Genomic DNA, 71,779 nt, shown 5'->3' with positions numbered 1-71,779 from the left:
ATGAAATAAACAACAACCAACGTTCAACACAAATCAATCTCGGCGCATCGCCAACTCCTTCGTCTCGAGGGTTTCTCCTGGTAAGCACCATGCTGCCTAGATCGCATCTTGCGATCTAGGCAGCACAAGCTTATTACGTTGTTCATGCGTTGCTCGTGCTGAAGCCTTTTTGATGGCGAGCAACGTAGTTATCTTAGATGTGTTAGGGTTAGCATTGTTCTTCGTATCATATGCTGTCGTAGTGCAACCCTTATACATCTAGCCGCCCTTACACCTATCTTAGGTGTAGGGGCGGCACCCCGCTTGATCATTGTTTAGTAGATCCGATCCGTTACGGTTGCTCCTTGTTCTTCAAGGATTAGTTTAATATCCGCAATAGTTAGGCCTTACAAAGGGTTGGAGGATCCAGCGGCGTGTAGGGTGTAGTTTGCTAGCCCTAGACAGGATGTTCCGGGGATCAACCTCGTGTTGGTTTTTAGGCCCTGTCTAGGATCGGCTTACGATCACCGTACGCAAGCGCGAGGCCCAATCGTGAGTATGATGATCCGATTATGCGGTGAAAATCCTAAATCGTCGTAGATCGCTTTAGCTTTATCTTGATCAAGCAGGACCACCATATATTCGTGCACCTCGTACGAATCATGGGTGGATCGGCTCTTTGAGCCGATTCACAGGACAACCTGAGAGCCGATCGAGGCTCGTATTTAACGTTTACGTGTATGCCATGCAGGAAACTAAGCGAGGCATCATCTAACACCTTCCTGACCAGGTATAGGTCAGGTGGCACGCCCTTGCGACAGCATCGGACGTGTGACCAGAAGGCTTTGCGGGCCGTCGCTCTGAGGGACTGGGGCCAGCCGCAGCCCTGAGTTGTTCCCGGCTCTACGGTGTTGCCAATCGCTGCCCGCCGGTGGGTTTCTGACCGCAACAGACTATTGACGGTAGAGATGCCACCAAAAAAATTCTAAACTTGTAGAAGACACAAACATTGACATTCTTAAAAAAACCAAGTTTTTTAGAGAAATGTATTAAGCATTTTCAAATGTTTTTTTTTTGGTAACGTGAGCATATGCTCCTAGCATTGCATACTTTTTTCTCTGCCGCAACTGTCGACTCTCACTAGCGAGTGCGTCATTTTGGAGTATGGACTACATGGAGCCTGCTTTTCGAATCTTTTTAGAATCAACGTTTTGAAGTTTCAAAAAATCCGGAAACAAAATCTTAGATGTAGATAATGATGATTTCTATCTGTGCGCAAAAGAATACCGATGCGAAATATTTTGTATTCTAGACTGTGTAAAAATTACAAATATTAGATCTAAGGTAGTGAACAATAAAGAAAAATAAAAAAAATCATGAGATTTATCAGTATTTGTAATTTTGTGTAGGCCAGAATCAAACTATATCGCGTTGAAATTTTGCAGGATTGCAGAATCAAATTTTCTCAACTAAAATGGGTTTCTTTCACTTTTTTTTTGCACTGTTCACCTATAAGGTCAAGATTTCGATAGGTTTGTACGTTGCCTTAAGGAATCAATGTTGTTTCCATAAGATCCCCTTGACATTAATATGTAACCACTGCATACAAGAACTATGGATAAACATGGCATCTCTACCACCCCCCCAAAAAAAGTAACGCCCAGTAGATGTCCTCATGCAAACATCAAATAAAACAAGAGTATCTGGTCTGCTTTTCATACTGATTTGTCAAGTCTACTGCATTTCTTTCTTTCTTTTTTCCACATTACCCACCACAGTAGAATTGATTTCTATTAAAAGGCATAACGGAAGTAACGCTGCATCTCTTTCTTGTGACACATGTTCTACTTACTAACTCCTGGCCAGTTCACGGCTTTGTTAATTCAAAACTAGACTCATCGAGCCTTCCATTTTTTTTAAGCAGAATCTTAATTCAGTAACCGAAATAGTCACAAGAATTGAACCAAAAACATGTAAATACTGAAGTGATCAAGATAAAGCATTTGCTATCTTTCCTCTATTTGCACCTGGGAGTCATACATCGAATGTTGCAAATGGTTCCAGTTGTTTGTGAGCCATCTATTAAAGCGTTGTATGTGTTGTTGCCGCCTGTTGAGTTGGTTTTTTTTCTGAGCTGACTGCCTGCTGGGTGGCTTGTTAGCAGAGAAGTGGTAAGCCATGAGGCAGGAAACAGAAAGGGCTAGAAGTAGGAATAAAGCTAGGGGAGTGAAAAGCTAAGAGACAACATCAATAAATACAAGTTCTAATTAGAGACCCAGACCAGTCAGTAACAACATATGATTTGTGGTTCAACATACAGTACATAACAGTAGAGGGCACATACCAGTACTTTGTTCCATGGGAACCTGTACAACGGTAACCATTACATCCCTGAACTGTACAGATAAAATCCAATCTAGAAACTTATTACGGACCAAGTTACCTTCACACCTAACTTAACGGCACCCCAATCAAATACATCACTCTGGGAACCACTGAGGGATGGAGTAAATTTCTTAACAAGGGTATCCACACCTTCAGGTTCAGCTGAAATAAACAGCACCTCATCCACACAGACAGCTAGGACACGACGCAACAGTTCGATAACTCGACTACCATCAGAAGAGATTGCCGCACCACATGCTCTGCTATCATGAAGCAACATCCTATCATGAATTCTGGTGGTGTGAGCTGTGATTTTGCCCTTGAAATCTCCCTTGAGAACTGGAAATTCCACAGTAGCCTCCGTTGCTTCTTTAACTAGTGCATATCTCACCTCCACGATGCTGAGGCTGCTCTCAAGAGTGCAACACCGAACCTTACTTGTGGGCACCCGAGGAGCCACTCGGCCATCAATGTCAAGCAATCCTATGCTAAGTTGTTCGTCCTCCCCGTTGTCAAGCTTCATCTTAAGATGGACCTCAATAAAAATATAGTCTGTTAAAACAAGTCCTCGACTAGGGCCAGTCAAGATCAATGATTGATCCTGTGAAAAGATTACATAACAGATTAGTGATATGCAAGATTACTGCTGCAATGACAGTAAAAAGAAGTGGCTGAGATCTACTAGCAAGGTGAGACATACTGTGTGTATCCTGTTATAGACCATAGCAAACCATATAATCTATTTCTACCCAGCACCATCAACCTTGCCCATTTTGTAATGCACTGGCACCGCAACACACGTGATATGCATAAGCATCATTTTTTACTTCTACATTTTATCTCAACAATAGTTAGTACTTAGTATGCATCAGAAGTTAAAATGTGTTCCACAGACTAAAAAAGATATGGGTATGTCTACTAACAAGCAAACTGAATACACAGTTGAGCAAACTGCCAATTGGAGGGTTTTGAGAAAATGTTATACCTCTGAATTAATGAGCTCAGAATCCATTCTGCTAGGGCGGGAGAAGAGAAAAATGCACTTCTCATCGAGGTTGTCTCTAAGAATAATATTGCCATATACATTAAGCGGGAAGCCTTTGTCTGAGGAAACTATCTTGACCGATAAAACATTTATGGAATTCAAATATGCACGGTCTTTTATCTGCTTGTCAGTGTATCTCATGGGAAGTACAGGCGCTGCGGAAGCAAAAGCAGAATAACAGCATTCAATTATTTCGGGAGAATGAACAGAAAGGATACAAGGTTAAAGAAAAATCGAAATGTCCATGTATACAAACTTCAAGAACAGGCAATGCCGCAGGAAAAGGAAAAGCATCAGCATTCAAATTATTTTTTGGAGAATGAACGTATAAGGGAAACAAGGTAACTACAAAACTGAAATATTCTTCCATACAAAGTTTTGTTGAGGATTAATGGCTTATGTTCACATAAGGCCTATCTAAACCTGCAGGCTGAAATACTCAAATTAATCCAATTAAAACAGCTAAGCTACTAGCGAAAACACATATATGAATTGCCGTAGCTGATGTATTTGGTACTTAGTGGATGATGACTTCGGTTATATGCAATAAACTATCATCATATATATCAAATTCAAAAGAAAAAACTAGATATCAATTACACGCGGACCTGAAGATAAACAATTAAATCGAGTTGCTGATTAAAATCGAATAAAGGGGATGCAGATGGTAGAATTGGACATACAGATCTCGTCAAGGTCGAACGTGGAGAGATCCGCGAAGGGGAACCTGGTGTACTCCACACACTTGGTCTTGGGATTGTACTGGCGGATCGAATTGTAGACCTCTCCATGTTTCTTTCGTCTCCAGACGGCCTCCTCTTTCAGCCGGTTCCTCTCCTCCGCCCGCCGCTTCTCCTCGTCCGCCTCCCGTGCCTTCTCCTCGGCATCCCGCCTCTGCCGCTCAGCCGCAGCCTCTTCCTCCTTCACCGCCGCCGCGAACAACTCCTCGTCGTTATCATAGAACAAGGGCAGCACGCTGCGCATCTTGCCGCCGTCATCCTCATCCTTCTCTGGATCTGACGAGCTAAACCTCTCCAACGCCAGGTCACCCTCCAAAGCGGGCGTCTCGAGCCGTTCCTTGGTATAACGCGCCTTCTGAGGAGCCATAGGTGATCGGGTGTGTTTGGTTCACGCCTGCAGCTGCCTTGCCAATGGTTGGCTTGCCAATTATTTGGCGGGGGAGTCTCCGTCCTGGGTTGGCCAAAATATTGGCTGTAGTTTGTGAAGGAAGCAGGAAGAGATGAAGAGTCTCATGCTCTCGGCCGAAGTGATTAGGACTAGTGTGAAGTACAACAACCTTGTCGCGGTCACCACCTCGTTTGGCCTGCCGACTTGAGGAAGAGTCTCGTGCTCTCGTCTCGGCCGAAGAGTATGGTATCGCTGCCAGCCTGTCTCCAGCAAAGGATCAGCACGTCGTTGGCTGCTCCAGCCACCGTCATCGAGTGACACCACCCATTTGCGCCCGAAGCGCGCTCGTTAATTTGCCGCCCGCCCGATCGGAAGATGTGAGCAATTAATCCTTCCCACTTGACGTTTTGTTTCTCGGATTAATTACTCACGCGCGTACACATGCCACAGCGCCGTGCGTGCGTGCGCGACGGAGTCCTTCTCTTCTCGTGAACCAAACTTGGCTAGTATTTCCCCTTGCTAGCTATTTGACTAGAGAAATTAAATCACGGTTCCTATATTCTAATTCTTGCAAACAGCAGTGCATTAATCCTCTAGCTTGGTTGATCGTATCAGTACAACTAGTGAAAAAGTTACTATCAACATTTTACACACAAGCGTGGTTCTGTATATGAAAAGAACTGCAGTCTCGACTGAACCACACTCTGACGAAAAGAGATGACAAGTCTCACCAGATGCAGGAACGGCCTTTACTCGGCGAGCACATCGGAGACGGAACCCAGGCGCTGCGTCGGGCTGCTTTCCGGAGCCGGCTCATGGAGGCGGTCGCTGGGAAGAAAGGCGCCGGCAGGATCTCGCGTCCACCGGCGCCAGGAACCACCGGGGCATCCCTAAGCTTAGAGCTTTCACTCTTCTTGATCATAGTATATCATCCTCCTCTTTTGATCCTTGAAAACTTCCTCCACACCAAACTCGAAACAACTCATTAGAGGGTTAGTGCACAATAAAAATTCACATGTTCAGAGGTGACACAATCATTCTTAACACTTCTGGACATTGCATAAAGCTACTGGACATTAATGGATCAAAGAAATTCATCCAACATAGCAAAAGAGGCAATGCGAAATAAAAGGCAGAATCTGTCAAAACAGAACAGTCCGTAAAGATGGATTTTATTAGGCCACCAGACTTGCTCAAATGAAAATGCCCAAATTATCTGTGAGGGGGGAGATGGGCATGCATTGGCAGCCAAAATTTTGGGTACAAACCAAACAATAACTACAACTCTATGGGCAACCAATTTTTTGGCGGGGCAACTTGGGGAACCAATCCAAACACACCCATCATGTGCAAGTCTAGATAAAAAAGTTGAGTAATAGCAGTACATATATACAATCTTTGTTTCTAAATATAAGACATTTTGGCATCATTTAATATGTTCTATATTCCTTGATCCGATAGTAGGGGTATATAAGGGTGATGTAAAGAGAAAAATAAGATGGAATGGCGCGAGAAAGGGTCGCGGGACCTAGGGTGTAGAGATTCTTTGAAATAGCGCAGGATAGGGTTGAAAATATTTCCCCTCTTGAATTGGGTTCTAATATGAGTATATGAGGGCGGTGTAATAGGGTTCTCTTTAAACGGCGCGGGAAAAAGGTTAGAAATATTACCCCTCTTCCATTGGGTCATAATATGGGTATATAAGGGTGTTGTGAAGACAAGAATCATATTGGATCACCACTTTCGACTGAAAGCTAGGAGTAGACATTGTGGGGCCCATAAAATGGAGCTAGGAACGGTCGAAAATCTTCCTCCTCTTGAGGTGGGGGGGGGGGTCCTAAAATCACATGGAATCACCACTTTGAATGAAAAGATAGGGGTAGACGTAGCAAGACACACTGAATGAATATTTCCATGAAACAACATAAGCAAGGGTACAAAATCTTCCCCCTCTTGCATGGTGTCCTGATATGGGTATGTAAGGATGGTGTGAAGATATAAACCAAATATAATCAACTTTTCTGTTGTAAGCTTGGGGTAGACGTCATGGGGCCCACAAAATAGGGGTTTTATGTAATTGATACGAGGAAGGGTCAAAAATCTTCCTCCTCTTGCGTGGGATCCTAATATGGGGGTACATAAGGGTGGTGTAAATAAAAAATCACACAAGAATCACAACTTTAGACAAAAAATCAAGCGGTAGACGTTGTGAGACGCCAAATAAGGTTTCTCCTCAAAGAACATGCGAAATGGTAGGAAATCTTCCACTTTTGCATTGGGGTACTAATATGGGTATATAAGGGTGGTGCAAAGATAAAAAAAAAAATCACATGAAATCACCACTTTTGATGGGTATAGAAGAAAAAAAATGAAAAATGTGAAACCATTCTCTCATTGAGGAGTATGTAATGTAGGTATTATATTGTCTTCCTGTTCACATTCACCTAAAAGAGTATATCACAGGTCCGTCATATTTTTTAAGGTGTCTCGTGGATCACCATAAGTAATAGTACCTGGTTAGTAGACCAAGAGAAGCAACAAAGGTGACGCCACAAGTTGGGTAGAACTTCACGCGGAAAAAGTAGGAATTGGGTTCTCGATGATGCGCCCGATCGAGGTGGCTGAAATAATAGGCGAGGAACTGATATTATTTAACTTATTTCCCCTTCAAGACTTAGAAAGAAATATTAACTCCCTTGCTACGAAAAAAACTCAAATCACAACAATTTATAGCTATTTGATCTAGCTGATTAGTTTTTTCATGAGCAATAAAGAGGAGCTCGATGCAGCATGCAACAACTGCGGCTTTGCATACACACATGTCGTTGTGACTCGTGATTGGAATAACCTAGCTAATTAAGTAGTAGGAGTAAGAGAATAATTATAGCGATGTATATATCTAGTAATGCGATGACATCAACGTGACATCACCCTATTATTTAGTATTTTCATTCGGCCACATTGAATATATTGATCACCTTTGTTCACTTCTATTTTACTACAACAAATAAATACTGGATGTAGTGACTGCTGCCGACTTTCTAATTAGTATCTAATAATGGGAAAATAGTTGCAAAGGTAAAGGATGGTAAAATATTATTTGAATTAACTCGGATGATAAAATTGCCAACTAGAAAAAAGGTTGAAAGCCCGCTTTTGTGCACATACAAAGCTAACTAGCTAAATAGTAGCTAGTAGTAGTACTTCATGCAAGAGTCGATTGTAGCAACTTACAGAACTACTCAGACTCACACTCGTATATAACTCATATAATACGGAACATATGAACGAGGCCTTGTCGGCGTTTTCTTACAACAGTTTTCACTTCCACATCAGTACTGACACAACCTACCCAATCGAGTTCGACCTCTCAAGCTGCTCGCCGTCCTCTCCCGTGGTGCACATAATCATGGAGGACGAGGTAGGGATGCAATATCCATGAAACTGATCCCATGCATGACAAGGAGATCGGGGTTCTACAAAGCCTTTTTTTGAAGCAAGTTGGGGTAGGGTAGATATGAAATCCAACAGAAATGAAAGGAAGCCGGAACAAGAACGACCCGCGGGTTTTACATGTTATTTAATTTGTAGGAGGACAAATATGCATTATTTTGCATTTTCGAGTGATATTAGATATCACGTGAAGATTCGTACATCTTAATTATAGCTTTAGAAGTACTCCAGGAGATGTGTATTTGTTTTGAGGAAAGATCAACAAAGCAGGTTGCATACATGCAAGTTTTTGCATGTTTCATATATAGGTACATTTTGTAGTACTCCGTAATTTATTATGTTCAAATGGTAAGATTCCATCGATAGATGAATAGAACGGATGGCAGGTTTGAAGGAGTGGTCATTGTCACCGGAGATAAAGGGGTATATAGAAAGCCCACGGATCGGTTTAGCTCCCCGTTGTTAATGCACAAAATCTCTCCCCTTAATTAGTTACTAGCACAAATCCCGTGCGTTGCTACGGCACGGCATTATAGATTAACTGGCGCGTGCTTGTCTCTTTTTGAATAGCAATTATGCTTGCACTTGCTTAGGGATTAGGAGAAAATATTCTAGTTCTTACTGCTGATTTATATATTATCTGCTGGGAAGATTTCTCTTGATAGAATCTTGGTGAAATCCAGCAGTGGAGAGCGAAGCGAAGGATCAAATGCACTGGATTGGACAAATCGGGCCACCAGGTGCCGGCAAGCAGCGCTCACGGGCCGGTCTATTCCTGTTCAGCGAGAACCTTCACCGTATGTGCTCTGCTCCTACCTGCTGCTTTGTGCGTCGACGGCCACGGCCATATTCACTACTCACAAATTTGAGTTCGCTGCTACTACTCAAAGCTAAGAAATCTAAGCTTAGGCGCACCACATCCTGCAACCATCATAGCTTCTCTCAGTAGTTAGAAAAAACAATCAGAGAAGCGGTTGAGATGCATCTGCTTGCCCACCCTGTGCAGTATCCATCTCATCCTCGTTGTCTTCCTGCTCTATCTGCAATCGACCACGTCCCACCTCTGCCGCTGCTACTCAACCTCGTCGTCCGTCCCCGTACGAGCAGTGTTCGCGTTCGGCCCTCTTTCATGCGCGCCGCCGGTGGCGGCGATAACGCCGAAGGAATCAAGAGGTGGTGAAAGGCCACGGCCTGGCGAGCTCCTTGACAGCCGAGTCTAGTCCTCGCACAACCAAATCAAGCGTCGCGGCAATCGACCTCCATGGCAGCGAAGCCCAAAAGCATAGAGATCAGGGTCTACAACAGAGGTGTCACGATGCGAGCTTCGCATCACTGCAAGTCATGTCCAGCTATGTTTTGAAGATCCATCACCCAGACCATAGATCGACAGAGAGTCGTCGCGCGACAGCAGCTTTGACTCTTGAGTCGCTCAATGAACACGAAGCTTCGGTATTTGTTTGCGCGTTGATGGCTCCATGACCGTAGCAGAAAGAAACTTCCGTCTTTCCGCTCCGTGCGGTCTCCCAATCATCTCCAAATTCCTTTAATGTCGGTAGCGGAGCAGAGCAGTGGTTGGACCGTTGGAGCTCCGTCAATGCGGGGAACTGGTCTGGCAGGAGAAAGAAAGCATGTCGGGACATTGACTCGCGAGGTTTCGGGGACGGCGGACGGGGGCTCGGCTGCGGGCGCCCAGATCTCGGCGGGAGCAGAGGGATCGGGAGCGGGCGATTCCGTTCCTCCCACCGATTCCAATCGAAATCGAGGGCACCGGCGCCGCCCCGATTTGAGGAGCCGATTTGAGGGATAGATTGAAGGGACTCTGTATAAGTAGAGGAAGAGGTCGGTTGTGGTTTCCAGAAGTTTAACGAAACGGGAGGATGAAGGACACAGGATGACACGAACCGGTACAATGGCATTGTGCGTAATATGTTGTTTGGTGGAGGGTAAAATGGTCATAAAAAAAGTTGGACGAAAATTTTGGCAGAAACCTTAGCTCCTTTATTATTAGGTATCCCTTAATTAGTTAATGCTGGCGAGTCGTGTGAGATTAGTCCTAATTAAGAGTAAGAATCTGAAAGGAAAAAAGCTCCAGCCAATAATCAGATGGCGTGATTAGAGCCCGCGGATCACAGAGCGAAACATGATCTCAGCCGTCCACGTTCGACTGATCGGATCCGATGACACAAATAGAAATAGAAACCAACCCTAGCCGTCATCCCATTCCCGTGATCCCCCTCACTCCTCGCGCGACCACTCTCCATCTCGCCGCCGGCAAAGCCCCTCCGCTGCCCCCTCCTCCCTCAACGGGTCGCTGGCCAGGAAAGGTCGACCGAATGCCGGCCTTTCCCATAGGCGGCCGACGACCAGTGCTCTTCACACGAGATGCTGCTCCCGCGTGAACCCCAGCGCCCGGCTTGCCGGCCGGCGTCGAGGACGACCACGCCCACTCTCGCGCGGCATCTCCACGCCCGGTCTCGTCCAGCCCCATCTCGTCCTCGCACAAGGGGAGGACGTGAACTCAAGGTGATTCTGCTGCATCCTCTGGAACGAGTTTCGAATTCTGCTTTTTTTTTTATATGTATTTATGGTCTTCAATTCGGTTTTGGAATTATAGTAGCCCGACCATGAAAGCGCTCCGCAAAAGGTCGTTCTTGCTTCCTTGTCATAATTCAGTTTGTTGCTCTCTTCAGATTGTCATCATGTATCTCTTTGCAAAATCGTTCAGCAAGAACACAGGGAGAACATGGTCTATCTATTTGGGTAACGTTTAATGGAGCCTACATCAGTTTAGCAGCTTAGTGAACAGCACAAACTGCACAAGAGAATTTAAATACGTGCTGAAGAACGAACTTATCATTATTTTCTGGTTAGGCATGTGCAAGCAAAGCTACTCCGAAAATCTGATCATTTATTGCTTATGGCAGTGCGATTTGGAATGGTCACTGGCCGTAGATTTCACTCAGATACTACTACTCTAAAAATCTTCCTCACTTCACGCATAACCTGAACAGATTTGGTTGACACTTGACATCCATAGAAATTTTGCCGATAATCATAACCTGTGTTAGTTTACATTTTCTCCCAGTTATTTACATCTTACTCTCAATTATCCTTCAGTTTGCGTGTCCTATCTGTTGCCTTCTCCATAATTATTTCTATTGACTATTTATTCTCGTCATGGAAGAGTCTTCTTATGCTTGTTTTGCAAATGAATTAAATCCTCCATAATATCATGTCATATCACTCATGGTCTGCTGTCTGCTGTCTGCTAGCTAGGTGCACGCCCAGGAATGCCTCTGTTCATTAAGTATATTTTCCTTTTGGTTTGTATCCTACAGACTTAAGTACTTGCTTGGAATGTTTGCTTGTTAGAGTGCTTCTCGTTCATCAGGGAGCCCACTCGATTCCTTGAAAATACTCTTGCTCCCTAACTGACTTACATTAAGCTATATTCCGTTCTGAATGCTCATTTCTATTCTCCTTTTCGCTCTTAGGTTATTCGTAGTTGAGTGGGAGAACCAGCTTGTTCGTTCTGAACAAGGATGTTGAGCTGCTATTAAACATCTTGAAGAAGTAAGCAAAGTTGTTCCCAGTTACATTAGGATGCTGAGCTGCTGTTAATGAGGCCTTACACCCCCCTGCTGCCCTAGGTGCCACGACGCTCTCCTATGCTCACAACTTCCATGTCTACGTAGCGCTGGTGAAACAGCGAGACCCGGAGGGTTGGCTCCCGGACCGTAAGATTATCTGCTCTTGTACTCTTCTTGATACAAATTCATGCTATTGCAGTGTTGATGGAAAACTTGCATTTGCAGGTAGCTCGGCTTCCGAGTCCGTGCAGCCGTCCGGGGCAAGGCTGGAACTTGCCCAAGAGAGACAACGATGCTGGTTCAAGGCTGAGTCTTGAGCGCGACCTACTTGGGAGAAGCAATGCATCATCACGCATCAACTTGCTTGTGGTGTGGTAAGAACAGAATGGTGGGTTACACTTGCGGTGCAAATGGTTTTCATGATTAAAAATTGGTGACTCAAACTGTTAGATGTATTTGAGAAAATAACAACAATATCCATTGGCAATATAACTGCACAATTTTTAGATGTAAATATCGAAAGTTGTTTCGTGCCAAAGATAGTTTTATGAACTTTCCTCGGGTATCAATGTATCTCCTTGTTGCTGGGTTCCAGTGGTTGAAAAATGGTTCTACATGTGTTTTAAAGATTAAACCATTTAATTCATGGTTCAGAGGTTTATAGGTTTTCTTATGCAACTATCCAAAATATGTATATTTGCAAATGATGTGTGTGCGGACGATGTTGGTGGCCGCAGCGCTGGTTCTGTTTCCTTCTCCCATTTTACATGTATTATGTCGTTGAACTTATTTAGTTGCACTCGATTTAGCTAACTGTTGGTGCATCATTTGTTACAAATATTGGCATAATTTCTGTCATAGCGTTGGTGCATACTAGAATCTCTGGTTAAATCTGTCCCATCTTGTGCTTTCACATACATTTCCCTTTTACCTGATTTCTATTGTATGCAAACATTTAAAATGCTTTTCTACCACATGAGAAGTCATGAATATTGGGTAATTTTTCAGGTGTGCTGCATTAGCACCTCTGTAGTACGGGAGAGTTGTCTGCTGCGGTTGCCGTCTCCGACATAAGAAGTGCCGAATCATTTAACAAAGCATATTACTAGGTGAAGGTCTATCATATTTCCCCTTGCTCTTGTGCGTGAACAAGTTAACAAAGTTGCTCTGAAGCATCTGTAATCAATTCTTTGGTGATTTCTGGTTGGATTTGCCTTTCTGTTTCTAACTCGCTATACTAAATATCTATATTACAATGACATTCTTATGAACAGTCAGTTTATTAGGTTTCCGTTATAGCTGGATAACTCATCCCTCTACCTTTGGTTGCATTTAAGATTCATCTTATAACTCGGAACTCTGAGTTTGCGTTAGTATATGAGCTCATCTTGACCATTATAATCATTTTGCTCGAACAAATCATATGATATCAGTAAGCAACCTTATGACAAATGCAGACTAAATGTTCACTGGTCAACTTTACTTGTGTTCTGCAACTTTTCTTTATTAATGACCAACTGTTTGAGTATGTGGTTTGCTCTTGTCAGAGTAAACTATGTCATGGTTCCACCCTTCATTTTATTTTGTTTTTTGTCTTCTGTTTTGCTACAAAATAATCCAGCTTTTTAAAACATTCTGTTTTCTTTACTCGAACTTTAGAAATGTGGTAACCAGCATATGATATCAAGGATTTGGTTGTAAGTTGTAAGTAAAGATGATGTACACATGATACATGCTTTATCTTCCGTGTTACTTAGTTAAATTGGGATATTTGATGACAATCTTTTTTATGCTTTGTGTTTGCCTTTGATTAACGGTTTACCTCTTTGTGGATACTGGGTGGTGACTTCAAAAAACTCAGTGGATTTGTACGTGCACTGAAAACTTTGCCGCCGCTCGCAACAGGGGTTGCCTTCCGCACAAGACAGTTGCTCATCTTAGAGACCTTGCCCCATGGGAAACATAGGAACATATTAGTTTAGACATCATGTCATTTGCTTTGAGGTTGGCTGGTGTTCACCTGCAGGGATTCTATGGCCTATGGCAATCTTTTTTAGTGCTCCTGTTTTATCATCTTACTTGCACAGAAGTATTTACTTGTGTATCATTCCAGAGTCTGTATAGCTTCTTCGCAGTTGTATTTTATAGCTCCACGGTTTTTGATGTATGTTTCACACTCTGTCTCTTTTATTCTATTTAGTCATCCTCTTTTTTTTTAAAAAAAAATGTATAGCATCCTTTTGGAAATCAATCTAGGTAATGCTATTCGGCTCTTAGTTTAGTCGTGTGCGTACACTTTTGGCGAATTTGTGATTTGGTTCATAATCGTAGTTACTAAGCATCCGAAAAAAGAATCAAGCATCCCATAAAGACAGAGGTAGACCTCTTTTATGGACTTGCAAGAGTGCAAGTGATTTAAATGCCTAAGCTTATTCTTCCATGTGTTGTCTATTCATGATGAAAGATGACAATTTAAAATTCTACACATACCACAGGTTTCCTTTGTACTATGATGAGTGCAAGTCTTGTGCACGATCAGCGGTGATGGTTCCAGTCATGCTCAAAATGCCGCAGGTTAGCCACTGTGTATGGATCAGAGTACATATGCAATGGAGGATGTGGTTTCGACCAAGGCTTATATCCAATGTAAGTTTGCTTGTTTTACCTTCCCTTCCACTTAAACTTCTCTATGGCTTATATCCAATGTAAGTTTGTATTTAACACTGGGTCTGACCGTCTGAGACGTTACTACACTGGGCGGAATCTCGGGAACTTTCCGAATTTGGCTGCTCGGCCTAATCCTCTTGGAATCTTTTTCTTTTGGCTGAGTTGCGGCCATGAAAAGGGCCGAGCTTTTAGTAAAAACTCCAAACTTCAATCTTGTGCATACTTCAGGAGTCATGCTGTCGTTAAGAGATAATGTATTTTTTGCTTGTATTGGTCGATATGAATTAGGTTGCACTTAATTTCCTTTTTGTAATAAAATTAACACATATTGGGCCAATTATTTCCATTGCTCATCTTCCAGGAGTAATAACATAGTGTTGTTAAACATTGTTTTCTGATTGGTTGGTATTTATTCTTGCTTTGCCTCTCAGATTTGCACTTGAATAGTTGTATGCTTTTGTACTTCCCTTGTTTAGTAACTTAAGCTCTCTCTGTTTTTGCTGAATACATCAGTAACTTTCAGACAGAAGTTCCATGTGTGTGTGCTTGATCCTTAAATTAAGAATGTGCTAGCATAGCAGTGAAAGGGTTTTAGTGATGCTAATCATCCGGCCTTGATGTCAAAGTACTAGTACCTAGTATAATCTCTGACGCTCTGAGAATTACGTTGATCTATCATATAAGGTTGTTGCTAGCTAAATGACTAAATGGCTTAGTTGGTGCATGATTCAAACTTATGCTTTTCTTCCTTGCTCACAGACTAGTGTATTTGATATAACATTGTGCTTCACCAAAATGGGATTGATAATCCTGAGAGTGTCAAAAAGATTGATCTTCCCGGATGTTACTGTCTCTTACTGTTTGATACTTGTAGCTGTTGTTTGTAGGTTCATGAGGACATTTTTGTTTTATACTGCATGGCTGCAATAACTTTGTATAGATTGATCCAAGGTCCGCAACTAACCAGTAGCATCATATATTGAGCTCATGTAATGTGAGCACATCAGATCCTAAAGTCTGTTGATCAACCTTATTTTCGTTTAGTTAATATGTATGCTTGTTTGCAATTAAAATGTGCTTGTTGTGATATGCACTAAACCATCCTAGTAATTTATTTTGTTACACGTGAGGCCACTAGGAATTTTATCTTCATGAGCACCTGCATTTCTAATCACAGCTTACTGGTTAGAACAAAATAAAGTTTAAGGATGTTGCGTCTTTCACAAATTTGATCTTTTTTTTGTTTGGTCGCCAGGGATTTGGCTTGTGACAGAGTCTGCCTTCATTTCCTCCCAGTTAATCGTCTCGTGTATGGCAATGATCCCAACAACTCTTGATATCAAATGACTGTTGTAACCCTTCTCTTGTAGATAACAGATGTAAGCTCTCAGACCCTAGTACTGCATCCGGTATATGTCACATGATAAGTTATGCTTGAACTTCATGCACGATTAAAGACGTATTTTTCATTTCACCCGTCTTGCTGTATTCAGGTAGTGTCAAGCTGCTTGTCACCAAGGCCCTTCTCTTGTAGACAACAGATCGTAAGCTCTCAAACCCTAGTAATGCATCTGGTATATTTCACATGATAAGTTGTGCTTGAACTTAATGCACAAGTAAACTCGTGTTCTTCATTTCAACCATCTTGCTGTATTCAGGTAGTGTCAAGCTGCTTGTCACCAAGGCCCACCGCGGTGACCTCGACGATGCATACAAAGGTACCTCCTTGGTCGCGCTTGAGTTGATTGCAACATTTATTTTCATATGAGGTGCATAATCTTGTTCTCCATTTGTTTGTTTGGTGCTTACACAAATTTGATTGCCTCACGCTTATTTTAATTGGAAGACTAGGAGTGAATGATTAATAAGTGGTTTTGTTCAAGGTTCTTTTGGGCTGCACTTCAATGTGTTAGCTAGTTTTTGGTTTGTAAGGCCAAGTTTGTGCTAGTTACTGCAAACTTGCAATGGAGCCGTGGCTGCTCGATCTTGTAGCAATGGAAATCATGGCTGCTGGATCCGATCAATTCTCCATGTTTTTCTTGTTTCTTCAACTGATGTTGCAGTGGGTTGGTTAGGTACCAGAGAGCGAGATGTAGACGGACTGCTACAATAGGTGGTCATCGTCGTGTGGCCTGGAGCATATTCAACTAATTTTTGCATGTTTCATCTTATTTTACCACTGCTAGACAAATTTGTCATGCTATGCTATGTTTTGCTGAATGGTTTGTAATAAATCGTGCGATGTTTGTTTCATCGAGACAAAACTCCGGTTTGGGTTATACTGAATGACTTGAGCTTATTCATTCATGTCCTTGATCTGGGAGCTAGCAAATGGACCGTGAATGATTTTTCATGTCTTTTTTTTTATTATTACACTTAATATGTAAGGAACCAGTAAAATTGAATGGGTACTTGAGAAGTGGCGTCACAAAATTTAGTACAAAGGCATAACTATTAGCATGATTTCTGATCCAAGAAGTAACTTTGTTTTCGGAGATAATCCAGAAGATCACATCAGTTTGCTCTATTGGAAAACTATCTGCTCGATCACCTTCAGCAATTGATCAGTGCTCCTCGTACATGACCAGCAAGGAATCGTCAACATAATCATCATGGTGTTTAGGTTCAAGTGTTTAACCAGTTGCTGCATCAGAGTTCACAGCTCCCAGCCAAACTGCCTATTTGCTTTTACTCTGTCTCTGAAAGAGGGCAATAGATTAGCTCAGTGTTAACAAGTTCAGTACTTTAGCAAAATATTATTAGTTAAAAAAAACAGAGCATGTTCCGTTTCACAGAATTATGAATATGAAGTCCACCCAGCTAACATACATGCATGTTCAAGCAGGTATAAAGTACAACAGTAGCTAGTAGGTCATCAAAGTACTCACATGGACTATTCGTTGTAGAGGTGAGGGAGACCGCGAGCTTCTCAACGCCGGGGAGGAGAGAAATGACGAGGAAGGCATTAACAGAATATATCATGAATGCCGTACACATCCATGAGAATATGTTTTTATTCCTTTAGGATTATCTTCTGCCACTAGGTATGTTTGCTACTTTGCTTCATGTGGTAGTGTTGGTTCTTTGACAGTAACTTACCGATTTCCTTGGTCCGTTGAAACCTCTTCATAACTACACAAAGATACATTACTCACTTTTAATAATGCTAAATAGATTAAACTTAGCCTCATTGTCATGTCATTTTGAGTTCTGGGAGTTGGTGACTTCTAAATTCTGAATAAGAGTTGATTTATAGCTAAAGTAATTTGAATATGAAAGCCATCTGGAATCATCAATCCATGGACAGACAAAATCTAAATCGGATGACATTTCTCTAACTTATTGGTTGCTATTGTGCTGATGCGGTGACTATGTCAAAGTGCGGAAGCTTCTTGGAGTTCGTCAAGCTATAAATATCACTACTCATAAGATTCCAGGTTAGGGCATCATCTTGGTTATATCAATGTTGTTGTATCATGAAAGTTGTGCATAATATAATTTATTGTGCTTATCGGAGCGGTAAATTTGGAAAACTAAACAAGAAAGTTGCACCCCAACAAAGTTGGATCTAACACCATACATGACTAGCACTGATGGAACTGACCAGTATGATCCATATGTTGTCGTCGTTCATCTACATATGTTGAATGCTTTGTTTTCTGGGCATTATATATGCTACATCAAAATCGTCATTGGTGTTGGCTTAAAATTGATGACTGCAACATACATTCTCAGTTTTGTGTTCCGACCATGCAAATATTTCTGTCACAATGAGGGTTGATCAGTTTCTTACTTCCATTCGTAGGTTATGGTTGTGTCGACGAGGAGAAAGTACATGCTCAAGGTGCTTTAATTATATGCTTCTATATAGCAGGTAATTGTTATGTGTGTTCTCATCTATGGCATCAATATCCACATGCTTACCAGAATCCAATGTTATCTCTCTATTGCTAATGTGAGTTTGAATGGATTATATCTACTTTGTTCATGATCTTTGCATGTCTTGTACTCTGATAATTATGTGTCACTTTCTTCATCTCCAACAATATACTACCTCCGTTTCAAGCGAATATGACCATAAAAATTGAGCAACAAAATTTTGATTATTATATGTATATACTATCGTTGGATTCGTAGAAAGCACTTTTAATGATACTAATTTATACAAACAATCTTTATCTATTTAAAGTAATTTTTGGTCAACAAAAGCTGTAAAACGGACGCCTTATTCGAAACGGGTAGTATATAACTGATAACATGTGAAACTTTTTTATATATACTTGCCTTCGTATTGCTTTGTTGTCGCATATGGTTTCACCATTTTAGGAAAATAGTTGACAGATGGTACTTGGTTGAACTCCTATTTTTATTTTACTTAGTACTCCGTCTATGGTAACTTGATAGCTTAAAAGTATGACACTTCTCTTTCTGTTCATAAAGAACATGAAAGAGATTTTATTCTTCAAACAAGTGTAATATTCACATTGACCGTATTAACTTAATAACATTCAACATATTCTAGCAAATGGAGGTGTAGTTACTTTCGCCATCTAATGGGTACTGATCTTTACATTCAATCAAGTGCCTGCATTGTTATAATGAGAATGAAAGTGAGAAGTTTGGGAAGACTGAAACAAAGAGAATTAGTTGTCAGACCCATTGACACCTACCTGGCCAAAAAAAAGGCAGCACAAGACAAGGGGGATTTTTCTTCAATGGTTTTCATGATTACAAATTGGTGACTCAAACTGTTATATGTATTTGAGAAAATAACGACAATGTCCATTGGCAATATATGTTGTAGTGCTCTTGTGTTGCATGTACCCGGCGAGGAATTAAATAGTGGTTTGTTTTGATTTTAGATGAAGAGGAGGAAGATAGATCGTTCCAGTCAGCTAGAAAAATGGTACTTGGTCTCGCCTCGAGTCCTAAACTTTAAGGTATACGTTTAGCATGCACGAGTCGCAGTATTGTATGTTGGTAGTACAACTCTAGGTTTCACTATGACATAGATCAATATGGTCGAACTCTGTTTTGGTCCAAGCAGTACGTACATATTGGCACACAAGTTTTAGTGTCCAAGCGTTTTTGCTTGGTAGGTAATAACGAAAGAACAAATGCATGAACAGTTTCGATTTTTTTGCTTCTTTATCTCTTAAGCATCCCAAGAACAGTTTGGGTCACCCCTGTTTCCATTCCGGATCGATCTAGAATTTAGAATATTGATATCTAGGAAGCTGTACATTTCTTAGGCTTTGTTGCAGTATTTCTTCACTTTATACTCATTGGTGTTGCTAAGCGTGCACAATGTATTTGCAGGACGTTGGAGAAGTGGGGCTGGAGGTGGCACTCCAGGAGGCCTTCATCTACGTCTCAGGATAAGTTTATCAGGAACCTCAGCTTTGTCCTCGCCGGGAACATGGCCGGTGAGATGCCTCTCGTATTTTCTCTCTATCCTCATTTGGAAGTATTGGAGAGGAGTGGCGATTTGGGTAGAACGAACGCAACTTGATCTTCTTTAGTTTTTTAAGCGTAGTAGATCATGACGAGTGCTCGTTGCATGTGTGTGCTAGTCCTAGCATATTAGAGATTGAGGGGATACCTATTTTTTTCAAAGCATGTCGCTCGTTGCATGTGTTTGCTTGATCCTTAAATTAATAATGTGCCAGCATAGCGGTGAAAGGTTTTAGTTACGCTAATCATCATCCGGCTTTGATGCTAACTAACAAAAGGATCTCTCCTGGCATAGGTTGCATAGGTTGCCTTGCCACGAGTAAAGTTAGTCAAAGTACTAGTACCCAGTATAATCTCTGACGCTCTAAGAATTAGTTTGATCCAGCATGTAAATTTGTTGCTAGCTAATTGACTAAGTCCCTTAGCTGGCGCATGATTCAAAGTTGTGATTTTCTTCTTCTTCTGTTCTTCCTGTGTACTTTACACAGACTACACAGACTAGTGTATTCGATATAGCATTCTGCTTCACTGGACTGGGATTGATAATCCTGGTAGTGTAATAAAAATGATCTTGCCTGGTTGTTACTGTCTCTTAGTGTTTGATACTTGTAGTTGCTGTTTGTAGGTTCATGAGGACATTTTTGATTTAGCATGAGTGCAATGACTTTGTATAGATTGGTCTGGGTAGGAGCTTACACATTTTTGTATCCAAGGTCCGCAACTAACCAGCAATTCTCTTGTAATGTGAGCACATCGGATCCTGAAGTCTGTTGATCCTATGATCTCAACCTTATTCTATTTTAGCTAATAGGTATACTTCTTTGCAACTAAAATGCACTTGTTGTGGTATGCATTGAAGCATCATCCTAGTAATTTCTTATTGTTACATGTGAGGTGACCAGGAAGTTTATCTTCATGGGCACCTGCAATTTCTAATCACAGCTTACTAGTTATAACAAAATAAAGTTTAAGGTTGTTGCATCTTTCGCAAATTTGATCTATATTCTCCTTTTTTTTGGTCGCTTGGGATTTGGCTTGTGAAAGAGGATGCCTTGATTTTCTCCCAGTTCAGCGTCTCGTGCATGGCAACGATCCCTGTAGCAACTCCTGATATCAAATGACTGCTGGAACCCTTCTCTTGCAAACAACAGATGTAAGTTCTCAAACCCTGGTACTGCATCTGGTATATTTCACATCATAAGTGCTGCATATGAAAGCACAATAAAACACGCGTTCCTCATTTCAATTGTTTTGCTGTATTCAGGTGGTGTCAAGCTGCTTGTCACGAAGGCTCACCGCGGTGACCTCGACAATGCATCCAAAGGTACCTCCTTGGCCATGCTCAAGTTAATTGCAGCATATAATTTCATATGCGGTGCAGAATCTTGTTCTCCATGGTTTTGTCTGGTGCTTACACAAATTTGATTGCCTCACGCTTATATTAATTGGATTGAACTAAGACTAGGAGTAAAAGGTTAATTAGTGGTTTTGCTCATGGTTTGTTTGGGCTGCACTTTGATGTGTTAGCTAGTTTTTGGTTTGTAAGTGCTCTTGTTTGTGCTAGCCATTGCGCAAACGTGCAATGGAGTCGTGGCCGCTTGATCTTGTAGCAATGAAATTATGGAAACCATGGCTGCCGAATCCATGTTTTTCTTCTTGTTTCTTCAATTGATGTTACAGTTGGTTGGTTAGGTACTAGAGAGTGAGATGTATGGCCTGGAGCATATTCAACTATTTTTTTTGCATGCTTCATCTTATTTTACCACTGCTAGACCAATTCGTCATACTATGCAGTGTTTTGCTGAATGGTTTGTATTGAATCGAGTCCATTCCAGATCGATCAAGAATTTTAAAAAATTGATATGTTCGAAGATTGTACATTTCCTTGTGGGGAAGAACAAGCTAAACAAAGTTGTTCTTGTTAGGCTTTGCTGCGGTATTTCTTCACTGCATACCCATTGGTGCTGCTATGTTTGGTTTTCCATTTCATTGCCAATATCCGTTGACTTCTAAATAGCTAAAAAAGTTGTTTTCTTGTTGTTATGTGTTCCTTGTTTGTTGGTATTCCGCCGGCATGTCTGTGAACACGCGAGATTGCTATCACTAAGCGTGCATACTGTATTTGCAGGACGTTGGAGAAGTAAGGCTGGAGTTGGCGCTCCAGGAGGCCTTCCTTTGCGTCTCGGGATTAGTTTCTCCTTGTTCCTGTACGTGCTTTGTTGTGGAGATATAGGCCGCGGAGAACTTCGGCCCTGTCCTTGTTGGGAACATGGCCGGTGAGACTCCTCTCGTATTCTCTCTCTATCCCCATTTGGAAGGTCTTGGAGAGGAGAGGATATTTGGGTAGGATGAACCCACCTTGATCTTCTTCGTAAAGTTTTTATGCGTAGTAGACATGACAGTGCTCGTTGCATGTGTGTGCTAGTACTAGCATAGAACATAATGGGGGGGGGGTACTACTTTTGTTCAAAGCATGACACTCTCCATGTCCGTCTACTTGATGCTTAAATTAAGAATGTGCTAGCATAGCAGTCAAAGGTTTTAGTGACACTAATCATCCAACCTTGATTCTAACTAAGAAAAGGATCTTGTCTGGCATAGGTTGCATGGCTTGCCTTGCCACAAGTAAAGTTAGTCAAAGTACTAGTACCCAGTATAACCTCTGACACACTGAGAATTAGGTTGGTCTATCATAGTATCATGTAAGGTTGTTGCTAGCTAGTTGACTAAGTAGCTTAGTTGGCCCATGATTCAAACTTATGCTTTTGTACTTTACACAGACTAGTGTATTCGATAGAGCATTCTGCTTCACCAGACTGGGATTGATAATCCTGAGAGTGTCAAAAAGATTGATCTTCCCGGTTGTTACTGTCTCTTACTGTTTGATACTTGTAGCTGCCGTTTCTAGGTTTTGTTCATGGTTTGTTTGGGCTGCACTTTGATGTGTTAGCTAGTTTTTGGTTTGTAAGGCCAAGTTTGTGCTAGCCATTGCGCAAACGTGCAATGGAGTCGTGGCTGCTTGATCTTGTAGCAATGGAATTATGGAAACCATGGCTGCCGAATCCATGTTTTTCTTCTTGTTTCTTCAACTGATGATGCAGTGGATTGATTAGGTACAAGAGAGTGAGATCTAGACGGACTGCTGCTGCAGTAGGTCATCGTTATATAGCCTGGAGCATATTCAACTATTTTTTTGCATGTTTCATCTTTTTTTACCACTGCTAGACCAATTTTTCATGGTATGCAATGGTTTGCTGAATGGTTTGTAATAAATCATGTGATGCTTGTTTCATCGAGACAAAACTATGGTTTGGTTTATACTGAATGACTTGAGCTTATTCATGTCCTGGATCTCAGCGTTGGTTTTTCCAACGAAAAACAAGAACATTCTGTATCTTTACCAATTAACCAATTTCTTGATCCTGTTCTCAATTATTTCGAGCACGCTAAAGAGGAATCCCTCGCCCTAAAGTCAAATGAAGGGATATGTAATTGTTTATATCTGGGAGCTAGCACTTAGCTACATTTTATTTTTCAGCCACTCGTGTGTTTTGAACTTTGGCTAAGTCGACTAGGGTGGCAGTTCCCGTTCATGCTAAGTTGTGGCAGTCCATGAACTGTTATTTGGTACAGAATTTGGTATAGAGTTGGATCTCTGATTTCAGCAAAGTTAAATGGAACGTGAATGATTCCTTCATGTCTTTTTTTTGATATATTATTACACTTAATTCTAAGGAACATGTATAATTGAATGGATGGTAATATTGATTATTTTTTGCTCTTTGCATAAACAAAATTTGCTGGCTTCGTTTGAATCAAGGTTGAAAAGTTCCTCCTATAGAAGCTTAAGTTTTTTAGTTTGTATTTTGTTTTGGTTTTTCGTATATACCATACTTGTTCGCTTCTACTGTTACATATGAAAGATAAAAATGTTTCCCATTGTTTGAAAAATGAAGTGGCTATTTACCATGTTTACAGCCATTTGATGTTTGTTAGTAGAAGAATCACTTACCACTTGGACACCATCTATTGCTTTGTAATTTTCCATTTGCTATAGATTATCCCACTAGTGATATGCTCATGACAAGGATTTTGCAACCTTCTGTCAATTTCAAGTGAATCTTGACGACATATAGCACTTAGTTTCATGTATTTTTCTGGAGGTTAAGCTTTGCTCCATTTATTTTTAAGGTACATGTTTATGTCTAGAACTTTGGCCAAGTAGATTAGGGTGGCAGTTCCTGTTCAGCTTAAGTTGTATTGATCCATGACATATATTTGTATTCTCTGTGCATGATCATGAATGGGTTGGATCTGTATTTGGTAAATTTGAAAGTATTTTTTGCTTCGAATAATTAGGTGCCTAATGGCTTGTGATGTATTCAGGTTCCTTGTGAATCTCGATGGTGCTGACGGTTATGAGCAGCTGGAGTATATCCAACTAGATGTTCCGTCAAGAACGTCATCAAGGAATCTTTTTTGAGGAGCTGGAGAATGCCCTGGACGACGAGGGCATCTGACTAGGTCAAGATCCGCAACCGGATGCAAAACACCCCTTGCAGGCAGCGGTACTCTCCGGCTCCGGTTTCAAGGTCTAAAAGCTAAAGGCCCCGACTCACCCCCTTTCGTATGTATCCTGAAATATGTGTCATGTTCGCTGGATGCTAAAGTTTGAACTCGTGGATAATGTTGAAGGGTGCATGGAAGAAACATTAGCGTTAACCGCGTAAAGTCTGTCGTCATTGAGTTTTACAAATCTTAAAAAGAAAATCACTAGATTGTAGTTCTGTGGTTGTGCTTTTCTACTTAATTAATTTTGATGGTTACATGCACTTATCTTGCTTGGTTGCCTTGATTGTGAATCTGAGCCTTCTTACATTTTTCAATGTGTGAATGTGGGTAGGATGTCACAAGAAGCTGTGGCTGCCGCACCTCTACTTTGAGCAGGAGGAGAGTTCGACTTGGTTGTTTGCTCCAGCGCAAGAGGTACTAGTTTGGCGCCCTTGCTTCCTAATGTCTGTGTCGTTCGTGCACAAGTGTATTGGTAGTAGAGGCACACTTGACTTGATGTGCATGTGTACCTGATGCTATCTATTGGGTTTTTCATGGTGCTAGCTAGCTAATGTGCATTATGTGCTTGTACTTATCTTGCTTGCTTGCCTTGAATGTGAATCTAAGCCCTATTTTTTTATGTGCAAATCTGGTCAGAACGTCATGAGGAGTTGCAGCTGTTGTACCTCTACTTCGAGCAGGACAAGGGCTCGACCCGGTTGTTTGCTGCAGCTCAAGAGTTATTGGTGTGGGGTCCTTACTGTCCGGGTTCAACGCCGATGACTTCATCGCCAGCAGCTGCACCGTTCCTGATGTTGCGGAGATGTCCCGCTCCTCGGCAATGTTCTTCCTCGGGCAGGTAGAGATTCCATGCTTGGTTCTTTGAAAAGGGACATACCTTGATCCGTTCTGCCCCTGTACTTGTGTTAACTGAATTTACTAGATACTAGATGGACATACCTTGATCTGTTCTGCCCCTGTACTTGTGTTACATCCCTTAGAAACCAGAATATGATCGTTTATGCGCTTAATTTGTGACCAATTGGAATATCAAGAAGGTTGTTCCTCTTTGAACAGGGACATACCTTGATATTTTCTCTGCCCCTTGTATAGCAGCATTTACAAGTCTTGATAATTATTTGTTGCAGGTTTCACTTGTACAGCAACAAATAGGCTCTGGAGGTATGGCATTTGGCGGTGTGAAGAATAGGTATGGCATTTGGCGGTGTGAAGAATAGCTATGGCATTTGACGGTGTGAAGAATCTGAGATCGTGAGTGTGAGGATGCAAGTACACTTGAGAAGGCAATAAGAGGCTGCATATTGATCTTTGCTAGCTGTGCAACACTTGTGTTAAGATATGTAGTGAGCATTTACCTAAAATTCTTTGAGTTGAAGCTTGTTTTCTCTTGTTTTAGATGGTAAAAAGAAATCAGTGGGTTGAATATGCTTGTGGCGGCTGGAATTTGAGACTCCAATTTGCTCCAGGCTGGTGGTCATGTGATGGTCCAACTCATGTAGTTTGCACTTGGCTCCTAGTAGCTAGGTGATCCAAGTTTACTTGTGTATCTATGTTGTGAACCAAACAAAGTAATGAATAAAATTGGCAATTTTCTGGCTACATGTTCCAAGTCTGAAATCTTTACTATTGCAAAATGTATGTTATGAGAAATCTTTATAAGTAGAAGCATGTGGTTGCAGTCCGTGTGCGGTTAGACCGTGTGATAATCAAGAATTGTTTATCCATGGGACCCGAACTCTTTGTCAATGAAAGCAAAAAAGTTGTACTACTGTACATGAAAGTTGGAAGCACAAAGCTCATTTGTATTTCTTGGACGCACGTTCTAATATTTTTAAATTATGTAAACTCATGATGGTGGTTCTTTGTAATGCAAATAAGTTTGTATTTGGTTAGAAGCGCAATCATAGTCCGGTTGTTTCTGAAAGGGAAATACCTACAGCAGATATGTTGTATATTAAAAGGAAGCAAGTTTAATTCACCAAAGAAGCAAACTAGTCAGCCCGATAATTTGAGTACATGTTCATCTGACGAATAGTTTAATTAAAATGATGTTGTATATATTATCTATGGGAGTAGGTAAAATTAGTGAAATATGTAACCAAGAAATTAAAGAAATGCCATGCCATAGCTAGGCACTCTGATTTTTGGAAGCTGGGCTATAACTAGGCACTCTATTTTCGAAAGAGATAACACCGGGCCATAACTAGGCACTCTCACTTGGAAAGAGATAACTCCTGGCCATAACTAAGCAATCCGGCTTGGAAGAGATGGAGATTGTAGAATAGGTCATCACCATAACTACTACAACCCAGAAAATGAGGCGGGGACAATGTAATCATTTACTACTACCAGTGCATGCAACTCACAGAATTAAGGCCTAATTGATTTGGTGCGCGTTTGGTTCCCTAGAACCTCCCTCCTCTTCATGTAATCATTTACTACTATCGTGAAGTTAGCAATCTTTTAGCCGCCCGTCCCCTCCTCTTCTTGAAGCAAGCCATGAATAGAGATAACTGAAAATCTCATCTCTTTTCCCGCTAAGAATTTTGGCTCGCAGAATTCAAACCTGGATGGCTATCTCTATAAGTAGAAGCCCGTGGTCGCAGTCCGCGTGCGGTTAGCGCGTGTGACTATGACTTAGACTTTGACTCTTTACTCGTCGAGGAGAGGAGAGGAGAGCGAGCACCATGGCCGGACAACGGAGATGGATACGGTCTGACACCGGAGATGGCCCGGCGGTTTTACTCGTCGAGGAGAGCGAGAGCGAGCACCATGGCCGGAAAACGGAGATGGATACGACCGGACACCGGAGATGGTCTGACAGCAGCCTGGTGGCGATGGGTAGTGCATGCGGCGGCCGAGATCCAGCAGGTAATTTACGGAGTGATCCTCTATTTCCTTTATTTCGGTGAATTGGTTCTTCTTAGATGAATATATTTTTCTAGTTTGTTTTGAGTTCTTGGATAGGAAATTCGTGGAGGTGTTTCCTTTTCTTTTCTATGTGCGAGCGAGTATGGTTTCTTTCGTTTGGTTTTCACAGATCGATCCATCCATAGAGGCTAGCTAATTTCCCAACACACAATCAATGGTTTCTTTCGTTTTTACGTCGATCGCGTGACGGTGACTGTGACGGGCATGAGAAACAGCGAACAGACGGAAAACAGCGCGCGCTTGTAGTTGTAGCACGCTGGAGCCAGGCTGACAGAGATGCATCCATGAGGGTCCATGGTCGCGATGGCCTAATTACACAGCGCATACACCGCCATAAATTCAGTCGAGCTAACCTAACACAAGTCCAGTTCATGGCTAGCTCTGAACTCCTCTGTGCGGTTCAGTAAAAACTATTCGTTTCTTACTGCCACAGTGCCACTCATTTCATGCTATTAATTTGCCTATTGCATGCCTACGACACTACATATGTTTTTTAGGGGGAAAAACTTTTCATAGCTCACAAGAGTTTACAGACTTATGATTACATAATTCCCTAATAGCCACTGAAACTGGAGCATACCAAATACTGCTACTATTAGTATTCCTAGCAAGTTGAGCTAAATTATGGGGAGCTCCATTACATTTTCTTCCAATTTTAGAGACAACAAATGCGGGCATGATCCTTTTGAAGACATCAATGTTATTATACACCTACCAGTTCTTCGAGACGTTTAGGGTCAGACTATTGACGGTACAGACGCCAGTCCCCAACTCGGCAAGAGCAAGCAGAGAGGCTAGCAAAGATGATGCCTTCGCAAGGGAACGACGCCAATAGCCACCGCCATCATCCGCCAAGAACGATGTCAAGGCGTGGTTTTCACCGGTGGCCCCTTCACCTCTAGCTTGTCGTCGACTAGATCTTCATCGCCGGAGTAGACGGATCTCGTGATCCACCACCCCAGCAACCAGCCGACCTCCTCCGGCAAAGAAGGAAGCCACCACCGCCAAACCCGGATCAGATCCTGGGCGCCCTCTTTGACTCAGAGATAGCCAAGAGGAAACCCTGCAACTAAGGTCGACAGCACCACCGCCCGCCGAGGCCCAAAGGGCTCGGGGCCAACGACCACCACGAACATCGCCGATGCGTTATCTCCCCAATCGCCGCCATCTCGGATCGCTGCTGCTTGAAAGGAGTGGAGGGACGCCGCCGCACCCCAATCGCCAGGCTGAGGAAGGCCGCCGCCGCCGCAGGGGCTTTGCCCGGCGACGCTCCGGGCGACAGCGGCGGAGAGGAGACCGCGCAGAGGAGGGCTAGGGGAGGGAGGAAGGGGCGCACCGGCGCGGCGCGGCGGCCGCCGCGCGGACGCGAGGGTTAGGGGACGCCTTCTAGAGCACCTAATACAAAATTTTGTTAAGAAATTCTGTGGTAAAGTATATAACCGCATGTGTCCAGCAGCTAGAACATATGGAAGAGAGATTTGATCACCACATGGGCAAAATATTTGCAGCAAGCGTTAAGGTAGCACCATACCTACTGGAGTACCATAATTTGCTATGGATGAGGTGTTTTTTTAGCTCTTGCAAATGAAATGTTCATTAACTAACTCTTGTTGCACACACTTAATTCATCTTGCTTTTTCAGGTGTGGGTTTAATCCAGATAACAAGTGTGACTCCATAACTAATAATCTTGCTGAGGCATTAACTCTTGGATTAGGGATATACAGGATTTACCTATTGCACAACTAGCTAACAAGTTGAGGGGGGAAATTATGGTGCGTTTTAAGAAGAGGAGAGCAATGGGAGCAAGGTTGCAAGGTAAAGTACTACCAGCTATAATACAAGAGTTGAATGTTCGTTCTAGAGGATTAAGCCATCTTAAGACGGGTGCATCTAGCGAGTGGAGTGCCAAGGTCAAAGATACTACAAAAAATGATCTTCGGCATGCGATGAAGTGTCTTGCACATGACCTGTACTTGTCTAGAATGGCAGCACACGGGCAAACCATGTCAACATGCATTGGTTGTATTAGCTGCACAAAATATCAAATTGGAAGACTTTGTGCATAGCTACTATTTGGTGGCGAGATTCAGAGAAGCATGGGGAAATAGAACCACTAACAAGCAAGTCTCAGTGGCCTAGTGTTGATCCTGGATTTGTGTTGAAACCACCAATATCCAAAAGAGGGAGAGGGAGACCTAGAAAACTGAGGATCAAGGCATGTACAGAAAGTGGTTATCAAGGAAAGAAAAAGCTTCAAACGGGAGGCAAGAACAGATGCAAATGATGTCAAGAGAGCAAGACGAAAACCAGCAGCACAGCGACAAGAGAGCACCACAGTAACAGATAAGCTAAGCAAAACAAAACAGTCGGCCAAGCACTTTAGTAGCAGAAGCGCGGTGTTGGGGTGTAGCTAGCATGGGAGTAAGGTGTTGCATATAAATTTGCATGCTTGCATATAAATGCAAGCCCACGCGTGCATGCACATTTGCACGTACATAAAGATCTAATTTGGGACTTTGTTTTTTATTAATATATAAATGGATCATATGTACTATCAGCATAGAGAACAACAGTTAGTAGAGGTGAGATGCAACAATTTATTCTTTTAATAAAAATCTTTTGTGTTGCGTAGGACATGTCGGACACTAACGACAATGTTGGAGATAATGATGCTAATGCATCGACAACAGGCTTTGGGACTGTGGACTGGTCAAGTCTTGTCATTGAACAAAATGATGCTGTTGGATTTAATTCTGTTTGCTTTTCTTGGTTTGAGGGACGAGGATGAGCAACCAATGCAAGCAACTTCGTTGAATGATTCAAGTGTTGATGGCACTAATATTGATGTTGCAGGCAACACGAATGATGAAGATGTTGACACGGAAGGTGCAGCCATCCCAATTGACGATCATGTATCTGAGGAGGAGAACATCGATTATGACAACCCAAATATGGAGGAAGGCAGCAACTTCCCTTCCATGGAGATATTTAGAGTGGCAGCACCTTCCCCTCCATGGAGTTTGACATAGGGACTCTAAGATCTGAACTCGGGTAGGTTTGAGGGTAGTTGTAAAGCTGAAAGATGCAAGTGGAAGATTAAGGCTAAAAAGGTGCAACACGAGGGTGCTATCATGGTACTGAACCAACATCTGACTAATGTTCTTTTTAATTGATCTCTTTATTTATCATATGTTATTACTTGTAGTGATTCTCTTGTTATTTACATGTACTTCTAGTTGCAAGTGACTAATGTAGGACCTGAACACTATTGTCTTACTAGCAGCAGGAAACCATCTAGTATGGCATCTCAGAGTTGGATCGCTGATAGGGCACTGCCTATATTGAGGAAGAAGCTCGAAACGACTGCCGTGGAACTGCAGGAGAAATTGGAATAGAACTTCGGTATCATACTTAATTATTGGACGAGTACGGAAGGCGAGAGAAAGAGCAATGACTAACCTCTATGGTACATGGGAAGAAAGCTTTCAATCGCTTTATAGCTTGAAGGCTGAGACCGAGCTAAGGTCTCCGGGGAGTGTTGTTGAGATTGACACTAAAGATGTCGATGGAGAAGTACACTTCGATAGATTGTTTATTGCAATCAAGCCTTGCATTGATGGATTTTTGAGTGGTTGCAGACCATACATAAGCATAGATTCGACACATTTAAATGGCAAGTGGAATGGGCAACTAGCCGTGGCTACAACTTTGGATGGACACAATTGGATGTTTCCAATAGTTGATACGGAAACTACTGAAACTTGGACATGGTTTATGAGTCAGCTGAAGAGGGCAATAGGACCCCCCTCTATTGGCTGTGTGCACAGATGCTTGCAAGGGTTTGGAGAATGCACTCAAGGTTGTTTTCCCCAATGATGAGAAAAGAGAGTGTATTAAGCACCTTTTTTCGAAATGGGAGCATCGCCCCAGCCTGCATCCAAAAGATGCACACATCTTTTCTTTATTAAATTATTCGCAAAGCCTTACAAGGGAGATACAAAGGGAGATACAAAGATCAACTCGAAGCCACCTTTCCAGCGACAACTCGCTATATATACCTACAAGAGCGATGAAGGGGGTGACCATGAATAGGGCCATTACCCTGACAATACACCAATGCATATCATCTAAAACTGAATGCTTTCCCAAGCCGCTCATTGGCGGGTGAGAAGCACAACCAGTCAAGCGGACCCTAAGCGCACACCATTACACATGCCACAGAAATCGCTACCGCCGTCTTCCTCGCACCCATCTTTAAGAGGGATCACCGCATTGACCTTGCCAGACCTGCCGTCGATGTCACCATGACACCAGACAGCTCCACCATCCTACACGCGTCCAGCAGTCCGCGCCCGTCTTCGATGCCCTGCAGCTCCACGCCGCCGAGAATCATCAACAGCAACGTGGTAGCTGAACACCACTCCACCAAGATCTACCTCCATCCAGCCACTGCTCCAAAAACGATGCCCCAAGAGGTAGAACGACGCAGGAAGCGTCGTCATCATCCGATCCGGGAGACCCGGATCTAGGGTTTCCCCCGGAGCAGCACGAGTGAGTACCCGCAGACTGCGATGCATTCAAGAAGGAAGCGACGCTTAACGCCACCATCGCCCGCTAATCGTGGCACGGTTTTCACCGACAGACGCGAGTCCCCAACTCGGCAAGAGCAAGCGGAGAGGCTAGCAAAGATGATGCCTTCGCAAGGGAACGACGCCAATAGCCACCGCCATCATCCGCCAAGAACGATGTCAAGGCGCGGTTTTCACCGGTGGCTCCTTCACCTCTAGCTTGTCGTTGACTAGATCTTCATCGCCGGAGTAGAAGGATCTCGTGATCCACCACCCCAGCAACCAGCCGACCTCCTCCGGCAAAGAAGGAAGCCACCACCGCCAAACCCGGATCAGATCCTGGGCGCCCTCTTTGACTCAGAGATAGCCAAGAGGAAACCCTGCAACCGCCGAAGGTCGGTAGCACCGCCGCCCGCCGAGGCCCAAAGGGCTCGGGGCCAACGACCACCACGAACATCGTCGATGCGTTATCTTCCCAGTCGCTGCCATCTCGGATCGCTGCTGCTTGAAAGGAGTGGAGGGACGCCGCCGCACCCCGATCGCCAGGCTGAGGAAGGCTGCCACCGCCGCAGGGGCTTTGCCCGGCGACGCTCCGGGCGACAGCGGCGGAGAGGAGACCGCGCAGAGGAGGGCTAGGGGAGGGAGGAAGGGGCGCACCGGCGCGGCGCGGCGGCCGCCGCGCGGACGCGAGGGTTAGGGGACGCCTTCTAGAGCACCTAATACAAAATTTTGTTAAGAAATTCTGTGGTAAAGTATATAACCGCATGTGGCCAGCAGCTAGAACATATGGAAGAGAGATTTGATCACCACATGGGCAAAATATTTGCAGCAAGCGTTAAGGTAGCACCATACCTACTGGAATACCATAATTTGCTATGGATGAGGTGTTTTTTTAGCTCTTGCAAATGAAATGTTCATTAACTAACTCTTGTTGCACACACTTAATTCATCTTGCTTTTTCAGGTGTGGGTTTAATCCGGATAACAAGTGTGACTCCATAACTAATAATCTTGCTTGAGGCATTTAACTCTTGGATTAGGGATATACAGGATTTACCTATTGCACAACTAGCTAACAAGTTGAGGGGGGAAATTATGGTGCTTTTTAAGAAGAGGAGAGCAATGGGAGCAAGGTTGCAAGGTAAAATACTACCAGCTATAATACAAGAGTTGAATGTTCGTTCTAGAGGATTAAGCCATCTTAAGATGGGTGCATCTAGCGAGTGGAGTGCCGAGGTCAAAGATACTACAAAAAATGATCTTCGGCATGCAGTGAAGTGTCTTGCACATGACTGTACTTGTCTAGAATGGCAGCACACAGGCAAACCATGTCAACATGCTGTCAGATCCCGTTTGTGGGAATTGACCTAAACTCCCGATATGGAGACCCAATCTATGAATCTTGGGATTTCTAATCTAAGACAGATAATAAAGAACAGATAACTAGAGTTTTGCCTTGAGCATATTCTATTTCGATAGCTCTGTCTTCCCACGAAGGGGGCTCATATAGCCAATTTGGATGTTCCCGTTGAGGTAGCGTAAAACGATACAGGTACGTAAAAGACAATGTCAAATGGTAAACAGCGACGGAGGAGCTGTCTTCATCGCGACCATTCATTCTCCTGGAGAGGCTTCGACCGTCCGATCTTCATAAACATTGTCTCCCGTCTTGACTGACGGAGTGCTATCTGACGGAGGAAACAGGGGAGCTGACACATGCATTGGTTGTATTAGCTGCACAAAATATCAAATTGGAAGACTTTGTGCATAGCTACTATTGGGTGGCGAGATTCAGAGAAGCATGGGGAAATAGAACCACTAACAAGCAAGTCTCAGTGGCCTAGTGTTGATCCTGGATTTGTGTTGAAACCACCAATATCCAAAAGAGGGAGAGGAGACCTAGAAAACTGAGGATCAAGGCATGTACAGAAAGTGGTTATCAAGGAAAGAAAAAGCTTCAAACGGGAGGCAAGAACAGATGCAAATGATGTCAAGAGTTAGGACATAGGCAAGCTGGTTGCCCTTTACTTGGTACAAAGAAAAGGTACAACGCTCCAAGTAGCATGCATTTTGTGACATCTTATCCCACTTTTATAACTAATCTGTACATAGTCCTTCTACACCTATGAGGACGTATCTCCTGGTCAACCATCAATAAGCCCTGGACGTGTTACAAGAAGGTGATATTGAATTGCCAACTCATTTTTTCTGTAGCCTTTGCATTATTTGTGACATCTTCCTACATTTTTTAAGCCAATCCACTCTTTTTGGAGATGGGGGGTCCCAGCTAGCGTCCACAACATATCCAGCAAGGACTCCGACAAAAGCAAAGACACAAATTGCCAAGAAGATTACTCCTAGGAAGAAGAGGAGAATAAATTAAAACTCGTTATTCTTCGATCGTTTTGTGATGTGTGAACTTGACTATATTTTAAATTTTCTTGTGATGTACACTCGTCGCAGCTCTATTTTCTTTTTTGGTGAACTTGTTATTACAGATTTTTCTATACATATATGCCTATGAATGCTATCCATGGTGAACACCTTCATTTGGTCGGATAAATTTAGTGCACATATTCTTCTTTATTGCAATGTTGTCAATCAGTTTTTAAATCAAGCCAAGGATCGGTGGTCTCACTCTTCCTGTTGGTATACATGGCATACGTGGTGAGTGTCCAGTCACGGTATACAAATAAAAAGGTAGTAAATCATTAGTTGCTGACAACATAATGCACGCTGGTACATGAGTTTTGTTAACAGGTGGATGCCATCCCAGAGACTGAACGCTTTGTGAACAGCTTCAGTTAGGGTCCTGCTGAATTCTTATTTTGCTGGGTATTTTGCCAATGTACAGTGAACTTTTGGTAGATGATCCAAGGATGGTGAAGTTTTGGGTAAATAACAAATTCTGCATTTGTTGAGAATGAGTGGTTCATGTACTCATAGGCTTATCTAACCCTGGAGACTGAGTTACGCACATTAATTCAAATAAAAGAGCTACTTGCGAAAAAATAGATATGAATTACAGTAGTTGATGTGTTTGGTAGTTAGTGGATGAGGACTTGGGTTTTTGTTGCTGTGATGAGGACTCTGGTTAAGCAATGGGAGTATCAATTACAGGCAGACTTGAAGATCAAACCAGACAAATAAATCGAGTTGCTCATTAAAATCGAATAAAGGGGATGCAGATGGTAATAATTGGACATACATATCTCGTTGAGGTTGAACTTGGAGAAATCCGCGAAGGGGAACCGGATGTACTCCACACGCTTTGTCTTGGTATTGTACTGGCGGATCGAATTGACGACCTCTTCGTGTTTCTTTCGCCTCCAGACGGCCTCCTCCTTGAGCCGTTTCCTCTCCTCCGCCCGCCGCTTCTCCTCCTCCGCCTCCCGTGCCTTCTCCTCGGCCTCCCGCCGCCGCCTCTCAGCCGCCGCCGCCGCCGTCGCCGCAATCTCCGCGCACACCTCCTCTTTGCTATCATAGAACAAGGGCAGCACGCAGCGCATCTTCTCGTCGTCTTCGTCCTCCTCCGGGTCTAAAGAGTTCTCTTGAAACGTCCTCTCCAACGCCTCCAGCTCCTTCCGGGTAGCCATGGGTGACCTGCCTGCAAGCCCTCAGCCGTCGACGGTAACCCAGTCCTGATTTGTTCGCGACTCAGGAATCGGGATGGTGCCGCTCTGGACGGGCCTTCTTACCGGTATATCAGAAAGGGCCGTGGCCCGTGGGTTGCCAGGCGTGAAGCAGAGACAATCCTCAAAGGAAAAACAATGACCGTGTCTGGTTGGGGCGTTTCCTATACAAATATATCCGTCTCCGCCTCCTCTTGGGTCGCGATCTCCTCTTCGTCTTGGGTCGCGGTGACCACCTCGTTTGGCCTGCCGACTTGAGGAAGAGTCTCGTGCTCTCGTCTCGGCCGAAGAGTATCGTATCGCTGCCAGCCTGCCTGTCTCCAGCAAAGGATCGTTTTCCGTCTGTTGGCTGCTCCAGCCACCGTCATCGAGTGACACCTGTTGGTAGCAGAGGACACCACCCATTTGCGCCCGAAGCGCGCTCGTTAATTTGGCCGCCCGCCCGATCGGAAGATGTGAGCAATTAATCCTTCCCACTTGACGTTTTGTTTCTCGGATTAATTACTCACGCGCGTACACATGCGTGCGTGCGCGACGGAGTCCTTCTCTTCTCGTGAACCAAACTTGGCTATTTCCCCTTGCTAGCTATTTGACTAGAGAAATTAAATCACGGTTCCTATATTCTAATTCTTGCAAACAGCAGTGCATTAATCCTCTAGCTTGGTTGATCGTATCAGTACAACTAGTGAAAAAGTTACTATCAACATTTTACACACAAGCGTGGTTCTGTATATGAAAAGAACTGCAGTCTCGACTGAACCACACTCTGACGAAAAGAGATGACAAGTCTCACCAGATGCAGGAACAGCCTTTACTCGGCGAGCTGCTTTGCGGAGCCGGCTCATGGAAAGAAGGGCGCCGGATCTCGCGTCCACCGGCGCCAGGAACTTGGCCATATCCTCCTGCCTGCGTCAGATGGACGGTTCTTCCCTTCGTGACGCGCGTCCCCGTCGCTTCGTCCAGGTGGCCGGCGCGCCATCGCCGGCATGCAACGCCCTTCCAAGATCCGCGGCAACGTGCGCGACTCGGTCCGGCGAGCTCGACGGAGCTCCGCGCGTCGGCGAGCAAGCCGGCCGGGACGCCGTGATTTCGAGCGCGCCGCCGTGATGCTTCTCGTCGGGAGTGGAAGAAGCCGGGACGGCAGAGCAGAAATGACGAGTACCGTCCATCTGGATCGAATTTGGCTATGAGCAGCGGCCCACGTGGGCTTCTGCCCATGATTTCTATTTTTTTCTAGCGAATTTGCTCATCCTTTGTATTCAACACGTACATTCTATATTGTACTAAAAAATATTATCGAAACGTAGTACACTTCATGCAGCCCAACATAGCTCATCCATGGCAGTATCAAGAGAGAAAAAAAACTCCACCTCACTAGCTTTGCACGTAGTAGCAGCAATATTTGTGTTATAGTCCGATGCAACCCGACCTCCGCTACCAATATGCTGCCATTACCCATAGATTCTATGCTTCCGAACGCCATGCATACTAGCTAGGAGTCGGAGCTGGACTTGTCGGAGAAAGCGATGATGAGCCCATCACAACCTAGTTTCCCATGGTGGAGACTCCCACCCTTGGACAGCCTCCTCGGCATCAGCGAAGGTGGGGTGAATCGAGGGATGGATAGGAAATGAAGCTAACTAGGCATGACCATTATTTACTTGGAGGTAGGAAGTTTAGATGATTGGATCCAATGTTGTTTTGGCAGACTATGTACATCATCAGGTGTGTTTGGTTGATGCCCACACTAGCCCTACCAAATATTTGGCAAGAGTTGGCTGCTAAATTTTTGGTCAAGGAATCCTTGGCCCACGTTTTGCCAACTTTTTGGCAAGAATCTGTGAGGGGGGGAGATGGGCATGCATTGGCAGCCAAAATTTTGGGTACAAACCAAACAATAACTACAACTCTATGGGCAACCAATTTTTTAGCGGGGCAACTTGGGGAACCAATCCAAACAAGTGTAGATAAAAAGTTGAGTAATAGCAGTACATATATACAATCTTTGTTTCTAAATATAAGACATTTTGGCATCATTTAATATGTTCTATATTCCTTGATCCGATAGTAGGGGTATATAAGGGTGGTGTAAAGAGAAAAATAAGATGGAATGGCGCGAGAAAGGGTCGCGGGACCTAGGGTGTAGAGATTCTTTGAAATAGCGCAGGATAGGGTTGAAAATATTTCCCCTCTTGCATTGGGTTCTAATATGAGTATATGAGGGCGGTGTAATAGGGTTCTCTTTAAACGGCGCGAGAAAAAGGTTAGAAATATTACCCCTCTTCCATTGGGTCATAATATGGGTATATAAGGGTGTTGTGTAGGCAAGAATAATATTGGATCACCACTTTCGACTGAAAGCTAGGAGTAGACATTGTGGGGCCCATAAAATGGAGCTAGGAACGGTCGAAAATCTTCCTCCTCTTGAGGTGGGGGGGGGGGGGTCCTAAAATCACATGGAATCACCACTTTCAATGAAAAGATAGGGGTAGACGTAACAAGACACACTGAATGAATATTTCCATGAAACAACATAAGCAAGGGTATAAAATCTTCCCCCTCTTGCATGGTGTCCTGATATGGGTATATAAGGATGGTGTGAAGATATAAACCAAATATAATCAACTTTTATGTTGTAAGCTTGGGGTAGACGTCATGGGGCCCACAAAATAGGGGTTTTATGTAATTGATACGAGGAAGGGTCAAAAATCTTCCTCCTCTTGCGTAGGATCCTAATATGGGGGTACATAAGGGTGGTGTAAATAAAAAATCACACAAGAATCACAACGTTAGACAAAAAATCAAGCGGTAGACGTTGTGAGACGCCAAATAAGGTTTCTCCTCAAAGAACATGCGAAATGGTAGGAAATCTTCCACTTTTGCATGGGGTACTAATATGGGTATATAAGGGTGGTGCAAAGATAAAAAAATCACATGAAATCACCACTTTTGATGGGTATAGAAGAAAAATAATGAAAAATGTGAAACCATTCTCTCATTGAGGAGTATGTAATGTAGGTATTGTATTGTCTTCCTGTTCACATTCACCTAAAAGAGTATATCACAGGTCCGTCATATTTTTTAAGGTGTCTCGTGGATCACCATAAGTAATAGTACCTGGTTAGTAGACCAAGAGAAGCAACAAAGGTGACGCCACAAGTTGGGTAGAACTTCACGCGGAAGAAGTAGGAATTGGGTTCTCGATGATGCGCTCGATCGAGGTGGCTGAAATAATAGGCGAGGAACTAATATTATTTAACTTATTTCCCCTTCAAGACTTAGAAAGAAATATTAACTCCCTTGCTAGGAAAAAAACTCAAATCACAACAATTTATAGCTATTTGATCTAGCTGATTAGTTTTTTCATGAGCAATAAAGAGGAGCTCGATGCAGCATGCAACAACTGCGGCTTTGCATACACACATGTCGTTGTGACTCGTGATTGGAATAACCTAGCTAATTAAGTAGTAGGAGTAAGAGAATAATTATAGCGATGTATATATCTAGTAATGTGATGACATCAACGTGACATCACCCTATTATCTAGTATTTTCATTCGGCCACATTGCATGCATGAATATATTGACCACCTTTATTCGCTTCTATTTTACTACAAATAAATACTGGATGTAGTGACTGCTGCCGACTTTCTAATTAGTATCTAATAATGGGAAAATAGTTGCAAAGGTAAAGGATGGTAAAATATTATTTGAATTAACTCGGATGGTAAAATTGCCAACTAGAAAAAAAGGTTGAAAGCCCGCTTTTGTGCACATACAAAGCTAACTAGCTAAATAGTAGCTAGTAGTAGTACTTCATGCAAGAGTTGATTGTAGCAACTTACAGAGCTACTCAGACTCACACTCGTATATAACTCATATAATACGGAACATGTGAACGAGGCCCTGTCGGCGTTTTCTTACAACAGTTTTCACTTCCACATCAGTACTGACACAACCTACCCAATCGAGTTCGACCTCTCAAGCTGCTCGCCGTCCTCTCCCGTGGTGCACATAATCATGGACGGAGAGGTAGGGATGCAATATCCATGAAACTGATCCCATGCATGACAAGGAGATCGGGGTTCTACAAAGCCTTTTTTTGAAGCAAGTTGGGGTAGGGTAGATATGAAATCCAACAGAAATGAAAGGAAAAAAACCGGAACAAGAACGACCCGCGGGTTCTACATGTTAATTAATTTGTAGGAGGACAAATATGCATTATTTTGCATTTTCGAGTGATATTAGATATCACATGAAGATTCGTACATCTTAATTATAGCTTTAGAAGTACTCCAGGAGATGTGTATTTTTTTTGAGGAAAGATCAACAAACCAGGTTGCATACATGCAAGTTTTTGCATGTTTCATATATATAGGTACATTTTGTAGTACTCCGTAATTTATTATGTTCAAATGGTAGGATTCCATCAATAGATGAATAGAACGGATGTCAGGTTTGAAGGAGTAGTCATTGTCACCGGAGATAAAGGGGTATATAGAAAGCCCACGGATCGGTTTAGCTCCCCGTTGTTAATGCACAAAATCTCTCCCCTTAATTAGTTATTATGCTGGCGAGTCGTGTACTCGAAAAGAGATTAGTCCTAATTAAGAGTAAGAATCTGAAAGGAAAAAAGCTCCAGCCAATAATCAGATGGCGTGATTAGAGCCCGCGGATCACAGAGCGAAACATGATCTCAGCCGTCCACGTTCGACTGATCGGATCCGATGACACAAATAGAAATAGAAACCAACCCTAGCCGTCATCCCATTCCCGTGATCCCCCTCACTCCTCGCGCGACCACTCTCCATCTCGCCGCCGGCAAAGCCCCTCCGCCTCCGCTGCCCCCTCCTCCCTCAACGGGTCGCTGGCCAGGAAAGGTCGACCGAATGCCGGCCTTTCCCATAGGCGGCCGACGACCACTGCTCTTCACACGAGATGCTGCTCCCGCGTGAACCCCAGCGCCCGGCTTGCCGGCCGGCGTCGAGGACGACCACGCCCACTCTCGCGCGGCATCTCCACGCCCGGTCTCGTCCAGCCCCATCTCGTCCTCGCACAAGGGGAGGACGTGAACTCAAGGTGATTCTGCTGCATCCTCTGGAACGAGTTTCGAATTCTGCTTTTTTTATAGTATGTATTTATGGTCTTCAATTCGGTTTTGGAATTATAGTAGCCCGACCATGAAATCGCTCCGCAAAAGGTCGTTCTTGCTTCCTTGTCATAATTCAGTTTGTTGCTCTCTTCAGATTGTCATCATGTATCTCTTTGCAAAATCGTTCAGCAAGAACACAGGGAGAACATGGTCTATCTATTTGGGTAACGCCTACATCAGTTTAGCAGCTTAGTGAACAGCACAAACTGCACAAGAGAATTTAAATACGTGCTGAAGAACGAACTTATCATTATTTTCTGGTTAGGCATGTGCAAGCAAAGCTACTCCGAAAATCTGATCATTTATTGCTTATGGCAGTGCGATTTGGAATGGTCACTGGCCGTAGATTTCACTCAGATACTACTCTAAAAATCTTCCTCACTTCACGCATAACCTGAACAGATTTGGTTGACACTTGACATCCATAGAAATTTTGCCGATAATCATAACCTGTGTTAGTTTACATTTTCTCCCAGTTATTTACATCTTACTCTCAATTATCCTTCAGTTTGCGTGTCCTATCTGTTGCCTTCTCCATAATTATTTCTATTGACTATTTATTCTCGTCATGGAAGAGTCTTCTTATGCTTGTTTTGCAAATGAATTAAATCCTCCATAATAACATGTCATATCACTCGTGGTCTGCTGTCTGCTGTCTGCTAGCTAGGTGCACGCCCAGGAATGCCTCTGTTCATTAAGTATATTTTCCTTTTGGTTTGTATCCTACAGACTTAAGTACTTGCTTGGAATGTTTGCTTGTTAGAGTGCTTCTCGTTCATCAGGGAGCCCACTCGAATCCTTGAAAATACTCTTGCTCCCTAACTGACTTACATTAAGCTATATTCCGTTCTGAATGCTCATTTCTATTCTCCTTTTCGCTCTTAGGTTATTCGTAGTTGAGTGGGAGAACCAGCTTGTTAGTTCTGAACAAGGATGTTGAGCTGCTATTAAACATCTTGAAGAAGTAAGCAAAGTTGTTCCCAGTTACATTAGGATGCTGGGCTGCTGTTAATGAGGCCTTACACCCCCCTGCTGCCCTAGGTGCCACGACGCTCCTCTATGCTCACAACTTCCATGTCTACGTTGCGCTGGTGAAACAGCGAGACCCGGAGGGTTGGCTCCCGGACCGTAAGCTTATCTGCTCTTGTACTCTTCTTGATACAAATTCATGCTATTGCAGTGTTGATGGAAAACTTGCATTTGCAGGTAGCTCGGCTTCCGAGTCCGTGCCGCCGTCCGGGGCAAGACTGGAACTTGCCCAAGAGAGACAACGATGCTGGTTCAAGGCTGAGTCTTGAGCGCGACCTACTTGGGAGAAGCAATGCATCATCAGGCATCAACTTGCTTGTGGTGTGGTAAGAACAGAATGGTGGGTTACACTTGCGGTGCAAATGGTTTTCATGATTAAAAATTGGTGACTCAAACTGTTAGATGTATTTGAGAAAATAACAACAATATCCATTGGCAATATAACTGCACAATTTTTAGATGTAAATATCAAAAGTTGTTTCGTGCCAAAGATAGTTTTATGAACTTTCCTCGGGTATCAATGTATCTCCTTGTTGCTGGGTTCCAGTGGTTGAAAAATGGTTCTACATGTGTTTAAAGATTAAACCATTTAATTCATGGTTCAGAGGTTTATAGGTTTTCTTATGCAACTATCCAAAATATGTATATTTGCAAATGATGTGTGTGCGGACGATGTTGGTGGCCGCAGCGCTGGTTCTGTTTCCTTCTCCCATTTTACATGTATTATGTCGTTGAACTTATTTAGTTGCACTCGATTTAGCTAACTGTTGGTGCATCATTTGTTACAAATATTGGCATAATTTCTGTCATAGCATTGGTGCATACTAGAATCTCTGGTTAAATCTGTCCCATCTTGTGCTTTCACATACATTTCCCTTTTACCTGATTTCTGTTGTATGCAAACATTTAAAATGCTTTTCTACCACATGAGAAGTCATGAATATTGGGTAATTTTTCAGGTGTGCTGCATTAGCACCTCTGTAGTACAGGAGAGTTGCTGCTGCAGTTGCCGTCTCTGACATAAGAAGTGCCGAATCATTTAACAAAGCATATTACTAGGTGAAGGTCTATCATATTTTCCCTTGCTCTTGTGCGTGAACAAGTTAACAAAGTTGCTCTGAAGCATCTGTTATCAATTCTTTGGTGATTTCTGGTTGGATTTGCCTTTCTGTTTCTAACTCGCTATACTAAATATCTATATTACAATGACATTCTTATGAACAGTCAGTTTATTAGGTTTCCGTTATAGCTGGATAACTCATCCCTCTACCTTTGGTTGCATTTAAGATTCATCTTGTAACTCGGAACTCTGAGTTTGCGTTAGTATATGAGCTCATCTTGACAATAAAAAATGTATTGACCATTATAATCATTTTGCTCGAACAAATCATATGATATCAGTAAGCAACCTTATGACAAATGCAGACTAAATGTTCACTGGTCAACTTTACTTGTGTTCTGCAACTTTTCTTTATTAATGACCAACTGTTTGAGTATGTGGTTTGCTCTTGTCAGAGTAAACTATGTCATGGTTCCACCCTTCATTTTATTTTGTTTTTTGTCTTCTGTTTTGGTACAAAATAATCCAGCTTTTTAAAACATTCTGTTTTCTTTACTCGAACTTTAGAAATGTGGTAACCAGCATATGATATCAAGGATTTGGTTGTAAGTTGTAAGTAAAGATGATGTACACATGAAACATGCTTTATCTTCCGTGTTACTTAGTTAAATTGGGATATTTGATGACAATCTTTTTTATGCTTTGTGTTTGCTTTTGATTAATGGTTTACCTCTTTATGGATACTGGGTGGTGACTTCACAAAAACTCAGTGGATTTGTACGTGCGCTGAAAACTTTGCCGCCGCTCGCAACAGGGGTTGCCTTCCGCACAAGACAGTTGCTCATCTTAGAGACCTTGCCCCATGGGAAACATAGGAACATATTAGTTTAGACATCATGTCATTTGCTTTGAGGTTGGCTGGTGTTCACCTGCAGGGATTCTATGGCCTATGGCAATCTTTTTTAGTGCTCCTGTTTTATCATCTTACTTGCACAGAAGTATTTACTTGTGTATCATTCCAGAGTCTGTATAGCTTCTTCGCAGTTGTATTTTATAGCTCCACGGTTTTTAATGTATGTTTCACACTCTGTCTCTTTTATTCTATTTAGTCATCCTCTTTTAAAAAAAAAAATGTATAGCATCCTTTTGGAAATCAATCTAGGTAATGCTATTCGGCTCTTAGTTTAGTCGTGTGCGTACACTTTTGGCGAATTTGTGATTTGGTTCATAATCGTAGTTACTAAGCATCCGAAAAAGAATCAAGCATCCCATAAAGACAGAGGTAGACCTCTTTTATGGACTTGCAAGAGTGCAAGTGATTTAAATGCCTAAGCTTATTCTTCCATGTGTTGTCTATTCATGATGAAAGATGACAATTTAAAATTCTACACATACCACAGGTTTCCTTTGTACTATGATGAGTGCAAGTCTTGTGCCTGATCAGCGGTGATGGTTCCAGTCATGCTCAAAATGCCGCAGGTTAGCCACTGTGTATGGATCAGAGTACATATGCAATGGAGGATGTGGTTTCGACCAAGGCTTATATCCAATGTAAGTTTGCTTGTTTTACCTTCCCTTCCACTTAAACTTCTCTATGGCTTATATCCAATGTAAGTTTGTATTTAACACTGGGTCTGACCGTCTGAGACGTTACTACACTGGGCGGAATCTCGGGAACTTTCCGAATTTGGCTGCTCGGCCTAATCCTCTTGGAATCTTTTTCTTTTGGCTGAGTTGCGGCCATGAAAAGGGCCGAGCTTTTAGTAAAAACTCCAAACTTCAATCTTGTGCATACTTCAGGAGTCATGCTGTCGTTAAGAGATAATGTATTTTTTGCTTGTATTGGTCGATATGAATTAGGTTGCACTTAATTTTCTTTTTGTAATAAAATTAACACATATTGGGCCAATTATTTCCATTGCTCATCTTCCAGGAGTAATAACATAGCGTTGTTAAACATTGTTTTCTGATTGGTTGGTATTTATTCTTGCTTTGCCTCTCAGATTTGCACTTGAATAGTTGTATGCTTTTGTACTTCCCTTGTTTAGTAACTTAAGCTCTCTCTGTTTTTGCTGAATACATCAGTAACTTTCAGACAGAAGTTCCATGTGTAGTAAACTTTAGTAATCGATTTTCAATAAAAACTGGTGTGTTGGGTTATTTATAATCAGCGTGGTTGCATATCCTTGTTTGTATTGTTTAATATGGTTCAAATAGTTGTGTGAAGAAGATGGGTATACATTATATGTTTACTTTCAACTCCATTCATGATTCCTGTGGTGTCCATTGCCTGGGTAATTTCTCACTTGATTTCTGCATTTATTTGCAGCACGGTTCAAAGGAAGTTCTGAGCATGTCAAGGCTGAAGGCTGCAGTGTACACTTTGGGGGGTTCGATTTAAAGGCACTTTTGTTCCTACTTATGGGTATGTAATCAATATTATTGACTTATTTTTTCATTGTTGTAGTCAGTTCTTCTTGCGATGATGAGAGGGGCATTTCTAGGGCTTATGGAGCTTAAGAAAGTTTGTTTATAAAGTGATAGTGTTTATTTTTTTGTAACCCCAAACTTTTTTGTTTGAAGCCAACTCATGTTGTTCTTTAGCCGTACATATTTATTATGGCCAGAATTGCTGGGTAGTAAAGCAAATTCTTGACCTTGGTTCACTTGATGGGGTGGGTTAATTGAGTGTGACATGTTAAATTTGTAGTCTGAACGAGATTTGCAGAAACCTTTGTATTTGACATTTGAGAATAAAAAGGTGTCTTCTTCAATGGCTCATGGTAATTTTACTCAGATGGTTACCAATTAAATATTAGTTTATTGCAATAAATAACTATTTTATATGAAGACTTCACGTGTCATTGGCATTTGGGCATGCATACGCTATTTAAAATGTTCTATTAGTGGATCTCAAGCTTTATTTATATCGCTTTTGGTTACTGCCAAACCTACTCATTCTTACAACACGGTCTTTCTGACGTGAGTATATGTTTGTGTTTTTTCTTTAGGTTGAGTGTTGGAACGAGCAACAGAAGAATGGAACATTCCTTGAACCTATAAATTGGTTTCCATTTCAGCGGTTTGCAATAATTGGTGTATACCAATCTGCTCTTATATTTCAATCAATTACAAGTAGAGAATCAAGGTGTTGTTTTGAACATACATGTTTACCTTTTACACATTTTGTATCTTACTGAGGCGTTGTTAAGTCACTAAATAATGAAAGGTTTATTTTATTTGTTGATGAAACACATGAAAGAGGCATGAATGAAGGTGCTACCTTCTGAGACAATATTATTTCCCTTGCCCCTGCTAGTACTTTATTTTTAAATCAACTCATGACACAATTAAGTTATTGTCCCTTTGGTATCAGATTTCTTATTGATCATTATAACGAACCTATTATCATGGTGCCAAGGTTTAAGGTTGATGCTGATGATTGTTGTTGTTGCTGTTACTATATATGTCTGTGATTAGTGTATACAGATGATTTGATATATCTTATGTACCTTTTTTGAACATTTTAGTATGGCCGCAAGAAAGCGATGGCAGCAGAAGTTCTGTTAAGTTGTAATTAACAAACTCACATATGAATTATGATGTCAGAGAGCAATTGTATTACGTTACCTATAGCATCTAGTTACTTCTGTTTACTGATAATTAACAAACTCACATATGTACCAGACGATAGGAGAGCAATGGCAGCCGTCATGCAAAGAGGCTAGTAGTGAGGGTGTGTTTGGATTGGTTCCCCAAGTTGCCCCGCCAAAAAATTGGTTGCCCATAGAGTTGTAGTTATTGTTTGGTTTGTACCCAAAATTTTGGCTGCCAATGCATGCCCATCTCTCCCCCTCACAGATTCTTGCCAAAAAGTTGGCAAAACGTGGGCCAAGGATTCCTTGACCAAAAATTTGGCAGCCAACTCTTGCCAAATATTTGGTAGGGCTAGTGTGGGCATCAACCAAACACACCTGTAGTATTTAGCCAAGCCCACGTGCTGCTGTAACTTACCTTCAGATTTAGAAACCCATGTACTGATCTAGCTTATCTTCAGCTTATTTTCGATAAATTTGCTCTGTATGTACATTGCCCATCCATATATTTTCCATGAAATTCTGTCCTGTCAAATATAATCGATATCGATATGTACTGTTTGTTATATATTTGCTTTGGAAAAAAGCTTAAATCTGTACATGTAATTGAGCCTCCTATTTAACTTTTGCATGCCTTGCGGTTAATCATGGACAGTCGGTAAAGGTATCACCTGAAGATGACCAATGCTTTTATCTTTCTTAGGTTAGCTTAACTATATGCCCATACCTTGCTCTTCAAACAAGCTATGTGCATGTATTTCAATTGTGCCTTATGATATCTACTCATTCAGATGCTTTGTTTCTCTCTGTAGGGCGCTGTTGTCTAGGCCAAGGATGACAAGATGACCATGTTTTTGTGAAGGTGGATGACTAGAGTTGTCCATCAGGACCCTGTCGACATTCGAGTTCCCTCAGATCCAGTTCGAGTTCGACCTGGTCGTCGAGCAGGAGTTTGAGCTCCCACACATATCCAAGACATCCACCATTGTCTTCTCTGAGTACAAGCTCTTCCAGTTGGCTGACGGTGACTCTGATGAAGAATCTGGAGGTATATACTTTCATGTCGCTGTACTTGTATGCTGTAGTGCTCTTGTGTTGAATGTACCTAGCGAGGAATTAAATAGTGGTCTATTTTGATTTTAGATTTTAGATGAAGAGTAGGAAGAGAGATCTGGAGGCTTTGATGCATTATTTCTTCACTGCATACCCATTGGTGTTGCTATGTTTGGTTTACCCTTTCATTGCCAATATTTGTTGACTTCTAAATAGCTAATAAAGTTGTTTTCTTGTTCTTGTTATGAATTCCTTGTTTCTTGGTATTCCACCGGCATTCTTGTGAACACGTGAGATTTCTGTCACTAAGCGTGCACATTGTATTTGCAGATGTTGAGGAAGTGGGGCTGGAGGTGGCGCTCCAGGAGGCCTTCTTATATGTCTTGGGATTAGTTTCTTCTTGTCTCCTATACGTGATTTATTGCGGGGATATAGACTGCGATGACACCACGTCCTCCTCAACTAGGCTGCTCTGCTGCAGCAGGCCGCAGAGAACTTCGGGCCTGTCTTTGCCAGGAACTTGGCCGGTGAGACGCCTCTCGTGTTCTTTCTCTATCCCCATTTGGAAGTCTTGGAGGGGAGAGGCAATTTGGGTAGGATGAACCCACGTTGATCTTCTTCGTTAAGTTTTTATGCGTAGTAGATCATGACAGTCGCTGCATGTGTGTGCCAGTACTAGGAGAGTAGAGAATGGGGGGACACTAATTTTGTTCAAAGCATGGCACTCTCTCCATGTGTGTGTGCTTGATCCTTAAATTAAGAATGTGCTAGCATAGCAGTGAAAGGTTTTAGTGATGCTAATCATCCGGCCTTGATGTCAAAGTACTAGTACCTAGTATAATCTCTGACGCTCTGAGAATTACGTTGATCTATCATATAAGGTTGTTGCTAGCTAAATGACTAAATGGCTTAGTTGGTGCATGATTCAAACTTATGCTTTTCTTCCTTGCTCACAGACTAGTGTATTTGATATAACATTGTGCTTCACCAAAATGGGATTGATAATCCTGAGAGTGTCAAAAAGATTGATCTTCCCGGATGTTACTGTCTCTTACTGTTTGATACTTGTAGCTGTTGTTTGTAGGTTAATGAGGACATTTTTGTTTTATACTGCATGGCTGCAATAACTTTGTATAGATTGATCCAAGGTCTGCAACTAACCAGTAGCATCATATATTGAGCTCATGTAATGTGAGCACATCAGATCCTAAAGTCTGTTGATCAACCTTATTTTCGTTTAGTTAATATGTATGCTTGTTTGCAATTAAAATGTGCTTGTTGTGATATGCACTAAACCATCCTAGTAATTTATTTTGTTACACGTGAGGCCACTAGGAATTTTATCTTCATGAGCACCTGCATTTCTAATCACAGCTTACTGGTTAGAACAAAATAAAGTTTAAGGATGTTGCGTCTTTCACAAATTTGATCTTTTTTTTGTTTGGTTGCCAGGGATTTGGCTTGTGACAGAGTCTGCCTTCATTTCCTCCCAGTTAATCGTCTCGTGTATGGCAATGATCCCAACAACTCTTGATATCAAATGACTGTTGTAACCCTTCTCTTGTAGATAACAGATGTAAGCTCTCAGACCCTAGTACTGCATCCGGTATATGTCACATGATAAGTTGTGCTTGAACTTCATGCACAATTAAAGACGTATTTTTCATTTCACCCGTCTTGCTGTATTCAGGTAGTGTCAAGCTGCTTGTCACCAAGGCCCTTCTCTTGTAGACAACAGATCGTAAGCTCTCAAACCCTAGTAATGCATCTGGTATATTTCACATGATAAGTTGTGCTTGAACTTAATGCACAAGTAAACTCGTGTTCTTCATTTCAACCATCTTGCTGTATTCAGGTAGTGTCAAGCTGCTTGTCACCAAGGCCCACCGCGGTGACCTCGATGATGCATACATAGGTACCTCCTTGGTCGCGCTTGAGTTGATTGCAACATTTATTTTCATATGAGGTGCATAATCTTGTTCTCCATTTGTTTGTTTGGTGCTTGCACAAATTTGATTGCCTCACGCTTATTTTAATTGGAAGACTAGGAGTGAATGATTAATAAGTGGTTTTGTTCAAGGTTCTTTTGGGCTGCACTTCAATGTGTTAGCTAGTTTTTGGTTTGTAAGGCCAAGTTTGTGCTAGTTACTGCAAACTTGCAATGGAGCCGTGGCTGCTCGATCTTGTAGCAATGGAAATCATAGCTGCTGGATCCGATCAATTCTCCATGTTTTTCTTGTTTCTTCAACTGATGTTGCAGTGTGTTGGTTAGGTACTAGAGAGCGAGATGTAGACGGACTGCTACAATAGGTGGTCATCGTCGTGTGGCCTGGAGCATATTCAACTAATTTTTGCATGTTTCATCTTATTTTACCACTGCTAGACAAATTTGTCATGCTATGCTATGTTTTGCTGAATGGTTTGTAATAAATCGTGCGATGTTTGTTTCATCGAGAAAAAACTCCGGTTTGGGTTATACTGAATGACTTGAGCTTATTCATTCATGTCCTTGATCTGGGAGCTAGCAAATGGACCGTGAATGATTTTTCATGTCTTTTTTTTTATTATTACACTTAATATGTAAGGAACCAGTAAAATTGAATGGGTACTTGAGAAGTGGCGTCACAAAATTTAGTACAAAGGCATAACTATTAGCATGATTTCTGATCCAAGAAGTAACTTTGTTTTCGGAGATAATCCGGAAGATCACATCAGTTTGCTCTATTGGAAAACTATCCGCTCGATCACCTTCGAGCAATTGATCGGTGCTCCTCGTACATGACCAGCAAGGAATCGTCAACATAATCATCATGGTGTTTAGGTTCAAGTGTTTAACCGCTTGCTCTGCATCGAGTTCACAGCTCCCAGCCAAACCGCCTATTTGCTTTTACTCCGTCTCTGAAAGAGGGCAATAGATTAGCTCAGTGTTAACAAGTTCAGTACTTTAGCAAAATATTATTAGTTAAAAAAAACAGAGCATGTTCCGTTTCACAGAATTATGAATATGAAGTCCACCCAGCTAACATACATGCATGTTCAAGCAGGTATAAAGTACAACAGTAGCTAGTAGGTCATCAAAGTACTCACATGGACTATTCGTTGTAGAGGTGAGGGAGACCGCGAGCTTCTCAACGCCGGGGAGGAGAGAAATGACGAGGAGGGCATTAACAGAATATATCATGAATGCCGTACACATCCATGAGAATATGTTTTTATTCCTTTCTGCCACTAGGTATGTTTGCTACTTTGCTTCATGTGGTAGTGTTGGTTCTTTGACAGTAACTTACCGATTTCCTTGGTCCGTTGAAACCTCTTCATAACTACACAAAGATACATTACTCACTTTTAATAATGCTAAATAGATTAAACTTAGCCTCATTGTCATGTCATTTTGAGTTCTGGGAGTTGGTGACTTCTAAATTCTGAATAAGAGTTGATTTATAGCTAAAGTAATTTGAATATGAAAGCCATCTGGAATCATCAATCCATGGACAGACAAAATCTAAATCGGATGACATTTCTCTAACTTATTGGTTGCTATTGTGCTGATGCAGTGACTATGTCAAAGTGCGGAAGCTTCTTGGAGTTCGTCAAGCTATAAATATCACTACTCATAAGATTCCAGGTTAGGGCATCATCTTGGTTATATCAATGTTGTTGTATCATGAAAGTTGTGCATAATATAATTTATTGTGCTTATCGGAGCGGTAAATTTGGAAAACTAAACAAGAAAGTTGCACCCCAACAAAGTTGGATCTAACACCATACATGACTAGCACTGATGGAACTGACCAGTATGATCCATATGTTGTCGTCGTTCATCTACATATGTTGAATGCTTTGTTTTCTGGGCATTATATATGCTACATCAAAATCGTCATTGGTGTTGGCTTACATTCTCAGTTTTGTGTTCCGACCATGCAAATATTTCTGTCACAATGAGGGTTGATCAGTTTCTTACTTCCATTCGTAGGTTATGGTTGTGTCGACGAGGAGAAAGTACATGCTCAAGGTGCTTTAATTATATGCTTCTATATAGCAGGTAATTGTTATGTGTGTTCTCATCTATGGCATCAATATCCACATGCTTACCAGAATCCAATGTTATCTCTCTATTGCTAATGTGAGTTTGAATGGATTATATCTACTTTGTTCATGATCTTTGCATGTCTTGTACTCTGATAATTATGTGTCACTTTCTTCATCTCCAACAATATATATAACTAATAACAGGTGGTGAAATTTATATTGACCTATATGATAAAGACATACTTTTTTATATATACTTGCCTTCGTATTGCTTTGTTGTCGCATATGGTTTCACCATTTTAGGAAAATAGTTGACAGATGGTACTTGGTTGAACTCCTATTTTTATTTTACTTAGTACTCCGTCTATGGTAACTTGATAGCTTAAAAGTATGACACTTCTCTTTCTGTTCATAAAGAACATGAAAGAGATTTTATTCTTCAAACAAGTGTAATATTACGACCTATTAACTTAATAAATTCAACATATTGATATGTAGTTACTTCCCTCTAAGGGTATTACCATATGCCTGCAGGTTAATGAGAATGAAAGTGAGAAGTTTGGGAAGACTGAAACAAAGAGAATTAGTTGTCAGACCCATTGACACCTACCTGGCCAAAAAAAAGGCAGCACAAGACAAGGGGGATTTTTCTTCAATGGTTTTCATGATTACAAATTGGTGACTCAAACTGTTATATGTATTTGAGAAAATAACGACAATGTCCATTGGCAATATATGTTGTAGTGCTCTTGTGTTGCATGTACCTGGCGAGGAATTAAATAGTGGTTTGTTTTGATTTTAGATGAAGAGGAGGAAGATAGATCGTTCCAGTCAGCTAGAAAAATGGTACTTGGTCTGCAGTCTCCGCACCATCAGTATTGTATGTTGGTAGTACAACTCTAGGTTTCACTAAGAGATAGATCAATATGGTCGAACTCTGTTTTGGTCCAAGCAGTACGTACATATTGGCACGCAAGTTTTAGTGTCCAAGCGTTTTTGCTTGGTAGGTAATAACGAAAGAACAAATGCATGAACAGTTTCGATTTTTTTGCTTCTTTATCTCTTAAGCATCCCAAGAACAGTTTGGGTCACCCCGGTTTCCATTCCAGATCGATCTAGAATTTAGAATATTGATATCTAGGAAGCTGTACATTTCTTAGGCTTTGTTGCAGTATTTCTTCACTTTATACTCATTGGTGTTGCTAAGCGTGCACAATGTATTTGCAGGACGTTGGAGAAGTGGGGCTGGAGGTGGCACTCCAGAGGCCTTCATCTACGTCTCGAGATAAGTTTATCGTGAACCTCAGCTTTGTCCTCGCCGGGAACATGGCCGGTGAGATGCCTCTCGTATTTTCTCTCTATCCTCATTTGGAAGTATTGGAGAGGAGTGGCGATTTGGGTAGAACGAACGCAACTTGATCTTCTTCAGTTTTTTAAGCGTAGTAGATCATGACAGTGCTCGTTGCATGTGTGTGCTAGTCCTAGCATATTAGAGATTGAGGGGATACCTATTTTTTTCAAAGCATGTCGCTCGTTGCATGTGTTTGCTTGATCCTTAAATTAATAATGTGCCAGCATAGCGGTGAAAGGTTTTAGTTACGCTAATCATCATCCGGCTTTGATGCTAACTAACAAAAGGATCTCTCCTGGCATAGGTTGCATAGGTTGCCTTGCCACGAGTAAAGTTAGTCAAAGTACTAGTACCCAAGATAATCTCTCGACGCTCTAAGAATTAGTTTGATCCAGCATGATAAATTTGTTGCTAGCTAATTGACTAAGTCCCTTAGCTGGCGCATGATTCAAAGTTGTGATTTTCTTCTTCTTCTGTTCTTCCCGTGTACTTTACACGTACTACACGTACTAGTGTATTCGATATAGCATTCTCGCTTCACTGGACCGGGATTGATAATCCCGGTAGTGTAATAAAAATGATCTTGCCTGGTTGTTACTGTCTCTTAGTGTTTGATACTTGTAGTTGCTGTTTGTAGGTTCATGAGGACATTTTTGATTTAGCATGAGTGCAATGACTTTGTATAGATTGGTCTGGGTAGGAGCTTACACATTTTTTTATCCAAGGTCCGCAACTAACCAGCAATTCTCTTGTAATGTGAGCACATCGGATCCTCGAAGTCTCGTTGATCCTATGATCTCAACCTTATTCTATTTTAGCTAATAGGTATACTTGTTTGCAACTAAAATGCACTTGTTGTGGTATGCATTGAAGCATCATCCTAGTAATTTCTTATTGTTACATGTGAGGTGACCAGGAAGTTTATCTTCATGGGCACCTGCAATTTCTAATCACAGCTTACTAGTTATAACAAAATAAAGTTTAAGGTTGTTGCATCTTTCGCAAATTTGATCTATATTCTCCTTTTTTTTTGGTCGCTAGGGATTTGGCTTGTCAAAGAGGATGCCTTGATTTTCTCCCAGTTCAGCGTCTCGTGCATGGCAACGATCCCTGTAGCAACTCCTGATATCAAATGACTGCTGGAACCCTTCTCTTGCAAACAACAGATGTAAGTTCTCAAACCCCGGTACTGCATCTGGTATATTTCACATCATAAGTGCTGCATATGAAAGCACAATAAAACACGCGTTCCTCATTTCAATTGTTTTGCTGTATTCAGGTGGTGTCAAGCTGCTTGTCACGAAGGCTCACCGTGGTGACCTCGACAATGCATCCAAAGGTACCTCCTTGGCCATGCTCAAGTTAATTGCAGCATATAATTTCATATGCGGTGCGTAATCTTGTTCTCCATGGTTTTGTCTCGGTGCTTACACAAATTTGATTGCCTCACGCTTATATTAATTGGATTGAACTAAGACTAGGAGTAAAAGGTTAATTAGTGGTTTTGCTCATGGTTTGTTTGGGCTGCACTTTGATGTGTTAGCTAGTTTTTGGTTTGTAAGTGCTCTTGTTTGTGCTAGCCATTGCGCAAACGTGCAATGGAGTCGTGGCCGCTTGATCTTGTAGCAATGAAATTATGGAAACCATGGCTGCCGAATCCATGTTTTTCTTCTTGTTTCTTCAATTGATGTTACAGTTGGTTGGTTAGGTACTAGAGAGTGAGATGTATGGCTCGGAGCATATTCAACTATTTTTTTTGCATGCTTCATCTTATTTTACCACTGCTAGACCAATTCGTCATACTATGCGTTGTTTTGCTCGAATGGTTTGTATTGAATCGAGTCCATTCCAGATCGATCAAGAATTTTAAAAAATTGATATGTTCGAAGATTGTACATTTCCTTGTGGGGAAGAACAAGCTAAACAAAGTTGTTCTTGTTAGGCTTTGCTGCGGTATTTCTTCACTGCATACCCATTGGTGCTGCTATGTTTGGTTTTCCATTTCATTGCCAATATCCGTTGACTTCTAAATAGCTAAAAAAGTTGTTTTCTTGTTGTTATGTGTTCCTTGTTTGTTGGTATTCCGCCGGCATGTCTGTGAACACGCGAGATTGCTATCACTAAGCGTGCATACCGTATTTGCAGGACGTTGGAGAAGTAAGGCTGGAGTTGGCGCTCCAGGAGGCCTTCCTTTGCGTCTCGGGATTAGTTTCTCCTTGTTCCTGTACGTGCTTTGTTGTGGAGATATAGACAGCGGTGACACCACGTCCTCCTCAGCAAGGCCGCTCTGCTGCAGCAGGCCGCGGAGAACTTCGGCCCTGTCCTTGCTCGGAACATGGCCGGTGAGACTCCTCTCGTATTCTCTCTCTATCCCCATTTGGAAGGTCTTGGAGAGGAGAGGATATTTGGGTAGGATGAACCCACCTTGATCTTCTTCGTAAAGTTTTTATGCGTAGTAGACATGACAAGGTGCTCGTTGCATGTGTGTGCTAGTACTAGCATAGAACATAATGGGGGGGGTACTACTTTTGTTCAAAGCATGACACTCTCCATGTCCGTCTACTTGATGCTTAAATTAAGAATGTGCTAGCATAGCAGTCAAAGGTTTTAGTGACACTAATCATCCAACCTTGATTCTAACTAAGAAAAGGATCTTGTCTGGCATAGGTTGCATGGCTTGCCTTGCCACAAGTAAAGTTAGTCAAAGTACTAGTACCCAGTATAACCTCTGACACACTGAGAATTAGGTTGGTCTATCATAGTATCATGTAAGGTTGTTGCTAGCTAGTTGACTAAGTAGCTTAGTTGGCCCATGATTCAAACTTATGCTTTTGTACTTTACACAGACTAGTGTATTCGATAGAGCATTCTGCTTCACTGCAGTCGGGATTGATAATCCTGAGAGTGTCAAAAAGATTGATCTTCCCGGTTGTTACTGTCTCTTACTGTTTGATACTTGTAGCTGCCGTTTCTAGGTTTTGTTCATGGTTTGTTTGGGCTGCACTTTGATGTGTTAGCTAGTTTTTGGTTTGTAAGGCCAAGTTTGTGCTAGCCATTGCGCAAACGTGCAATGGAGTCGTGGCTGCTTGATCTTGTAGCAATGGAATTATGGAAACCATGGCTGCCGAATCCATGTTTTTCTTCTTGTTTCTTCAACTGATGATGCAATGGGTTGATTAGGTACAAGAGAGTGAGATCTAGACGGATCCGCTGCAGTAGGTCATCGTTATATAGCCTGGAGCATATTCAACTATTTTTTGCATGTTTCATCTTTTTTTACCACTGCTAGACCAATTTTTCATGCTATGCAATGGTTTGCTGAATGGTTTGTAATAAATCATGTGATGTTTGTTTCATCGAGACAAAACTCTGGTTTGGTTTATACTGAATGACTTGAGCTTATTCATGTCCTGGATCTCAGCGTTGGTTTTTCCAACGAAAAACAAGAACATTCTGTATCTTTACCAATTAACCAATTTCTTGACCCTGTTCTCAATTATTTCGAGCACGCTAAAGAGGAATCCCTCGCCCTAAAGTCAAATGAAGGGATATGTAATTGTTTATATCTCGGGAGCTAGCACTTAGCTACATTTTATTTTTCAGCCACTCGTGTGTTTTGAACTTTGGCTAAGTCGACTAGGGTGGCAGCTCCCGTTCATGCTAAGTTGTGGCAGTCCATGAACTGTTATTTGGTACATGTAATTTGGTATAGAGTTGGATCTCTGATTTCAGCAAAGTTAAATGGAACGTGAATGATTCCTTCATGTCTTTTTTTGATATATTATTACACTTAATTCTAAGGAACATGTATAATTGAATGGATGGTAATATTGATTATTTTTTGCTCTTTGCATAAACAAAATTTGCTGGCTTCGTTTGAATCAAGGTTGAAAAGTTCCTCCTATAGAAGCTTAAGTTTTTTTAGTTTGTATTTTGTTTTGGTTTTTCGTATATACCATACTGTTCTGCTTCTCTGTTACATATGAAAGATAAAAATGTTTCCCATTGTTTGAAAAATGAAGTGGCTATTTACCATGTTTACAGCCATTTGATGTTTGTTAGTAGAAGAATCACTTACCACTTGGACACCATCTATTGCTTTGTAATTTTCCATTTGCTATAGATTATCCCACTAGTGATATGCTCATGACAAGGATTTTGCAACCTTCTGTCAATTTCAAGTGAATCTTGACGACATATAGCACTTAGTTTCATGTATTTTTCTGGAGGTTAAGCTTTGCTCCATTTATTTTTAAGGTACATGTTTATGTCTAGAACTTTGGCCAAGTAGATTAGGGTGGCAGTTCTCGTTCAGCTTAAGTTGTATTGATCCATGACATATATTTGTATTCTCTCGTGCATGATCATGAATGGGTTGGATCTGTATTTGGTAAATTTGAAAGTATTTTTTGCTTCGAATAATTAGGTGCCTAATGGCTTGTGATGTATTCAGGTTCCTTGTGAATCTCGATGGTGTCGACTGAGCTATGAGCAAGTCGGAGTATATCCAACTAGATGTTCCGTCAAGAACGTCATCAAGGAATCTTTTTTGAGGAGCCGGAGAATGCCCCGGACGACGAGGGCATCTGACTAGGTCAAGATCCGCAACCGGATGCAAAACACCCCTTGCAGGCAGCAGGTACTCTCCGGCTCCAGTTTCAAGGTCTAAAAGCTAAAGGCCCCAGCTCACCCCCTTTCGTATGTATCCTGAAAATATGTGTCATGTTCGCTGGATGCTAAAGTTTGAACTCGGGGATAATGTTGAAGGGTGCATGGAAGAAACATTAGCGTTAACCGCGTAAAGTCTGTCGTCATTGAGTTTTACAAATCTTAAAAAGAAAATCACTAGATTGTAGTTCTGTGGTTGTGCTTTTCTACTTAATTAATTTTGATGGTTACATGCACTTATCTTGCTTGGTTGCCTTGATTGTGAATCTGAGCCTTCTTACATTTTTCAATGTGTGAATGTGGGTAGGATGTCACAAGAAGCCGTGGCTGCCGCACCTCTACTTTGAGCAGGAGGAGAGTTCGACTTGGTTGTTTGCTCCAGCGCAAGAGGTACTAGTTTGGCGCCCTTGCTTCCTAATGTCTGTGTCGTTCGTGCACAAGTGTATTGGTAGTAGAGGCACACTTGACTTGATGTGCATGTGTACCTGATGCTATCTATTGGGTTTTTCATGGTGCTAGGTAGCTAATGTGCATTATGTGCTTGTACTTATCTTGCTTGGTTGCCTTGAATGTGAATCTAAGCCCTCTTTTTTTATGTGCAAATCTGGTCCGGACGTCATGAGGAGTTGCAGCTGTTGTACCTCTACTTCGAGCAGGACAAGGGCTCGACCCGGTTGTTTGCTGCAGCTCAAGAGTTATTGGCGTGGGGTCCTTACTGTCCGGGTTCAACGCCGATGAATTCATCGCAGCTACTGCACCGTTCCTGATGTTGCGGAGATGTCCCGCTCCTCGGCAATGTTCTTCCTCGGGCAGGTAGAGATTCCATGCTTGGTTCTTTGAAAAGGGACATACCTTGATCTGTTCTGCCCCTGTACTTGTGTTAACTGAATTTACTAGATACCATGGACATACCTTGATCTGTTCTGCCCCTGTACTTGTGTTACATCCCTTAGAAACCAGAATATGATCGTTTATGCGCTTAATTTGTGACCAATTGGAATATCAAGTAGGTTGTGCCTCTTTGAACAGGGACATACCTTGATATTTTCTCTGCCCCTTGTATAGCAGCATTTACAATTCTTGATAATTATTTGTTGCAGGTTTCACTTGTACAGCAACAAATAGGCTCCGGAGGTATGGCATTTGGCGGTGTGAAGAATAGGTATGGCATTTGGCGGTGTGAAGAATAGGTATGGCATTTGACGGTGTGAAGAATCTGAGATCGTGAGTGTGAGGATGCAAGTACACTTGAGAAGGCAATAAGAGGCTGCATATTGATCTTTGCTAGCTGTGCAACACTTGTGTTAAGATATGTAGTGAGCATTTACCTAAAATTCTTTGAGTTGAAGCTTGTTTTCTCTTGTTTTAGATGGTAAAAAGAAATCAGCGGGTTGAATATGCTTGTGGCGGCTGGAATTTGAGACTCCAATTTGCTCCAGGCTGGTGGTCATGTGATGGTCCAACTCATGTAGTTTGCACTTGGCTCCTAGTAGCTAGGTGATCCAAGTTTACTTGTGTATCTATGTTGTGAACCAAACAAAGTAATGAATAAAATTGGCAATTTTCTGGCTACATGTTCCAAGTCTGAAATCTTTACTATTGCAAAATGTATGTTATGAGAAATCTTTATAAGTAGAAGCATGTGGTTGCAGTCCGTGTGCGGTTAGACCGTGTGATAATCAAGAATTGTTTATCCATGGGACCCGAACTCTTTGTCAATGAAAGCAAAAAAGTTGTAATACTGTACATGAAAGTTGGAAGCACAAAGCTCATTTGTATTTCTTGGACGCACTAATATTTTTAAATTATGTAAACTCATGATGGTGGTTCTTTGTAATGCAAATAAGTTTGTATTTGGTTAGAAGCGCAATCATAGTCCGGTTGTTTCTGAAAGGGAAATACCTACAGCAGATATGTTGTATATTAAAAGGAAGCAAGTTTAATTCACCAAAGAAGCAAACTAGTCAGCCCGATAATTTGAGTACATGTTCATCTGACGAATAGTTTAATTAAAATGATGTTGTATATATTATCTATGGGAGTAGGTAAAATTAGTGAAATATGTAACCAATAAATTAAAGAAATGCCATGCCATAGCTAGGCACTCTGATTTTTGGAAGCTGGGCTATAACTAGGCACTCTATTTTCGAAAGAGATAACACCGGGCCATAACTAGGCACTCTCACTTGGAAAGAGATAACTCCTGGCCATAACTAAGCAATCCGGCTTGGAAGAGACGGAGATTGTAGAATAGGTCATCACCATAACTACTACAACCCAGAAAATGAGGCGGGGACAATGTAATCATTTACTACTACCAGTGCATGCAACTCACAGAATTAAGGCCTAATTGATTTGGTGCGCGTTTCGTTCCCTAGAACCTCCCTCCTCTTCATGTAATCATTTACTACTATCGTGGAGTTAGCAATCTTTTAGCCGCCCGTCCCCTCCACTTCTTGAAGCAAGCCATGAATAGAGATAACTGAAAATCTCATCTCTTTTCCCGCTAAGAATTTTGGCTCGCAGAATTCAAACCTGGATGCCTATCTCTATAAGTAGAAGCCCGTGGTCGCAGTCCGCGTGCGGTTAGCGCGTGTGACTATGACTTAGACTTTGACTCTTTACTCGTCGAGGAGAGGAGAGGAGAGCGAGCACCATGGCCGGACAACGGAGATGGATACGGCCGGACACCGGAGATGGCCCGACGGTTTTACTCGTCGAGGAGAGCGAGAGCGAGCACCATGGCCGGAAAACGGAGATGGATACTGCCGGACACCGGAGATGGTCTGACAGCAGCCTGGTGGCGATGGGTAGTGCATGCGGCGGCCGAGATCCAGCAGGTAATTTACGGAGTGATCCTCTATTTCCTTTATTTCCGTGAATTGGTTCTTCTTAGATGAATATATTTTTCTAGTTTGTTTTGAGTTCTTGGATAGGAAATTCATGGAGGTGTTTCCTTTTCTTTTCTATGTGCGAGCGAGTATGGTTTCTTTCATTTGGTTTTCACAGATCGATCCATCCAAGAGGCTAGCTAATTTCCCAACACACAATCAACGGTTTCTTTCGTTTTTCTGTCGATCGCGTGACGGTGACTGTGACGGGCATACAAAAAAAAGTTAGTAAATCATTAGTTGCTGACAACATAATGCACGCTGGTACATGAGTTTTGTTAACAGGTGGATGCCATCCCAGAGACTGAACGCTTTGTGAACAGCTTCAGTTAGGGTCCTGCTCAATTCTTATTTTGCTTTCAAGTTCTTGCTGGGTATTTTTCCAATGTACAGTGAACTTTTGGTAGATGATCCAAAGATGGTGAAGTTTTGGGTAAATAACAAATTCTCCATTTGTTGAGAATGAGTGGTTCATATACTCATAGGCTTATCTAACCCTGGAGACTGAGTTACGCACATTAATTCAAATAAAAGAGCTACTTGCGAAAAAATAGATATAAATTACCGTAGTTGATGTATTTGGTAGTTAGTGGATGAGGACTTGGGTTTTTGTTGCGGTGATGAGGACTTTGGTTAAGCAATGGGAGTATCAATTACAGTGCAGACTTGAAGATCAAACCAGACAAATAAATCGAGTTGCTCATTAAAATCGAATAAAGGGGATGCAGATGGTAATAATTGGACATACATATCTCGTTGAGGTTGAACTTGGAGAAATCCGCGAAGGGGAACCGGGTGTACTCCACACGCTTTGTCTTGGTATTGTACTGGCGGATCGAATTGACGACCTCTTCGTGTTTCTTTCGCCTCCAGACGGCCTCCTCCTTAAGCCGTTTCCTCTCCTCCGCCCGCCGCTTCTCCTCCTCCGCCTCCCGTGCCTTCTCCTCGGCCTCCCGCCGCCTCTCAGCCGCCGCCGCCGCCGTCGCCGCAATCTCCGCGCACACCTCCTCTTTGCTATCATAGAACAAGGGCAGCACGCAGCGCATCTTCTCGTCGTCTTCGTCCTCCTCCGGATCTAAAGAGTTCTCTTGAAACGTCCTCTCCAACGCCTCGAGCTCCTTCCTGGTAGCCATGGATGACCTGCCTGCAAGCCCTCAGCCGTCGACGGTAACCCAGTCCTGATTTGTTCGCGACTCAGGAATCGGGATGGTGCCGCTTTGGACGGGCCTTCTTACCGGTATCTAAAGGTATAATTGCTGCACCCCCATGGAGACCAACGAGGCTATCCACGGCAGCCACCTCGCGCGCGTGGGTTGGCTGGCTCGTCTCACTTCGTCTCCAGAGATTGGGCCAGAGATTGGGCCATCTGTCGCGCGAGTATGGGCTTGAGGAGGAAAAGAAAAGGGATCGGACCAGGGGAAAAGGGCAGCGACCAACCAAACCTTATCCTCGCAGGCTCGTCTCCTCCCCTTCCCTCCTCGTCCCTCCACTGGCCGCCAGCCGCCGCCACTCCCTCGCTCCTAGGTCAGGCCGAGACGTCGCCATTGCCTGGGAATCGCACGCCGCAGCTCCTCTCCTGCGCCCTCTTCTTCCCGAGCGACCGACGGCGCAGCTCATCCTCCGCCTCTGGCTCGTCTTCGTCGTCTTCAGCAGCTGGCTGAGCTGCTTAGCAACCGTCCTCTCCACCCCTTCTCCTCCCCGTCGCCATGGGTTCTCGAGGTGGTGTGGAAAAGGCTGCAGCGAAGCAGCAGCGCCGTGCGTAGCTCTGATGGCCAGCACAGCCAACGCTGCTGCCGTGCCACCGCCCTCATCGTCAAGAACAAGTCCATCTGCAGGTATGTACCTTCCCCTCCCTCCCTCTCTCTCTCTCTCATCCTCATAGATTCTCATCTTTGCTTGTGCAGATTTTGTTTCATCTATGCATACAAGGTGTTTGACAAAAAACCTGTAGAGGAATATTAATTTGTATCTTCTCTTTGCACTATTTTTTACTCAAAAAATTCACTTCCGAAATTTAGCCTCAATAAACAATTGAGTTGTTTGTCTAGCTGTTTGCAGTAGGTCAAAATATGGGTCATGCTATTGGATAAGAACTGAACTGACTTCTTTTCTTCAATCCCCTGCCATCCATTCCCCACCTCTTCCTCCCTACCTAATATTCATGGATTGTGTTTCAGGCCTAGATTCGTTGAGACAGCTACAGATGCTAATAATGGTGGTGTTAAGATGAGGATCCAAGGTTCCCCTCTCCCACGTCAAATCCCCTTTTTGTATTGGGCTTGGTCTGAATTACTCTGTGTGTGCAAAAGAAATATCAATGCTAATTAGTTTTACACTGACAAAACAAGACAACCAATGTATGAACTTTTTAGTCTTTTATATTTGCAGATTAGTGCCTTAAAAAAACCATCTCCACTAACATGTGTGTGTGGCCTAGGAAGAAATAGTACCATGGCGGCTCGCTGGAGCGACAAGGTTGCCATGGCTTCTCCTCCGTATAAAGGTTTTAGTTCCTCATGCTTGCTTGTTATCTTCATGCCAATCCATGTGTATGTTATAATGAGTGTTCACTCACACACCCACAATGTTTTTTGATCCCTTAGTTTGATATTGCTTTGCTCAAGTGCTTAGTGTGTGCTTTGCAGCTTTCATTAGAAAGTTGAACAGAGGCAAGCGATAACATCAGTAGGTCGGTTTGCTTTGAGATTAATAGTGCCGATGGAGATGTTATTTGGTAAGCTTCATATCATCTTTTATTTTGTACTATTCAACTATATGATAACTGAACAGAAAGGCGCTTGCTTATATTCTTCTCCAATATTTCTAGGAATTGCTTTGTGTGCAATTAATTATCAGATGCCCCTGCGCCGCAGGGACTTACTACAGACAATTGCAATCTGCATACCAGATTTGTTCTATATCAGATGATCTTTCAGATGGATGTTGAGGTAAAAACTATAACAGTGCAAAGACTCGAGGATCGCCATTCTTTTTTCAATTCTTACATTACTGTTGTACCTCCACCTTTCTTGCATATCGGCATGCTATATTACAATCGGTTGTGGGAACTTGAGTGACGTAAAAGGTTTGCTTTTTGACATAAAAGAACGACCGTCAGAGAATCTGGAAGAAATCTAATTATAAAAGATCTGATGGTTATACGGTTGGTCATAACATGCTGCAAAAATGATCATAGTATGAGACATTGGAATGCAAAAATACTCTACTTTAGAGTGTGGTCCAGTGAAACCGTTATATGCATTTTATTATTTTAAGAATTCACTACTAAATTTATTTTGTTAGTAGTGAAAGGTCTCATTGAATATATGGATTTTTCTCATCGTGAGAGTAACTAGAAGAAGAATATCTTTTTCAGTTAATCATTGTTTAGCGCGTATGTGCTTTTAGTAAATGTTCTCTACTGCAGATATTAGAGGCTCCTTTATATCCATAGTTTGAGGTTCTTTAAGGATCAATTCTAATTATCAGGTGTCTGGTATCATTGTATTTGGCAAAACATGGTATTGTTGTTCAAAGCTTGCAGAACATATGTACTGCAATTAAGTGCATTTATCCGTGAAATTGAGAAAGGCATCTCTGGTGCTTTCTCGGTTCTGTGATTCATGCCAGATATACATATAATCATTTTTAGTTTGACGGTGACTGTGCTTTAGGTTAGTCAAAGGACATGGATATTTTAAATTAACACGTGATGTTAAACTATACTATAAGGCTTTAAGATGGTTCTAATAAGAAATTGTTTATGATAATCTTTTCTTGATCTATGAAATTTCATCTATGCTCAAATGTTTGGTTTTTATTCTGTTTTTAGTATTTGAAATCTAGCCAATTAACTGTTGAGTTAATAATAATTGGAAAGCAGTCGAATGCTTCGGGTTGACTTTGCATTGTCACAACATGGCTTAAAACTATGCTCTGCTGATTGGTTGTATTTTTTGACCTTCATTCAGTAATTTCATGCAAATTTGAAAGATCGTTCAAAAGAGGCGCAATGTTATCTACGTGCGTGCTCCCTACCAGTGGTGCCCCTTCAAGTAATACTGGGTTGTCATGTGCTTCTTCCTTAAGATTCAGAATACTGGGATGTGATGTACCTTGAAGTAAGACCGGGTTATTTCTTAGATTTTTATTTATTATGGATCAAAAGAAAATATCTTAGTGTAAAAGTTTAAAACAAGAAACATTGATAATTAGAAAGGCATACTAGCTTGCACCCAACCTGTTGCTGAAATAGACCGGGTCATAAGTGAAAGTTTCCAACAGATTGATTTTCTTTTGTTCATATGAAACCCAGTTTTTGATAGTACCAACAAGAGAAATATAATTAGTGCCTCTACAGAGTGACGAATAGGCAGCTTACCTATAGTTTAGTATTTCTTCATAATTGAGTTCTTGAACTAATCCGCTATTATTTTCTTTTTTGACTCTGTTTTGTAGGTTCAGGTTCTAATAAATATTTGCCTTGGTCAAAGCAAAGCAGTTATGAAGTTGATACCCATTTTGTTAGAATATCCAGCTTCGGTGAAAGGACCGGTAACTTGCATATTGGTTATCTGCACGTTTCTCATGTCCTTTTGTGAGCCAACTTAACTTTTGAATATTCATTCTTGTATAGGAAGCTAACCACATTCTTTTGGGGGTGCCTGTTTGGCTTTGGATCACTTGCAAGGTCTTGGAGGTTTCAAGATAGTGGACACGGGTCACATCTTCCCTTCTTATGAAGGATTTTGTTGCTGAAGTTATACAACTTGGTCGTAGGTGGCTCTATGGTGTTCTGGTCTTGCAAGCTTGTGGTAGGCCGCTGTGGAAAAGGTGTGCTCGCAATGCCGCATGCAGCTGGCGGCCGTCGAGGAAACTCAAGCACACTTGCCTCTTCTACTGTACACCTATGTATATGTTCTCTCTGGTACTATAATTTTTGTCTCTTATAAATTAAATTATGAACACTAGCTGCACACCAACTTGCAATGTTTTTCAGCAATCAAAATTTTATATACTCTGCAATTGTAAGCTTTTTAATCGATCTGAATTTCGCATCTATACTTCTTCCTTTAGTTAATTGGTTCTCTCTCCACAATTGGTGCGTGCTGCTATGTATGACTGCAAACCAGACATAATTTAGCTTTCTCTTAATTCTCCATTAGATTTACTTCTATTCTCTGTTATAATTCCAAGTCTATTTAAGCATGATCACAGTTACTAATTTTCTTGTGTTTACCTTTCTCTTACTATCCCATTATATTTACTTCCATGGCATTTCTTTCTAAGAAGCTATTACTTGCCAAATTTCATCTTTGCACTATTATATACTCTGATATCGCTGGAAATTTTGGTTCTTTGACTAAAAAGGGTTTGATTCATTTGTGCGACTTTGCTTAGAATCCGTGTGACCTGCAAAGCACTCATCCATGCGACCTGCAAAACTGTCATGCATGTTATTCTGAATTATTTGGACTGATTGGTCTAAAAGGTAACGAGTAACAACACACGTGTGATCTGATGTCAACCGAGATGCAGGTCCGAGATACTCCGCCGTGCATGGCAGCTGGCGCCTCCTCCAATCCCCCCCCCCCCCATTGGCCCACACAGCCATAAAGTAATATCGCAATGCAGAGACATATGAATACGCTGACTCATTGTCGATTCACTCCAGTGGATGCTTCAGCCATTTTTCTAATCATGGGTTACATTTCTTGACCTTTTGGTCTGTGAGTAAGAGAGTACGGATGCTCAAACAATCAACTCCGCATTGATAGTTCATTTGCACGTGCACACATTCAATTCACTGGGGTTAGATTTCTAATTCTTTTGGTGTTGATTACGCAATAATTTTGCTTGTGCATCCCAATTCAGTAGGGGTCATCTGCAAAGGCCATTTTTGTTTCTAGAGGCATATGCCAAACCCATGACTTAAATAATTTGAGACCACTGGATTCGTAAGATTTTTAAACTGTTCTTCACCATTGTTCTGTGTCTGAAATATGTTAGTGTAGCCTATGAGGGAACCTACAGAACAGTCGTATCAGTCATGCAATTTCATGTGTGGTGCTTGCTCTCTTTCCTACGGAGATAGATGCTATTGGTGTATATACTTATATGTGATGATGCCATGATTGCCTGCCCACTAATGCTTGGTTATTTTTTGAGCATGCGCTTTCTTGCATAATTCCGAGTTCAGAAGTAAAGGGGATTGAAATTATACTTTCTTGTTCCATTTTAATTTAGCTGACGTAGAATTGTGACCAATCGGTACATAGACAACGCCATTTCTGACCTGAAGGGGAAATGAGAATAGGAGTTATATATCCAACTTGGATGTCCACTAAAACTAAACCCATCTGTCATGTATATGAACTGTGATCCTATTAACTTTACGTCAGAAAAATACCAGGTTGCTTAAAAGGGTGGATTTCATCGATTTGAAATTCAGCTTGTTTTTCTTGGTTATGAGCTAAAAGCTTCTACTGATAGGCTGAAAAGTAAATCACTTGACCATATCAATTTACATCAATCAAAAACACTTCTGGTTGCCCATGTCGTTAGGATTTGTCTGCAGCTCCTGCTGATCTTGGCTAGCGGATCAGATGGACTTTTGGGCAAAAGGATACCTTCAACTCACTTACTATATTTATTATTATTCAATGTTCTCCTTTGTTTTTATATATGCTTTATGATTTTGATGTTGTTTCTTTTGCTGTGATCTGAAATAAGTTCTGGTTTAGTTATCTGTTTTCGTTTTTGTTAAGATAGGAAAACTACACAGATGGTCAGGCTCTCAATCCTTCTTTGTTTAACTTGATTTTTGTTTCTCAGGTTAATCATGTAATCTTACATAGATATTTCAGAAGCATATCACAGGATTTCTCCGCTTGAACTGGGAATGATAAATCTCCGCAGCTCTATTTCTTCTTTGTTCCCATATATCCAGTCGTCCAAGATTGACCTATTAGTTAGACTTACGGAGTTTTTGAGTAGGTGCACTATTTTTTTACAGGGTAATTGTTGGTTTTCAGTATCCTGTGGGACTAAAGCATTTCACTCTCAAATTTTGAAAGCATACCATCTATCGGTGAGATTATCTCACAACCATGTGTGTATATGTTTTGTTTGCAGATGTCAACTCCACTATTTCATCCTCTCTTCTCTCATTTAATTCAGATATATGACTATTATAGTCTTTCCCTCTTTCACTGCCACTCCCTTTATTTTGGAGAGTTGTTATAAATAATCACCATACTAACTCTCTGTATGTAGTGCAAAAATTATTTAGTTCACATTCAAACCTAGGGTGGCATTAAATAGCTGGCGTTTGTCGATCTACCAACCCAATATATAAATAATTGTTCTATTCTTGATAGAAATTTCAATACAAGGTACCTTAAATGCAGAAATGTTTTATTTGATATCCCCATCTCTCACAGATTCTCCAGACAATAGGTACATATCTCTAAACCTATCTTTCAGAGATGCCTGATACATATCCTGGAGTCTCTTTTCCATCAAGAGTAGGGTGTCAAGCGGTGTCCCGCATAATCAAAACTAGAGCAAACTGAACCTGTAACTGATGCAAAATTAGCAGTGTTAGTGAAGAGATTTGTCCCGCATCCCGCCCCGCTTGACACCGTACTGAAGATTAATTTCCCAGTTTATATGATCCAGAATATGGGTAACAGGTTTTGCGCTACTTGTGTATACGTATTGTCTCTTATATTCCTGCTGGATGAAGTGGTCTATCCTTCGAAATTAAATATGTCAATAAAACATCACTATGTTTCTTCCCGTCCTCATGTCCTGTAAAATAGACTGTTGCCAACCTTTTTTTTATCCATTCAACACGATATTGTGCTGCTCTTGACTACCGTACGGTATGATATAACCTGAATATTGTCTTTGTTGTTACTCAACAGCCAGCTGTTAAATGGAGGTTGTCAAAATTCTAACCAATGTCATGATCCAGGTCATGTTCCATGCTCCAGGACATGCTGAAGAAACTGCAACTGCCCAATCAAATAACAGTGAGAGCACAAGATATATGGTTCTGAGTGAAAGGAAAATACTGAAAAACTATAGCCAGAATGGGCTTGTCATTGAAGATTATGCTACCGCTTCTATGTACAATATATTTCTCTATATTTTCTTTACGTCTATTTATTACTAATTACTACTTATTATCGGCTTGTATTGCTTAACTGATTTGTGTAATTTTGTGCTGGTCCCAGTAATTAAGTCAACTACATTCTCTTTGTTCCTTTTTTGCAAAATATAATTTTTTACAAAATATTAATCAGTGTGGAAGACAATTTTATCAGCTATGTCGTGTCCTCTAAAGACTCTGCTTCCTTTGTAATTGACATGTACATATACAAATTAGGTTCCCGCTGCAAGTCCCCTTGTGCAACTGTGGATATTGCTTTTGCCATTCGTTCGTGCTAAGTTGTTTTTGTACTTCCCTTTTTAAACGACTAATTCTGTGTATCTTCCCTACTGTCTACTCACATTAGCATTTTCATACATGGTTAATATAGAGGTTGCCAATTATTTGTCAGTGTGAAAGTCGGAGAACGTGCTCCAAGGCTCCTCCCTGAAATACTTTTTTCCTACTCCATTTGTAATTTTGTGTTATTTATCCCAAGTTCATCCCTATTGGCTTCGTTTTATAAAACTAAAAAGAAATATTATTATTTTTTCACCTAATTTTTATCGTGGTTATAGAAAGTGTACATCGGCTTGAGTTTTACGGGATCGTGCGCCAAGGCGCACTTCTAAATCTAGTTACTTCTATAAATGTTCCTAGACTACCCGGCCAACCAGCCATCCAAAAGGGGCACATCAATCTGGTACACACATTGGTAAACAACTGAGCCCACTTTTCACCCTGACCGTTGGATGTGGTGATTTTTTCCTTTACCTCTGCCTCCTCGTTTATGGTCAATGACGCGTGGGCCTGTTTCGTGCGGGGCCAGTTGCGAGACGGCAGGGGGGCTGCTGCTCCGAGTCAGTCGTTTCTCCCCGTCGCGCACATCCCGCTGTGAAAACCTAGATCTCGATCTGGTGAAAATATCTGGCCACCTCTCTCGTCTCGAGCGTGTCCCGGAGAATGGCGGCGGCACGGAGGGTGAGCAGACGGCCGCGGAGATGGGCGGGAGGAGGCGCTACAGGATCAGCTCCCGGAGGAGGGCAGCGGCTCCGCATCCGATAGCAGCAGCATCCAGTCCTCCCTTCCCATGGCTTCTCTCCTCCGCCCAACCGCCGCCCTCGCGCCCCCGCCTTCGTCTGCCCGGGAGCCGCCTCCTTCGCCTGTTGCCGCCGTGCGCCTCCTTCGCCTGCTGCCGCCGTGCGCCTCCTTCGCCTGCTGCCGCCGTGCGCCTCCTTCGCCTCTACGCGCGCCGCTCCGGCGACTGGAGGCCGCACGTTCAGCGAGACAGGTGAGGAGCTGCATCCCCACCCATCCCACCGGGTGCTTCATCTGTAGCTACTACTATACATAGATTACTTCCTATGATTTTCGATGGGTATGGGTGCTTCATCTGTAGCTACTACTATACATAGATTGTTATGATTTTCAATGGGTATGTAGTAAATTTTCATCGTGCAGACGCATTAGATTTCCGATGACATATCGTCTCTAATGAAAATTAGATACCGCGGTTGGATTTTTGAGAACGCGGAGGGGTTGAGGTGAGGCAACAGCATGGGGCTGAGGTTCGTTCAGGTTCGCTTCTCCTTCCTCTCAGCTCTCACTCTCGTTTCTCTCCCGTATCTGCAGACAATAGGTGGCCCTAGGTCGGCTCTTGGGCGTTGAGGAGCAGGAGCAGGCAACTCTGGGCCGGCTCTGGTGGCGGCGCTGGGTGAAGGTGATGCTGGGAGCATCGCTGGCCAAGAGGACGAGCTGCAGCCTCCCCTTTCTCTGTCCCTACTCCTTGTCTTTTAGTTCGTTTGCTGCCAATTTAGATCGACCTAATCATCGTTTTTTTTCTCATGTGATTGGATTTCTGTGCTTGGTGGAGCAGGTAGGACACAAACAGGCACACACGGGAGAAGGTGCTCATGGGACTCGTTGCCGATGTCAAGGTCAGAATCTTTTGAATCTCCTGCTCCACTGCCCAAGTTGTTTGTCGCTGCGAGAGATTCGTCCATTTTCTTTAGGGTCCTGCTTGTTGTTTGCGCTCCTCAACAGTCTGTTGGCGTGGACGCCGTCATTCCCACGGGCACATTCAAGCAGCGATAGTGATCTTGCCGATTCAATCTGCTCGCGAGGCTAATCCTAGGTTCCGTTCTGCTCTTGCAGGCCTGGTTTACATGTGGGCTCCTAAATGCAGTTTAGCAGTGGCTTAATTTCCGAAGGATGCTAGAGAACACTTGGTTCGATACTACATCATGGACAAGATGAAGGATATAGTGCTGCTGATGGTACTTCATTGTCTCCTACTATACTTATTTGACCTATAAGGTTCTACAGAATTCTTGGTTGGATACTACTTGATGGACAAAATGATTTACTTATTAGCTAGAAGATATTGCTACTTGCTACTTGGTAGTTGTGGTTTTTTTAACCTTTTGAGAGATAGAAGAAAGTCGTTCTACTTGCCACAAATTCCTTAAAAATAATCTTGCTGTTGTTGCATTCTGTGGTACAGAATTGTGAGTAGCTCAGTGCAATTGAATTTGGCCATTTTTGTCCAATATTTACTTCAATCTAGGGTGCCTACTACTATCAAAGGATATGTCTAACAACTGGATCTTGTTTCCTTAGGTTTCTTTATGGTGATGAAGCTTGATTTTTGTAATGATGAGACCTGTTCAGAACTAGGCATTCAAATGATTGTACTGTTGCTATGCGAGGTGGTGACCACAAAGATGCCCGACCACTGGTTGCTACGGCCATCTTTATGGATAACTGCGAAAAAGGATTGTCCATAAGGTTGGTATTCAATTGCTTATGCATTCACAACAGGTCCGTAGTAGATCGTGACTCCAGTATTGCTTAAATGTTTTTTCCAACAATACTTCGTTAATTGTTGGAGGGATTGACCGATATATGCAATTTTTAATTTATGCTGATCTACTGCCTGATGATGTTTTTTTAAGCTTGTTGCCTGATGACGTTCTTGTGTGCTTCGTGATCTGTTTGCGGGTGAATTTATAAATAGCGAAAACCAAAAACTATTGTCTCAGTTACTTGTAGTTCTACAGTTGCGTCTGCATATAAGCCCAGCTATAGCACTTACATGTTCAGTTATGCCATCCAGATTCTCCCTTTTCTTTTCTTTGCTTGATATTTATGTTTAGCTCATCTTCCAGTTTGCGTTATAAAGTTATGCTTGATTTATGATATCATGGTTCTTCATAAAGAATTAAGATTTACTAGGCACTTGCATGTTAATTGTTGTTTCAGACATGGCAATGGAATTGGTTCTCCATGTTTGCAGGCGCCGATGAGCAGAGGCTACGGGAGGCATTGATGGCCTACATCAACGGCAACTCCATCATGTCTGACGTTGAGTTTGACGAGCTCGAACTACCAA

At 42.1% G+C, this 71,779-nt stretch overlaps 1 protein-coding gene and 7 long non-coding RNA genes across 9 annotated transcripts; 6 read left to right on the top strand and 2 right to left on the bottom strand.

The window, feature by feature from the left end:
* Positions 1-2,263: 2,263 nt before the first annotated feature.
* On the bottom strand, positions 2,264-4,600 carry LOC124675916. The gene is made up of 3 exons (XM_047211994.1): positions 4,093-4,600; positions 3,350-3,564; positions 2,264-2,965 (listed from the first exon to the last, which is right to left on the bottom strand). The coding sequence occupies exons 1-3, from the start codon at positions 4,514-4,516 to the stop codon at positions 2,396-2,398; spliced, it is 1,209 nt and encodes a 402-aa protein (XP_047067950.1). The 5' UTR covers positions 4,517-4,600; the 3' UTR covers positions 2,264-2,395.
* Positions 4,601-14,120: 9,520 nt separating this feature from the next.
* On the top strand, positions 14,121-16,271 carry LOC124676442. The gene is made up of 4 exons (XR_006993632.1): positions 14,121-14,226; positions 15,503-15,626; positions 15,741-15,791; positions 15,906-16,271. It is a non-coding gene; the product is annotated as an uncharacterized LOC124676442 (long non-coding RNA).
* Positions 16,272-16,720: 449 nt separating this feature from the next.
* On the bottom strand, positions 16,721-17,181 carry LOC124676444. Its single transcript, XR_006993634.1, has 2 exons — positions 17,136-17,181; positions 16,721-16,946 (listed from the first exon to the last, which is right to left on the bottom strand). It is a non-coding gene; the product is annotated as an uncharacterized LOC124676444 (long non-coding RNA).
* A 7,381-nt stretch (positions 17,182-24,562) lies between these two features.
* On the top strand, positions 24,563-25,630 carry LOC124676443. The gene is made up of 3 exons (XR_006993633.1): positions 24,563-24,687; positions 24,910-25,111; positions 25,401-25,630. It is a non-coding gene; the product is annotated as an uncharacterized LOC124676443 (long non-coding RNA).
* A 15,303-nt stretch (positions 25,631-40,933) lies between these two features.
* Positions 40,934-49,195, top strand: LOC124676441. Its single transcript, XR_006993631.1, has 8 exons — positions 40,934-41,520; positions 41,598-41,669; positions 41,763-41,911; positions 42,545-42,644; positions 44,046-44,196; positions 48,747-48,870; positions 48,985-49,035; positions 49,150-49,195. It is a non-coding gene; the product is annotated as an uncharacterized LOC124676441 (long non-coding RNA).
* Positions 49,196-53,729: 4,534 nt separating this feature from the next.
* Positions 53,730-55,007, top strand: LOC124670650. Its single transcript, XR_006992619.1, has 3 exons — positions 53,730-53,842; positions 53,954-54,013; positions 54,820-55,007. It is a non-coding gene; the product is annotated as an uncharacterized LOC124670650 (long non-coding RNA).
* Positions 55,008-62,890: 7,883 nt separating this feature from the next.
* Positions 62,891-64,954, top strand: LOC124679514. Its single transcript, XR_006995002.1, has 5 exons — positions 62,891-62,967; positions 63,061-63,181; positions 64,205-64,354; positions 64,692-64,787; positions 64,870-64,954. It is a non-coding gene; the product is annotated as an uncharacterized LOC124679514 (long non-coding RNA).
* Positions 64,955-66,966: 2,012 nt separating this feature from the next.
* On the top strand, positions 66,967-68,498 carry LOC124679515. 2 transcript variants are annotated; one of them, XR_006995003.1, is made up of 2 exons: positions 66,967-67,249; positions 68,212-68,498. It is a non-coding gene; the product is annotated as an uncharacterized LOC124679515 (long non-coding RNA). The 2 variants fall into 2 exon arrangements; XR_006995004.1 differs by lacking the exon at positions 66,967-67,249 and adding an exon at positions 67,289-67,344.
* Positions 68,499-71,779: the final 3,281 nt, after the last annotated feature.

The sequence above is a fragment of the Lolium rigidum genome, chromosome 7 (genome assembly GCF_022539505.1).
Source record: "Lolium rigidum isolate FL_2022 chromosome 7, APGP_CSIRO_Lrig_0.1, whole genome shotgun sequence".
NCBI lineage: Eukaryota > Viridiplantae > Streptophyta > Magnoliopsida > Poales > Poaceae > Lolium > Lolium rigidum.
Note: the sequence above shows the minus strand (reverse complement) of the source record. Positions and strands in the feature narration are given on the sequence as shown.

Bases quoted from the DNA above. Each gene is read 5' to 3' on its own strand.
- LOC124675916 (XM_047211994.1), bottom strand. From the start codon at position 4,516: ATGGCTCCTCAGAAGGCGCGTTATACCAAGGAACGGCTCGAGACGCCC. The intron at 3,565-4,092 runs GTATGTCCAATT...TTGCTTCCGCAG, and splicing joins GTTCGACCTTGACGAGATCT to CGCCTGTACTTCCCATGAGA. The intron at 2,966-3,349 runs GTATAACATTTT...ATCTTTTCACAG, and splicing joins CTGAGCTCATTAATTCAGAG to GATCAATCATTGATCTTGAC.